Genomic DNA, 63,822 nt, shown 5'->3' on the forward strand with positions numbered 1-63,822 from the left:
TTTGAGTTGTGGGAACGAGACCCATGCAGACACAGGGAGAATGTGCAAACTCCATACGGACAGTGAACCTGGGGCCGGCGTTTCCAAATATAATGAATTACTACGGACGGCGAACATCGCCATGGTTAGGAAATGGGTAGTGTGGGAGGGGTCGGCACGGGGGCGAATGGAGTCGGCTTCTTGTAGGGGAACGAGCTTGAGGGCATTATTAACAGTGCCTCTGCCGCTCTCGCCAGCCAGCTACTCGGTGAGCCCAGTGGTGGTGTTGATCTTGGGGGTATGGGGGCAGTGAAGGAGCATGCCTCTGTGTGGGTATCGATCTGTGATTAATCATAGGTTTGCACCGGGGGGCTGGATGCAAGGTTTCGAGGGTGACGGCAAACAGGGATTGAGCGATTTGCAGACCAGTTTGTAGGGGGCAGTTTTGCAAAATTAGAGGGTCTGGAGGAAGAATATGAGCTGCCAAGGGGAATGGTTTCAGGTACTTGCAGGTTCGGGATTTTGCGAAGAGGTGCCATCGTTCCAAGGGGAGTTGCAAGACAAGCTGCTGTCGAAGGGGGAGATAGGGGAGGGGAAGGGTGTCGGAGGACTACAAGGAGCTGATGGATTGGGAGGGGCCCCGTGCGGGGGACATAAAGTGGAAGTTGGAAGCTGGGATGTGGGAGGGGGCCCTGCGGCAGGTGAATGTGTCCTCGTCGTTTGCGAGGCTAAGCCTTATTCAGTTTAAAGTAATTCACAGGGCATGATTGGAGAGTGGGGGAAGTGGGTGTTGATTATTTATAACGTTGTATAATTTTACTTCGGGTTTTTTTTATTAAAATGCCTGAAAAGTATTTTTAAGAAAAAAGGATATCATTTAAAATCAAACTGAAGTCAATAAGTAGACAAAATAAAAACGTAATATTTGCCTACTTCAAAGTTTAAAATGTAATATATCTTTCCTTAATCCCAAATTATGCTGTAAATTTTAGATGCATATTTACCACAGTTGCTTAGCAACTACAGTATAACAAGTTCATTAAACTGAAAAATACTGCAAGCCACTGTGGAATTCAGGTCTTAAGATAGCATCTATGCAACACTGCGAGGGGTCTTGCTCGAGTGCTTTCCTCGAGTATGAAAAAAACAGCCTCTAGGCTGCAGCTCTGCATTTCTGCACACTAATTCCTTTTCAGAATTGGCAGATGAGGAGGAAAGAGCCAAACAGAGCACGAGAGCAAGGATATCTGAAGATGAAATTTCACCCTCAAAAAGTAACGTAAAGTCTAACCTCTAAATTTGCTTTGTCTATTTGAAGTTTTTCTATGGTGTCCATGTACTTCTGTTTCAAGCCATCAACCACAGCATGATGTTGTATGGTATCTCGCTCCAGCACCATTAATCGCTCCCCGAGTTCAGTTTCAATTTGTCTATGTTTCTCTTGAGCTTCTTGCACCTGCGCAAAGAAATACAAAAAGATTCAAACACAGATAGTTGGATTTGTTGTGTTAGTTTAATTTAGATGCTTTTCATTATTGATACAGGAATGCAATTGTGCCGAACACCTTTCTTGCCCTGTGCTTTTCCACTTGTTTCAAACATTTCCGTCCCATTGCATCAGCGGGTATTGCAATGAATCCAACTCTAAAATGTGTTTCAATTATTTGTTAAGCTCCTGGAGTTTGTGCAAATGCTTTATCCCTGAAAAAATTCAACTGTGGGAACTTGTATGAATGGTATCCATAAAGTTTAAAGAAAAATTCAAAGGACTCTCAAAACAAAATTGATATTATGAACCTTATTCTAGCAACTATACATCAGTATGCAGATGCAGCTCAGAATTGTATATTTCAACTTCTCAAAACATCCAAATAGCTATACTGCAATTCTGAAATCATTGCACCAAGTCAAAAAATGAAAATGAGCAGGGGGAGTCCTCCGGATAATGCCCACGAGAACAGTTGATCTGAGTAATAACGTTCATCTGCCTCAATCGATGAAGACATTGGCATTCCTTCCTCCTCCTTGACATAAAATAGAGTTGCATTTGGGAAAGGACACTTGGGCATCTCTGGTAGTCTGCCTGGTCTTAATTTAGACACAGCAAGAAGTCATACACCAGTCCAACTGGTTTGTTTTGAATCACTAGCTTTCGGAGCGCACCCGCTTCCTCAGGAGAAAGAAGAGGTGGGTTTAACCTGGTGTTGTAAGACTTCTTACTGTGCCCACCCCAGTCCAACGCCTGCACCTCCACATCATGGTCTTAATGTGTAAATTAAACAGTCTCCACTAGCAGGATTTGTGACTGTATAGCATATCGCAGCTAAGCCCATTGGTCCTCATATAAGGTACAAGCTTTCAGTTTCCAGCAGTCAAACATAGGTGACTTTTCCTCCCTTTCCAAGACGAAGGACACCAAGGCCAACTGAAGCACCTTGTGAGCAAAAAGCTTGCATTTATAGAGAGATTGATGTTCCAGGTCTTCTCAAATAGATTGGAAGATATGTAGACGATAAGGATGAACAGGGAAGAAAAGGAATAAACAAAGACCAGGTATGGGGGAAAAAGAGGAGCATTGAAGATGACTTTTGAAAGCAGAGGAAAAGGAAGCATGGCAAATGGTTTCAGAAATGGACATAGCACCCTCACCTTATCTTCATGTTTTAGTGCTATACCAAGTGGTGACTTTTCCCACAAGGGTACTGCAGGAACTAGTGTCAGATGTAGGAGACCAACAGTATTGGCAAAAGACAACCAACATCCACTTTACCTCTAAAATGTAATTTACCGTGGGTGCATAAACTTTCCAAATACATGCTGTTGATTTGAAGCCTTTTAGGAAAGCCTTAGCCGAGTGGCCCGTGTTCTACCATGTAAGTTAGACCACAAGGGAAAACCACAAGGTTATCATTAGTGGTCGTACAATCCTAATAGAAGGATGCTCAAGAAATAAAAACTACTTTCATGAATCAAAGAACAAACAAGATGGAGTTTAAATTGGGCAAAAAGCTAACTAACACCAACTGAAGGACTTAACAACAAAAATAACGAATTCCAAAATTCAAGAGTGGGAGGGGAATTGCAGCCGAAACTCAGTAAGTACAAATTAAATCCCATCCATCTGCCCTCCAAAAAAAAAAACTTGCATTTATATGGCTACTTTCAAAAATTAGCATTATAGCAAAGCAGATGGTAGTCAATTTGCAAACATCCACAAACATTGTAATAGGGACCACCTACAAGCTCCTCCATTTGTGTAGAAGGAATGAAGGGAAGAATATTTTCACATCCAACTTAGATGGGCACTTGAAAAGCTAAAGCATACGAGGCTATGTACCAAATTGCTGGAAAATGGGATTAGAATAGATAGGTGCTTGATGGCCGGCGCAGAAATGATGGGTTGAAGGGCCTCTTGCTGTAATGTAAAACACTATGTCTCTGTGTACTCCGTGAAAGTCCCTATCTTTGACATTAATAGTGTCTAGAATGTACAGCTATTTTGACCAAATGACATATGTCAGTTGAGCTAAAGAATATGACAAGAAACTAAAGCTTAGAAATTGAAGGAAATTAAGTAAAACATTCTAATTGCATTGTGTACTGTAGGGGGAGGCAACAGTGCAAGACAAAATGGATCTTTACTACTGTTTAAATGAGATATATGGAAAACCGCTTGCAGAGCATGCATCAACTTCTTACCTGCAACCAATGGAAAACATTGCAGCCAAATCAAAACAAAAACCCTCTGCACAGTAAGCAAACAAATTCTCAACTGAATGACAGAAACATTTGGGGAAGAATAGCTAGAAAAATCTGATTTTAATCTCTAATCTTATTTTCTGAAAACTGCATATACCTGGCAATCAGTGAATGTGCAACACCACAGTAAGAGAAGATTCTACAAATCGACAGTCCAAAGCTGTGCAGGTTAATTGTATTGGCCATGCTAAATTGCCCCTTAGTGTGCAACGGTAGGTGGGATAATGGGGATAGGGTGCTCTTTCTGAGGGTCGGTGCAGACTTGATGGGCCAAATGGCTTCCTTCTGGACTGTTGAGATTCCATGACTCTGCTTTACATCGTAATCTAACCATTCACATGAGACTGATACATTTATTAACATATTGCTTGTTATTCAATCTCAGACAGATCACAGTTGATGCCAAAAAAACAAATATAATTCATCAAAATGCAAAAACAGTGATCCCTGCAGCTGTTACGTCTTTAAAAGCAGGATGATCACCCATGTGCTTGGTCTCAAAGGTGCGAGCCAAAATAATTAGAGAATAAAAATCATGGAGCTTTATTTCAAGAAGAAATCATCAGTTTTTTTTACTTCAGAGTGGGATTATGCATGCCATGCGGGGAGAAAACCCAAATTAGATGACCCCAAAAACAATATTAAAAAGAAACAAAAATGTGTACACATGGAATGGTTAAATGCTATTCCAGATGTCACTTGAAATGGATCCAAAGTTAAATCACAGTATTTTTGGGCAGACTCCAGATTTCCTAAAATTTGAGCAGGCCCTATATAGAAGAAACTTTAATTACCCAAAGTTAACAATCTCATGGACTCGAATATAAAACGTTTCCATAGTTTCTGTAATATCCAATTTGCTTGATGTTAATTATCTTAATTCACATCACTATCCAAAAGTATAAATCTATCAAGTTTTTGTTTTACAAAAACCAAGCTTTGATTTATCAAGAGTGGACTGTATATATAGAGCTCCTTCCAATTAATTGATAATTTAATAGGGCGGACAACAAAGTAAAGACTTAAGTTGTATTCAGGAAACATTTCTTTATAGACAACTTTCTAAAATCAAGACTTTCTGGACAGCTGACTTTCTTATATATGATAAATTTGGTGGAGTTTCGAAGGAAACTCTTCACAATGTAAAATATCAGTTGTAAAGGAACAGTCTGCCTTAATTACCATAATTTGCAGTACAATTACTAGTGCATTATGATTCTTGAAAATTAAGCAAAATAATTTGCAATAAAAGCAATTAGAATCAAATTACTGTCAAGGAGTAATATTTCAAATCGGACAGAGCTAAGCAGTCTGCCTGCACATTCCTGCTGATCTAGTCTTGCCCAAGTTCAAGAAAAATTAAAATAACATATCTAAGTCAAGGGAGGGGAGACAGAGGGCAGATGGAAGAGGCGAGTAAAGGGAGCAGAAAGTAGGAGCAAAAGGGTGGAGGAGAAATGCCAGTGTCTCCAGTGGGATGACCATGTTACATGAAAAATAATATATTGTATTTGGGTTTCATACTTACCATAAACCTATATATTTTCTAGTTTACCATCAGTGCTTTATCTTCATGGGTAAATCATTCATTAAATTTAAAAATGATAACATAAAACGTTAACCAGTCACCTGGAACCAACATTCAAAATGACACTTAACTAATTGCAAGACCAAAAAGCCACAAAAATCTTAAGAACCTCAAATCTAGAATATGTTTTTATGGTTACAAGTTGCCACTCTAGTTAAATTTTTTTTATTTTTTTTAAATTGATTTAGGATTGATGCTCAATTCTATTCTTAGAAGAAAAATTAATGACATTTTAATCTTAGTGAATAAATTGGTTTTATTTTTTTAATAAATATTTTAATTAAAGTTTGCATTTATACATTGTTCAAGAAATGGATGAAATGGTTATAATTTACACATTGTTCCTTTTTGGCATCATCCCATTCCCTCCTTTTCTGTCGCCAGGTTCTATCCTATGCCATTCTCGTCACCATAGATGGTTTGTTTTAGCATTTGTTTTACTCTAAAAGCTTTGTGAGGGGCCCTCTGGCCTCAGTGTCGGTCTCTGCCTGGGTTCCTCTTTGGTGTTTCCTTGGGTCTCTACCCCCCGTTCTCCCCCCCCTCCTCATTCCTGTCTGCTTTCTGTGGTCCAGGTGGCATCCATGTTCTCCACCCCCTCCTTTCTATCGGTTGTTGGCTTCAAACAGGTCTTCGAACAGGCTGATGAATGGCTCTCACGCATTGTGGAAGCCCTCTTCCAGCCTTCAGATGGTGTACTTGATCTTCCCCAAGTGGAGAAATTCCGACAGGTCTGCCAGCCAGTCTGCAGCTGTGGGTGATGCTGCTGATCGCCAGCCAAGCAGGATTCTCCAGTGGCCGATTAGGGAAGCAAATGCAAGGGCATTAACACTCTTCCCATATGAAGTTCTGGCTGGTCCGATACCCCGAAGACTGCCATTCTCGGGCACAGCTCCACCGTCACCCCCACAACCTTGGACATATCCTCGAAGAAGGCTGTCCAATACTCGACAAGTCTAAATAAATTTATAACAAACTAAAAGCAAACATTTTTATAAAAGCCAAGATACAGTCAGAGGTTAAATCAGCTTCTTAAAAAAAAAGTGTTTATTTGAAAATGAAAAATATCTCTACACCTTAATGTACCAGGAAACTAACTTCTGGTGCAATAATTGATCTCTTCTGGAAGTATTACAAATGTTCATTGGTGGAATGCTGTGAAACTGGGATAGACGTTGGTTTGAATTCCAGTCCAGTCAGCTATCAATCTTGCTCAGCTGGTGCCCAGCACAGGTGGAGACATTTCCCAACTTTTGGGAAAAAGAAAGAAAACTGAATAAATGGGTATAGACACTCATGCTTTGCAGCTACAAGAAAAGCATCTCGGAAGTTGGTGAACACCTCGAGTTTCATCACCAAAAGCAAGCATCTACAGTGAAAGGAGCACGTGGCAACTTGGGCAGCCCAATCACCCACTCCTGCAACTGCCACCTGCGAGAGACTGTAGGTCACGCATTTGACTCCTCAGTCACCCGAGAACACATTTTAGTGCGGAAGTCATCCTTGGCTCTGAGCGATTACCTAAGAAGTGATGAAACACCTACTCAGCTGGAGGGGTCAAATGCAAATCAGTCAAAAAGGGGAGAGAGAAATCAAGTTCTGTTTAGCGATAGCTTAGTCAGTAAAGGTAGAGCCAAACAGGCCAGAATATCCCAGATTTGCATCTGGCCTTTTGAACCAGTCGATCTACCATGGGTAATTGTACAGGGAGTACCGGTCTGTCTCAGTAACTCTGGGCTGAAGGGTGGGGGACACAAAGCAAGAGAACTAAGTCAGGATTCCTTCTCCTGAACAGGTAACTGCTGTTTGAAAAAGTGCACACATGAACAGGATCCTGATCATTATCTCATGCACTTTTCAAACAGCAGTTAATGGGATGTGCAAACACAATCAGGCTTGGTGAGAATTCCTTTACATCCTACTTCCCTCACCACCCAGTCACATTTTCCTGATACTCACACATGGAAAATAACCACTTGGACAACCAGCACCTGGGGAACCATAACCAGCAGGAGTTAAAGCCTTCAGAAGAGGAGCAAGAAAAGTGGTGAAAATTAGCAAATATAAAATACACAAAAAGGGCGAAATATACTCAATTACTATACTTTTAAAAATTAATGTATACTTTCAACTGGAAAAAAATCTACATGCAACCCTCCAGAGTATAATTTTGGCCAAATCCAAAATTCTAGTCACGAGAATTAAAATGGTCTTACACTTCCTCCAGCAACTCTCAATACACTATCACAGGCAAACATATGCTTTTTTCCGCTCTAACTGCAGTTGAATCTAAGGCGAATCAGAATATTTTATTAATGGTGAAAGATTTGGCACTGTGAAGAGAAAAGGGATTCAGGTGTCCATATATACAAATCACAGGGCTAGCACACAGCTGCAAAATGCAATCAAACAGGCTCAAAGAAAGTTTCCTTTGTCTCAAGGAAGTTGAAATTCAAAAATTAAGGAATTGGTACTTCAATTCTACAGAGCCTTGGTCAGACGCCATCAAGACAACAGCATTTCAGGCATCGAACCACAGGATTGGCATATTGCCGTTGGAAATGGTGTGGTGCAGATCCACCAGAATGATAAATGCTTAAAGGTTGAAAACTTTGCAGAAGTTGGCTTCTATTCCTTTGAGTTCAGAAGGCTGAAGGTGAACAAATATAATAATCTTTATTGTCACAAGTAGGCTTACAATAACACTACAATTAAGTTACTGTGAAAAGCCCCTAGTCGCCACATTCGCCTGTTCAGGTACGCAGAGGGAGAATTCAGAATGTCCAAATTACCTAACAGCACGTCTTTCAGGACGTGGGGGAGGAAACCGGAGCACCCGGAAGAAACCCACGCAGACACAGGGAGAACGTGCAAACTCCACACTCCAAGCCGGAAATCGAACCTGCGAACCTGGAGTTGTGAAGCAACAATGCTACCATACCGCCCATAAGGGTATTAGCATTACAAGCAGATTTAGATAGAGTATGTTCAGAGAAATAATTTCTTTTGGTGGTGGCATCCAGAAGATGAGATTAGAGATAGGTCCTTTAGAAGTGAAAACACAGGCATTTGTCTCTCCCTCCGAAAGGTAGGCGGAGCACAGTAGTGCAGTGGTTAGCACTTCTGCATCACGGCGCCGAGGTCCCAGGGTCGATCCCGGCTCTGGGTCATTGTCCGTGTAGAGTTTGCACATTCTCCCTATGCTTGTCTTGGTTTCACCCCCACCACCCAAAAATGTGCAGGGTAGGTGGATTGGCCACACTAAATTGCCCCTTAATTGGAAGAAATTAATTGGGTACTTAAATTTTAAAAAAGATCGGCGAGTGTGAATCTGCAACACACTACTCTAAAGGGCTGTACAAGCAGGGACAATTGAGATTTTTAAGACTGAGATCAATAGATTGTTAGCTAGTAGCATACATGAACAAAGGGAGGTAAATGGAGTTGAGGTACAGATTAGCTATGATTTAGTTCAGTGAACACATGATTGAGGCACTGAATGCTCTATTCTCCCCCTTGCCCCCCAATCTTCCTACCAAACTAAAGTTATGACACAAATGAACATTAAAAAATTGTTGATGTTTAACATCTCAGGCAGCAGAGAAAAAAAAAATCTGTTTACCATTCCTGACATTCTGCCAACAGCAGATATTAGCAAAATGCTCAACAGCACAGCCAAACAAAATCACGTGCAACCCACGTAGCTAAAAGAAGTGCACAAAGCTGCAGGAAAATTACAACAATACTGATTGGAAAGGATACACTTCAGCGCGCACGCTTTGAGAAAGCAGTAATGAGTCAGGTGGTTGGTAAAGAGTGGGTGCAATGAAGGAGAAGGAATGATAGAGAGAGTAAGAATACTGTAGAATTAGTGTGTATGCTATATGAGCTGTGAGCATATTAAACTTTCCCAGACATGGAACGAAGCTCACTGAGCTGTCATGAATAGTCCAATAATTCCATGGGAAAAGAAACCTTTTAGGCTTTGTTCTTGCTCCTTGAAAACCATAAACGCCTGAAGTGGAGACACTGCAAATCCAGCATGGTTCTCAGCTGGCTGTGAGCTGCGAGCATTGGTAGTTGACAGTAAACCCCTCGAAAATATTACCAGTGTAAAAGTCAAACCCTTAACATTTTACCTAAAGAAAGGGTCTCCCAACTTCCTTCCCGCCATGATGGGCAGTATTAAATCTTCTGGGAATGACAGGAACAAGGGTACCAATTAGTGATCCTTGTATTACAATTTCATATTGGGGGAAATCTTTTCATCACTTAATTCATTTTACAGCTTCTGGGGCATAACATTTTTGCTTCAAACTGTCTATATCCATAGCCTTCTTCCTCCTATAACAGAACATATTCAAAGTTCTGTACTTTCCTTCTACTCTTAAGATTATTATTTCCTTTGAATGCCTCCTCCTCCTCTGCACTCCACTACTAATTGCAGAGAGTCAGGCATTTCAATTTCACACTCAAAATACCCAAACCTTTGCAATGTGTTACATTGATAAGACAGGAAGCAGATTTTGAGGTGTTTGTGGGTTGATTATTCCATTTCCTCCTTCCAACAATTTTCAGACACTTATTTTCTGTGAAGTGTTTTATGTCAAAAGCCCTATATAAATGAAACTGTTATTATTATTATATATTTTTTTTTTTATAAAGTTTCACATGGTTACTAGATCTCTGCGGTTTGACAATACTTTTTGATGTCTGGAGTTTTCAGAACTTCAGCTCAACAACTTGAACTGGATGACACATTTAATAATATAAAACATCCCAAAACACATCAAAAGAAGTGATCAAACAAAATTTGACACACCCACATAAGAGCACAGGTGATCAAAAGCTTAGCCAAAGTAGTATGCTTTGAAGAGTGTCTTGAAGAGGGGGTATAGAGATTTAGGGAAGAAACTCCTAGTGCTTGGAATTCTAGGATATATGAATTTAATAATATGATTTTAATATTAATGTTATTATTAACACTAAGAAGGTAAGTAAGTGATTTTTACTCATTTTTACTTTTGTACCTTTTTCAAATTGTGTGTGTGTCGGGGGGGAAACTGAAGTGACATCACAGAAAAGCTGTGGCCTGAGTGGCTGGTTGGGATTCTACACTAAATTTTAAAAAATTGAGCATTGGTAACTAATTAAACATAATTACTTAATTATAATTTAGAGGGATATCTGAGCCAGAGATCGGAGAGTACTATATTTAGCTTTCGCATTTCTATTAGAAATCTAGTGCTAGGAAACAGATAGTTAACAGTAACTTTGAAATTTTAAAAAAAAATATTCAAAAAAAAAAAAATGTTTAATTTTAATTTTAATTAATTGACGCAATGTCAGTTAGAGGGGTGCTGTGCTCTGACTGTGAGATGTGGCAGGTCCGGGAGGCTTCCAGCGTCCCGGATGGCTTCATCTGCAGAAAGTGCACCCAACTGGAGCTCCTCACAGACCGCATGGTTCGGTTGGAGCAGCAATTAGATGCACTGAGGAGCATGCAGGTGGCGGAAAGCGTCATAGATCGCAGTTATGTAAATGTGGTCACATCCAAGGTGCAGGCAGAGAAATGGGTGACCACCAGAAAGGGCAGGCAGTCAGTGCAGGAATCCCCTGTGGTTGTCCCCCTCTCGAACAGATATACCCCTTTGGATACTGTCGGGGGGGGATAGCCTATCAAGGGAAAACAGCAGCAGCCAGAGCAGTGGCACCACGGCTGGCTCTGATGTTCAGAAGGGAGGGTCAAAGCGCAGAAGAGTAATAGTAATAGGGGACTCTATAGTCAGGGGCACAGATAGGCGCTTCTGTGGACGTGAAAGAGACTCCAGGATGGTATGTTGCCTCCCTGGTGCCAGGGTCCAGGATGTCTCCGAACGGGTAGAGGGCATCCTGAAGGGGGAGGGCAAACAGGCAGAGGTCGTTGTACATATTGGTACTAACGACATAGGCAGGAAGGGTCATGAGGTCCTGCAGCAGGAGTTCAGGGAGCTAGGCAGAAAGTTAAAAGGTAGGACCTCGAGGGTTGTAATCTCGGGATTACTCCCTGTGCCACGTGCCAGTGAGGCTAGAAATAGGAAGATAGAGCAGCTAAACACGTGGCTAAACAGCTGGTGTAGGAGGGAGGGTTTCCATTATCTGGACCACTGGGAGCTCTTCCGGGGCAGGTGTGACCTGTATAAGAAGGACGGGTTGCATCTAAACCGGAGAGGCATAAATATCCTGGCCGCGAGTTTGCTAGTGTCACACGGGAGGGTTTAAACTAGTATGGCAGGGGGGTGGGCACGGGAGCAATAGGTCAGAAGGTGAGAGCATTGAGGGAGAACTAGGGAATAGGGACAGTGTGGCTCTGAGGCAGAGCAGACAGGGAGAAGTTGCTGAACACAGCGGGTCTGGTGACCTGAAGTGCATATGTTTTAATGCAAGAAGTATTACGGGTAAGGCAGATGAACTTAGAGCTTGGATTAGTACTTGGAACTATGATGTTGTTGCCATTACAGAGACCTGGTTGAGGGAAGGGCAGGATTGGCAGCTAAACGTTCCAGGATTTAGATGTTTCAGGCGGGATAGAGGGGGATGTAAAAGGGGAGGCGGCGTTGCGCTACTGGTTCGGGAGAATATCACAGCTGTACTGCGAGAGGACACCTCAAAGGGCAGTGAAGCTATATGGGTAGAGATCAGGAATAAGAAGGGTGCAGTCACAATGTTGGGGGTTTACTACAGGCCTCCCAACAGCCAGCGGGAGATAGAGGAGCAGATAGGTAGACAGATTTTGGAAAAGAGTAAAAACAACAGGGTTGTGGTGATGGGAGACTTCAACTTCCCCAATATTGACTGGGACTCACTTAGTGCCAGGGGCTTAGACGGGGCGGAGTTTGTAAGCAGCATCCAGGAGGGCTTCTTAAAACAATATGTAGACAGTCCAACTAGGGAAGGGGCGGTACTGGACCTGGTATTGGGGAATGAGCCCGGCCAGGAAGTAGATGTTTCAGTAGGGGAGCATTTCGGTAACAGTGACCACAATTCAGTAAGTTTCAAAGTACTGGTGGACAAGGATAAGAGTGGTCCTAGGATGAATGTGCTAAATTGGGGGAAGGCTAATTATAACAATATTCGGCGGGAACTGAAGAACATAGATTGGGGGCGGATGTTTGAGGGCAAATCAACATCTGACATGTGGGAGGCTTTCAAGTGGCAGTTGAAAGGAATTCAGGACCGGCATGTTCCTGTGAGGAAGGAGGATAAATACGGCAATTTTCAGGAACCTTGGATGACGAGAGATATTGTAGGCCTCGTCAAAAAGAAAAAGGAGGCATTTGTCAGGGCTAAAAGGCTGGGAACAGACGAAGCCTGCGTGGAATATAAGGAAAGTAGGAAGGAACTTAAGCAAGGAGTCAGGAGGGCTAGAAGGGGTCACGAAAAGTCATTGGCAAATAGGGTTAAGGAAAATCCCAAGGCTTTTTACACGTACATAAAAAGCAAGAGGGTAGCCAGGGAAAGGGTTGGCCCACTGAAGGATAGGCAAGGGAATCTATGTGTGGAGCCAGAGGAAATGGGCAAGGTACTAAATGAATACTTTGCATCAGTATTCACCAAAGAGAAGGAATTGGTAGATGTTGAGTCTGGAGAAGGGGGTGTAGATAGCCTGGGTCACATTGAGATCCAAAAAGACGAGGTGTTGGGTGTCTTAAAAAATATTAAGGTAGATAAGTCCCCAGGGCCTGATGGGATCTACCCCAGAATACTGAAGGAGGCTGGAGAGGAAATTGCTGAGGCCTTGACAGAAATCTTTGGATCCTCGCTGTCTTCAGGGGATGTCCCGGAGGACTGGAGAATAGCCAATGTTGTTCCTCTGTTTAAGAAGGGTAGCAAGGATAATCCCGGGAACTACAGGCCGGTGAGCCTTACTTCAGTGGTAGGGAAATTACTGGAGAGAATTCTTCGAGACAGGATCTACTCCCATTTGGAAGCAAATGGACGTATTAGTGAGAGGCAGCACGGTTTTGTGAAGGGGAGGTCGTGTCTCACTAACTTGATAGAGTTTTTCGAGGAGGTCACTAAGATGATTGATGCAGGTAGGGCAGTGGATGTTGTCTATATGGACTTCAGTAAGGCCTTTGACAAGGTCCCTCATGGTAGACTAGTACAAAAGGTGAAGTCACACGGGATCGGGGGTGAGCTGGCAAGGTGGATACAGAACTGGCTCGGCCATAGAAGGCAGAGAGTAGCAATGGAAGGATACTTTTCTCTTTGGAGGGCTGTGACCAGTGGTGTTCCACAGGGATCAGTGCTGGGACCTTTGCTCTTTGTAGTATATATAAATGATTTGGAGGAAAATGTAACTGGTCTGATTAGTAAGTTTGCAGACGACAAAGGTTGGTGGAATTGCGGATAGCGATGAGGACTGTCGGAGGATACATCAGGATTTAGATTGTCTGGAGACTTGGGCGGAGAGATCGCAGATGGAGTTTAATCCGGACAAATGTGAGGTAATGCATTTTGGAAGGTCTAATGCAGGTAGGGAATATACAGTGAATGGTAGAACCCTCAAGAGTATTGAAAGTCAAAGAGATCTAGGAGTACAGGTCCACAGGTCACTGAAAGGGGCAACACAGGTGGAGAAGGTAGTCAAGAAGGCATACGGCATGCTTGCCTTCATTGGCCGGGGCATTGAGTATAAGAATTGGCAAGTCATGTTGCAGCTGTATAGAACCTTAGTTAGGCCACACTTGGAGTATAGTGTTCAATTCTGGTCGCCACACTACCAGAAGGATGTGGAGGCTTTAGAGAGGGTGCAGAAGAGATTTACCAGAATGTTGCCTGGTATGGAGGGCATTAGCTATGAGGAGCGGTTGAATAAACTCGGTTTGTTCTCACTGGAACGAAGGAGGTTGAGGGGCGACCTGATAGAGGTATACAAAATTGAGGGGCATAGACAGAGTGGATAGTCAGAGGCTTTTCCCCAGGGTAGAGGGGTCAATTACTAGGGGGCATAGGTTTAAGGTGAGAGGGGCAAGGTTTAGAGTAGATGTACGAGGCAAGTTTTTTACGCAGAGGGTAGTGGGTGCCTGGAACTCGCTACCGGAGGAGGTGGTGGAAGCAGGGACGATAGTGACATTTAAGAGGCATCTTGACGAATACATGAATAGGATGGGAATAGAGGGATACGGACCCAGGAAGTGTAGAAGATTGTAGTTTAGTCGGGCAGCATGGTCGGCACGGGCTTGGAGGGCCGAAGGACCTGTTCCTGTGCTGTACATTTCTTTGTTCTTTGTTTGTTAATAGTAATTTGTATTTAATTTATCCATATTTACTTGCACAAAATTTTGCATTCTTCAATGGGATCCTCTCCAACGTTCGCTGTGCAGCCACTAAACTCAAAGGAATGCATTATGAAATACTTCCAAGATGTTTTAGTATGAAATGTGAGATACAAATACAATTTTGCCATTTAAACGGAAAACTTTAATTACGTTACTCGCATCAATGGCTGTAACAGAGATCGCATAGATGAAGCAGATGAAGGGTCAGAGTGCGAAATTTTACCCACAGATACAACGGATTATTTTTCCAAAAGATTGGATTTAAAATATATTTAGAGACTCCATTTGCACCTGGTGGCAGGGTTACAATACTGATTTTCAAAATAAAGCATTTCAGCATGCTATGCAACAGAATTTAGTTCCAAGTTAGTATAATTGTTTAACTTCATAGTAATTATTTTTTATTTAAAATGTTTTATGAGCCATTGAATAACTGATAAAAGAATGCAAACTGCACATAAAAACCACATATTTCTTTCTGATCTTCTAAGTATATTCTTCTGGTCTCAACCAGCACTGTGCAACTGTGATGTGATCAAATATAAAGCAGAAATGAAACTATCCAATTGTTTAAAATAGTTTAAAATATATTTTATCTCATTGTACAATTTAGTTATATGTTTTCCATGATTGGGTCGCTTTTATGAATCACTTGCAACGCAAGGGAATATTAATGCTTTTCCTAAACACAATTCAGCCATGATTGAATGGTGGAGCAGACTCGATGGGCCGAATGGCCTAATTCTGCTCCTATGTCTTGTGGCATAACGTAGCTAAACTATGCAAATCAGTAGGTTCCAAATTTGATTCTTGGTTTGCAAACAGTTAACTGATAGATCTTGAGCCTGTGATGCACTTTCAAAGTTGTCAACAGTATTACCATCGGATAATCCCCCCACTATCAATGTCTGGGGTTACCACTAACCAGAAACTGAACTTGACTAGCTACAAATACAGTGGCTACCAGGGCAGGTCAAAGGCTAGGAATCGTGCAGTGAGTAACTCACCTCTCACTCCCCAAAGCCACAAGTGAGGAGTGTAATGGAATATTCCCCACTTGCCTGGATGAGCACAGCCCCAACAACACTTAAAAAGCTCGACACCATCCAGGACAAAGCAGCCCACTTGACTGCTACCCCTTCCACAAGCATTCAATCCCTCCACCACCGACAAACAGTGGCAGCCGTGTATACCATCTACAATATACACTGTAGGAACTCACCAAGGTTCCTTCGACAGCACCTTCCAAATCCACGACCACTACCACCTGGAAGGACAAGAGCAGCGGATATTTGGGAACACCAACATCTGGAAATTCCCTCCAAGTCGCTCACCATCCGGATTTTGAAAACTATTTCTGCTCCTTCACTCTGTGTCAAAATCCTGGAACTCCCTCCCCAACTGCGGGAGTACCTACACCTCAGGGGCTGCAGCAGTTCAAGAAAGCAGCTCACCACCACCTTCTCAAGGGCAACTAGGGATGGGGAATAAATGCCGGTCCCGTAAATTAAGTTTTAAAATTCTCACTTGCTGTTACAATGTTTGCTGTGTGAGGTAACTTGCATTGTGGAATTAACGTACCTGTTTGTGCAGACGCTCATTTTCCTCTATTTTATTCTGCAGGTCTTCATCAAATACACTCTGTCGCTGCTGGTTCATTTGAGATGGACGATCGGCATTCTTCTGCTGTACAACACCATTCAAAATTTAGTTAGTAATTCCTCTAGTTTACATTATGCACAAATATATAAAAAGGTACTGTGCCACTCTACATGGCATTGTAGATGAACGGAGTACAAGGAGGCATTACCTGAAATGACCATCAACAAATAATCATCTATTTGTTTTAACTTACACTTAAATTCCTAACAATTACCACTGGGTGATGCTGCACCAATGCAATTGGTGGATAGAGCAGACATCTTGATATAGGCAAAGCCAAATGTTTATTTTGTCCCAGCCATGCTGTCTCTGCCACTGACCCTAATTTAATCTATTCGATCCTCAGGAAACAAAAACACTGCCCAATTCCTTCCCTGTCCCATGAGCTTTGCCAAACTAGTTCATGGTAGACTTTTCCCAATGTCTCTGGATTTCACAAACTCAACAAAAGTCCTGCTGTCATTCGGTTGTCAGCAGTTGTCCCACCTATGTTCCCAACACCCTAACAAAACATCAGCCCACTAGCTTTACTGAACTACTGATGCTATCTCCATCACAATTTAATAGGTCAGCCTGTCTAAACAGCTCAAAGACATGACATATCAAATCATTTGGATCTTCTGTAACCGTAACTAAACATTGTTTCTGATTTTAACTCCCAACTGTGCAACTGTTTGAGTTTCAGTCCTCCTCTGTCCATGATCAGAACATCACTTTTCACATCTGGGCTAAGCCTTCCTCTAACATCCTCACCTTTCCTTCCATAAATTGTCAATAGCTTATTGGACACCCTGTCTGTCTCATCCTTCATCACCACCTCTTCCTTCCCTTGTCAACCTCACCCATGCTCTTTCCTTTCCTCCCCACTACAACCCCATCTGTAGACTCCTCTCCGCTTTTTAAATCAGTTAGTTACTCCCCCATAGTTGACCTGAATATGACATTTGACATCAACTCCCAAAATGAAATGCAATAAGGGATCAACAAATAAACTGCTCACACTATTTTAACTGATAAAATAATCCAGAGCCGAGACCAGGAGAATTATTGTTTTTGTTAAATAGTGCATTATGATAATCTATGCTGCCTGAAAAGGTGGTGGAAACAGATCCAATAATAACTTTCAAAAGAGAATTTGATAACTATTTGAAGGAGAGAAAGTTCCAGAGCTATGAAGAAAGAGAAGTGGACTAATCGCTGCACTCTTTCAAAGGATCAGCACATGCACAATGGGTAAAATGGCCTCCTCTGGTATACATCACTAATAATGTTTTAATTGTTCTCTGGTCGGATCCAATAACTGAGGAGGTGAAATAAAATTTTGTTTAGAGGTGATTGTTATTGTAAATGTTAATCATACCAAAAACTAGAGGGACCAGGATTGTACAGGAAATTAGTGCTTCCACCTGGTTTCCTTGGATTCAAAACTACATTAAATATTTATAACAATTTTAGAAGTCTAATTCCAGGGTCCAGAGCTGAAACAGAACAGAAAGATGTGCAAATTTATCACTGGTTCAGATAATAAATGAACATTGTATCCTAGAACTCTGCCAATGTCACTCTCCTCGCTCTCCAGAAACAAATAAATTATTTAATTCATAGAATTTACAGTGCAGAAGGGGGCCATTCGGCCCATCGAGTCTGCACCGGCTCTTGGAAAGGGCACCCTACCCAAGGTCCACACCTCCACCCTATTCCCATAACCCAGTAACCTCACCCAACACCAAGGGCAATTTAGCATGGCCAATTCACCTAACCTGCACATCTTTGGACTTCCCCTTAGCATCCCTTGATACTGAAATCAGGTATTACAAATGTAGAATCACACACAATCTACTACAAATGGCCACGAACAGTGATTCTCAACATGTTGCACAAACCAGGAGCCAAAAAGAACCAAATAGTTGAATCTCACCAGCGTGTCATTGACTGCTCATTAATTGAAAAACTGAACTAAAACCAGCAGGGCAGGCAGATTGGAATTTTTATTTTCAGCTACTATCTGCCCCAAGCAAGCTGTAACGAGAACACGCTTCAGGGCAGTTTGTTCCTGTATAGCAAACCATAGCAATGCCACCAATGCTACCAAGCAGCAATACTGCTGAGGCATCAGAAGACTAGACAGATGCACCTTGTTACCAGGCACCTTTATTACAAGATAGACAAGTAAAGGTAATTTCATTGACAACTTGAGAGAAAGCAAAAAATAAAACACAAATACTGTACATTAAAAGAACACAAAAAAGTCAAAGCAAAAATAAATCTACCCCGATGGCTATGAAGACTAAAGCAACATTTTTGAAATCTAATATAAAATGGCACAAACTTCTGAGGGTTCTTTTCAAAATTGTAAATTCAATCCCAGTAATATCTTTCTGAATATATAATCTTATATTCCCTGTTGTTACCTTCCTGTCGTGCTGAGAATAAAAAGCCCAAGAGATACAACAATATGCTGACCATCATGACATGCTTTTTTGAACCCTCCAGGACCATGTATGGACCAAGGTCACAATGGACAGAACCTTTCATTCAAAGGATGGTGCTTCTCTTCTTAAAGATGACAATGCCATCATCATGACCACACTGAACAGTGGAATAGGCTCAAAGGCTGACTGGCCTGCTCCTAATCCTGTTTGTATGACAGGTTAGACGAATGGGTGAACAGATGTAATATGAATGTGGATACATTTTTTTGTTTAAAGAAAATGTTAAAAAGATACAACACTGAAAGCTTTGAATAAAGGACATTGAAATAATGAAGAACTTTTAGTACAGATTCAACAGGATCATCCCAAGTTTGGGAAACTATTGTTCTCAAAATACTGGGATTATTTCCTTTTTAAATATTTGTTATTCTCCTCCCTTTTCACATTTCCCCCCAAATTTACACCCATCAACAATAAACAATAATCAGTAACAAATATGTCAATCCCCATATCAATAACTACGATCCCATCCTCTCACCAACCCCAAACATTAGCCCACATGTTCACACAAATGACAAAAAGGAATTAGGGATCACCCAGAGTCACCATTAACACACATAGCCCCCCTCCCCCCAACCCTCCCACCCACACACCCCAACTAATGTTCAATGTTATCCAGTTCTTGAAAGTGCATAATGAATAATGCCCATGAATTGTAGAACCCCTCCATCCTTCCCCTCAGTTCAAACTTAACCTTCTCAAGAGACAAGAATTCTAACAGGTCCCCCCGCCACGCTAGGGCACCGGGGTGGAGAGGTTGCTCTCCAACCTATCAGGATCCGCCTTCGGGCAATCAACGAGGTGAAGGCTGCACGTCTGCCTCCGCACCCATTTCCAACCCTGGCTGGTCCGACACCCCAAATATGGCCTCCCGGGAACCCTGGTCCAGTTTCACGTGCACCACTTTAGAAATTACTCTAAAAACCGCCTTCCAGTAATCCTCTAGCTTTGGACAGGACCAAAACATATGAACGTGATTAGCACCCCCCCCCCCCACACACATCTTCTACTCCTTCAAAGAATCGGCTCATCCTCACCCTCGTGAGGTGGAATTATTTCCATTAGCGCTCGAGAAGGTCAAGGGAAGATTTAGTAGAGTAGATTAATGAAGAGTTTTGATAGAATTAATCAGCAAGAACAATATCCTCTAGTCCGAATATCAGTAACATGGAGTCATCAATTTAAAATCATTCATAAATTGAGGAGAGAGGTTAAGAGAAATGTCTTCACACAAGAGGGCTGTAGGAGCATGTAACCGTTTGCTACAAAGAGTGGTTGAACCTTAACAATTGTTTCTTACAAGGGGTAACTGAATAAATATTTGTAACATGAAAACACAAGGCTTTGAGATGACAGGGTGGGCAAATGGGATTAGTTTTGGATTGCACTAGGAAACAGCTAACAAATACATTGGACTGAATGGCCTCCTTTGCTGTGCTGTAAATGTAATGGTTTTGATAGTCCTTCAAGTTAGTTAGCATCTTTTTCTTTTTAAAGATGGTAATGATTTCAGTCCAGCATTTAGTTTAAGTCTTCTCATATATCTCAGTACATGAAAGGTACATAAATGCCCCAGTGTCGCTGAAGCGTTTTGAAGCAATATTAGACACGGAACCATACAAGGAGATATTAGATCAGGTGCCAAAAGCCTAATTGGAGTAGGTTTTTGAGGAAAAAGAGGGAGTGAGGAGGAGAGCAATGGGCTGAGACAGCAAAATGCACAGCCACCAACAAAGCTACTGAAGTCGAAGATGTTCAAGCGGCTAGAATCGGTACTTCCGGTTGCGGCTATGCAGAGCTAAGTCGCACGTTCAGCAGCTCCCGCTTGGAATGGACTTTTGGGCTCTTTTCAGGGCCTCCAACGGAATTTTTTTTGACATTTCCTGGTGTGGGAAGAAGACTGCAACATTCCCCCGACAGTGTATGGCTTGGACCAGGTGCAGGGCGACTAAAAAAGTGGTGAACCCAAAGAAAGTGCGAGGGAAGAAGAGCAAGATGACGGCGGGCGGGGACCAGGCAGCATGGATGCAGTGGGCGCAGGTTATCCAGCTCTGCTTCAGGGAGCTCAAAGTGGACCTGCTGGAGCCGATGAAGGCTTCTATCGATAAGCTGCTGGAGACCCATACGGCCCAGGGGGTGGCGATCAGCGAGGTCCGACAAAAGATCTCCGATAAAGAGGACGAGATCTTGGGCCTGGCGGTAAAGGTGGAGGCGCACGAGGCACTCCACAAGAAATGGCAGGAACGGTTCGAGGAAATGGAGAAGGCGGAAGAATCCACGGATCCTGGGCCTCCCCAGAGGGGTCGGACGTGGGGGCCTATGTGGTCACCATGTTAAACTCGCTGATGGGAGCGGGGTCCTTCCAGGGGCCCCTGGGGCTGGAAGGGGCCCAAAGAGTGCTGGCGAGGAGGCCCAAGGCTAACGGGCCTCCGCAGGCGGTGCTGGTGAGGTTTCATCGGTTCGCTGATCGGTAGTGCGTGCTCATATGGGCCAAGAAAGAGAGGAGCAGCAGGTGGGAGAACGCGGAGGTTAGAATATATCAGGACTTGAGCGCGGTGGCGAAGAAGAGGGCCAGGTACAACCAGGCGAAGGCGGTGCTGCACAGGAAGGGGGTGAAGTTTGGCATACTGCAGCCAGCGTGACTGTGGGTCACCTGCAAGGACCGGCACCATTATTTTGAGTCCACGGAGGAGACGTGGGCCTTTGTTCAGGCTGAGAAGCTGGATACAAACGGAGTGTCGGGATGGGTGGTCGGAGACTGCTGTTGGTGCGTTACATTTTGAGGGGGGTTCTTTTTGATTCGGTGTGGGTGGTTAGGATGGGTTGGGCACTGTTTTGGTTGGGTCTGTTGGGTGGGCTCTTGGAGGGGGGGCAAGTAAATGGAGTAGGGATGGATGGCCGGTAGGGGGGGGGGATGGAGCCCCGCGGGAGAGGGTGAGGCCCGAGTCGGGGGTGAGGGGACTGGGCCTGTAAAAGGAGCTGCGTCAGAGGTAGCGGGGCCAGGCAGGTGGAAAGCGCGGGCTTTTCCCCCGCACTGAAGGCTGGAGGGGGCGGGGCCAGGGCAGGGAAGCGAGGGTTGTTTCCCGCACTTGGGATGGAAGGGGGAAGCAGAGAGCCTGCTGATGGGTAATGGTAATGAGGAGGGGATGTCCCACAATGGAAGGAGTCGAAGGAGAGGCGGGAGTGGCCAGGGTCAGCTGACTTGCGGGAGTGCAATGGGGGTGCAAAGCAGCTAGGAGAAGTCCTAGCTTTTTTTTTGGGGGGGGGGGGGGGGGGGGGAGAAAAAGAGGGAATCGGGTTGCTGCTGGTATGGTCATGGCTAGTCGGCGGGGGAGGGGGGCAGTAGCCCCCTGATCCGGCTGATAACCTGGAATGTAAGGGGACTGAACGGACCTGTCAAGCGGGCCCGGGTGTTCGCGCACCTGATGGGGCTGAAGGCAGATGTGGTCATGCTCCAGGAGACACACCTGAAGGTGGCAGACCAGGTAAGATTGAGGAAGGGGTGGGTAGGTTAGGCGTTTCATTCGGGGCTGGATGCCAAAAATCTGGGGGTGGCGATCTTGGTGGGAAAGAGGGTGTCGTTCGAGGCGTCGAGCATGGTGACAGACAATGGCGTCAGGTATGTAATGGTAAGTGGTAAGCTGCAAGGGGAGAGGGAGGTGCTGGTCAACGTGTACACCCCGAACTGGGACGATGCGTGTATTATGCGGCGCATGTTGGGTCGGATCCCGGACTTGGAAGTGGGGGGCCTGATAATGGGGGGAGACTTTAACACGGTGTTGGATCCGGCACTGGACCGCTCCAGGTCGAGGACAGGTAGGAAGCCGGCGGCGGCTAAAGTGCCGAGGGGGTTTATGGACCAGATGGGAGGGGTGGACCCTTGGAGATTTGCCAGGCCGGGGGCTAGGGAATTTTCATTCTTCTCGCATGTTCATAAGGCCTATTCCCGGATCAACTTTTTTGTTATGAGCAGGGCACTGACAGCGAGAGTAGAGGATACCGAGTTCTCGGCGATAGCCATTTCGGATCACGCCCCACATTGGGTAGACCTAGAGCTGGGGAGGAGAAGGACCAGCGTCCGTTGTGGCGCTTGGAGGTGGGGCTGTTGGCGGACGAGGAGGTGAGTGAGCTGGTCCGAGGAAGCATAGAGAGATACCTGGAGGCCAACGATAACGGGGAGGTCTGAGTGGGGATGGTCTGGGAGGCGCTGAAGGCGGTGGTTAGGGGAGAGCTGATATCCATTAGGGCCCACAAGGAGGAGAGTGAGAGGGAGAGGCTGGTGGGGAGATGGTGAGGGTAGACAGGAGGTATACAGAGGTGCCGGAGGAGGGACTGTTGTGGGAGAGGCGTAGCCTCCAGGCCGAATTCGACCTGTTGACCACCAGGAAGGCGGAGGCGCAGTGGAGGGAGGCCCAGGGGGCGATTTATGAATATGGGGAAAAGGTAAGTCGGATGCTTGCGCATCAGCTTCGGAAGCGGGACGCAGCTAGGGAGATCGGGGGAGTTAAGGATAGGGGAGGGAGTGTGGTGCGGAGTGGGGTTGTCGTCAATGGGGTCTTCAGGGACTTTGATGATGAACTGTATCGGTCCGTGCCCCCACTGGAGGAGGGAGGGATGGGCCGCTTTCTGGACCAATTGAGGTTCCCGAAGGTGGAGGAGGGACTGGTGGTGGGATTAGGGGCCCCGATTGGGCTGGAGGAGCTGATCAAAGGGATAGGGAGCATGCAGGCGGGGAAGGCACCGAGGCCGGACGGTTCCCCGGTCGAATTCTACAAAGAGTGTGTGGACCCGTTAGGCCCGTTGCTGGTTAGGACCTTCAATGAGGCAAGGGATGGGGGTGCTTTGCCCCGACAATGTCCCGGGCACTGATCTCCTTGATCCTGAAGCGGGACAAGGATCCCCTGCAGTGTGGGTCTTACAGGCCGATTTCGTTGTTAAACGTAGATGCCAAGGTGCTGGCGAAGGTCTTAGCCACGAGAATAGAGGATTGTGTGCCGCAGGTGATCCACGAAGATCAGACGGGGTTCGTGAAGGGGAGGCAGTTAAACGCGAATGTGCGGAGGCTGCTGAACGTTATTATGATGCCAGCGAGGGAGGGGGAGATAGTGGTGGCGATGGACGCTGAGAAGGCCTTCGATAGGGTAGAGTGGGGGTACTTGTGGGAGGTGCTGAAGAGGTCCGGGTTTGGGGAAGGGTTCGTCAGGTGGGTTAGGCTGTTGTACGAGGTCCCGATGGAGAGTGTGGCCACGAACAAGAGGAGGTCTGAGTACTTTCGGTTACATCGAGGGACGAGGCAGAGGTGTCCCCTATCCCCCCTGCTCTTCGCACTGGCGATTGAACCCCTGACTATGGCACTGAGGAAGTCGAGGAACTGGAGGGGGCTGGTGCGGGGTGGGGAAGAGCATAGGGCGTCGCTCTATGCGGACGACTTGCTGCTACATGTAGTGGACCCAGTGGAGGGAATGCCGGAGGTAATGAGGATCCTCAGGGAGTTCGGGGATTTCTCAGGGTACAAGCTCAACATGGGGAAGAGCGAGTTGTTAGTGGTTCACCCAGGGGACCAGGAGAGGGGAATTGGTGAGCTCCCACTAAAAAGAGCAGAGAGGAGCTTCAGGTATTTGGGGGTCCAGGTGGCCAGGAGCGGGGGGGGGGCCCTGCATAGACTTAATTTCATGAGGCTAGTGGAGCAAATGGAGGAGGAGTTTAAGAGGTAGGGCGCGTTGCCGCTGTCCCTGGCGGGTAGGGTGCAGTCAGTTAAGACGACGGCGCTCCCAAGGTTTTTGTTCCTGTTCCAGTGCCAACCCATTCTTATTCCGAAGGCCTTCTTTAGGCGGGTCAACAGGAGCACAACGGGGTTTGTGTGGGTGCGAGGGACTCCGAGGGGTAGAAAGGTGTTCCTGGAGCAGGATGGGGGGGGGGGGGGGGGGGGTGTGCCTGGGGGGGTGCCTGGCACTGCCCAACCTCTGTGGGTACTACTGGGCCGCCAATGTGGCGATGGTGCGCAAGTGGGTGATGGAGGGGGAGGGGGCTGCATGGAAGAGGCTGGAGATGGCGTCTTGTGAGGGTACGAGTCTGGAGGCACTGGCAACGGCGCCGCTGCCGCACCCACCAATGAGGTATACCACGAGCCCGGCGGTGGTGGCTATCCTCAAAATCTGGGGGCAGTGGAGGCTGCACAGGGGGGAAGTGGGGGCCTGTGGACCCCAATATGGGGGAAGCACCGGTTTGTCCCAGGGAGAATAGATGGAGGGTTTTCGCGGTGACACAGGGCAGGGATAAGAATGTTGGGGGATGGGAAGTTCGCGAGCCTGGGTGGGCTGGAGGAGAAGTATGGGCTCCCCCCCGGGGAGCACCTAGAGGTATCTACAGGTAAGGGCGTTTGCCAGGCGCAAGTGGTGGAATTCCCACTGCTGCTGCCACGCACGGTACAGGATAGGGTGCTCTCGGGGGGTGGGTTGGAGAGGGGAAGATCTTGGCAACTTACCAGATGATGCAGGAGGAGGAGGCCTCGGTGGTGGAGTTGAAAGGAAAGTGGGAGGAGGAGATCGAGGAGGGGACATGGGCAGATGCCCTTGGGAGGGTGAACTCTTCCTCTTCGTGCGCGAGGCTCAGCCTCATACAGTTTAAGGTGCTGCATAGGGCACACATGACCAGAACAAGGATGAGCCGATTCTTTGGGGGCGAGGACAGGTGTTAGTACTGCTGCCTCACTCCGCCGAGGACCCCGGTTCGATCCCAGCCCAGGGTCACTGATTGTGTGGAGTTTGCACATTTTCCCCGGTGCTCCGGTTTCTTCTCTTAAATTCCGAAAGACGTGCTGTTAGGTAATTTGGACATTCTGAATTCTCCCTCTGTGTAACTGAACAGGCACCGGAATGTGGCGACTAGGGGACTTCCACAGTAACTTTATTGCAGTGTTAATGCAAGCCCACTTGTGACAATAAAGATTGTTATATTATTATTAAAGGAGTGTGATTGTGCAGCTGGAGGATAATACAGAGATGGGAGTGGGAGGCCATGACTGGATTTGATGGCATTGATGAAAGTTTTTAAATTGAGGTGTTGCTTAGCAGAGAACCAATGTAGGTCAGCAAGTGTAGGCGTGATGAATGAACAGAACTTAGCACAGGGAAGGACACAGACAGCAACATTTTGGATGACCGAATGGAGGGTACAATGTGGGAGGATGACCACGAGTGCATTGAAATATTCAGACCCAAAGAAACGAAAATCTGCTCGCCCAGAGAGGATCAACGTTAGGGTTCGCCCAGACTTGGCAGCCGTTTATAGACTTCTTTGGAGCAAATTAAGCTGTCAGCAGATTCGATAGGGTTGGGAGGAAAAAGAGAGAGAGCTAGCATAGGCGGGATCAGCGAGAGGAGGAGGGGTGACTGAGGAACTGTGTGTAAGCCATGTTGGCTGGGTATGGTTGTTGGTGTGGGGGTGGGGGGGGGGGTTATTCACAGTGTTATGTTTGCATTCAAAATTGTTAAAAATTACAAATGCCTTAATAAAATGGGATGATAAATACAGCTAATACATGTGAATATCTACTTGCAAAGGAAAGAGTATGGATATGAAACACAGTAACACTATGCCATTAATTACTCAGTTTAATCAAAATTCAAGTACTTTGGGTCTCAGGAACCTCGATTCATTCCAGATTCTACCTTGTTCTTCTTGCCCTTGGCCTCAGTAGTTACTAATTCCTCTTGAAGTAGCTCCACACGCTTTGACAGTTGCTGATTTCGGAACGTTAAGCTGTCCATTTCCTGTTGCAACTTCCTAACACTTTGGTCCTTCATCTTCAGCTCCTCCTATTGCAGAGAAAAAAAGTGTGTGGAAAATCAGTTTATACACGTGAACATAAGTCAGTACAGGACAGGTAAAGACCACGGCACTGCTTATGACTGCTCCCAAAGCATATGTAGGACGATGGATGAATGGAACTTTGTAAGTCAGGATATAGGTAGTAGATTTAAGTTTAAACCCTGCATTTATGGAGGGTGAATGATGGGAGGCTAGCCAAGAGTGCATTGAAATAGTCAAATCCATCGTAACAAAAGGCACGAATGAAGGTTTTGGCAGATGAGCTGAATCAAGAACAGAATGTCACAGAAGTGAAAATAGGTGGTCTTAATGATGGTGCAAATATGGTTGCAAGCTCAGCTTGGTAGTCAAATATGATGCCAAGCTTGGTTCAGCCACAGCCAGTTGCCAGGATACAGACAGTGACTAGGGATCAGAATATGTTACGAAAGCTGAAGACGTCTTCAGTCTTTCCAATATTTAGTTGGAAGAAATTGCTACTCATCCAGCACTGGATGTCAGACAATCAGTTGAATAATTAAACCACAGTGGAAAGGTTGAGCGAGCTGGTGGTGATGAGGTAGAGCTATTTACATGTGTGAACTTATGCTGTGTTTTCAGATGACGTCACCAAGGAGCAGCAGGTAGATGAGAAATATGAGAGGACAGGGATAAATCCTTGGGGGGGGGGAAACAGAGATAACAGGAGCAGAAAGAAAAGTGACTGCAGATGATTCTCTGGCTCTGACTGAACAGATAAGAAAGGTCAAGGCAAGTGTGTTCCTTCCTAGCTGGCCAACGGTAGTAAGGCATTAGTGGAAAATGGTGTGTTCAAAGGCTGCAGACTGGTCAAGAAGGACACGGAGGGATATTCATCATGTTCATTCACAGAGGATGTCATTTGTGACTTTGATAGGAGCTGTTTTGGAACTGTGGCAGGGTGGAAACCTAAATGGAGGAATTCCAGAAAAGGAGTGATTGGAAAGGTCAATACAGGTTCTCAAGGACTGGAGAGAAAATGAAAGTCAGAGATAGGATGCAGTTTGCAAGGACTGAGGAGGCCAAGGGTTTGTTTTCTTTAAAGGGGTGATGACAACAGATTTGAAAGAGCGGGGACAGCACCTGAGGGAAGGGAACAGTTGACAATATCAGCTAACATGGAAGCCAGGAAGGAAAGATGAATAGTTAGCAAAATAGCATGAAGAGTCAACAGAACAGGAGATAGATGTTTTTGACAAGTTGAACTTGCAGAGGACATGAGATAGATAGAGAGATGAAAGAAAGATGCAAATTCAGAGTTTGGGTAGGGAGCACTTTAGAGGAAGTCTGGCCAGGAGGGCAGGGAAAAGAAAGGAAGTGGCAGAAGCAGCTAACAATGGTCTTAGTCGTCGTGATAAAGATGTTTGAGCTTGTTGCACTTGCTATTGGTGGCAGCAGGATAAAAGGTGATTAAGATGGCATGCAGCAGATAAAAAAAGCTGGTGTTATTTTTGATTTCAGAATGATCATAATAGAGTGTAATTTTGAAAGATGAAAGCAGGAATGGACAGTGCTTTATATAAATGAACAATACAGCACAGGAACAGGCCCTTCGGTCCTCCAGGCCTGCGCCGATCACATGTCCTATCTAGACCAACTGCCTTCTATACCCCGTCTGTTCATGTGCCTATCCAGATATGTCTTCAAGGTCGCTAACGTATCTGCCTCAAACACTTCACTTCTGCAGTGCGTTCCAGGCCACCACCACCCTGTGTAAAATGCTTCCCCCGCACATCTCCACTGAAACTATCCCCCCTCACCTTGAACTTGTACCCCCTTGTATTGTCATTTCCGCTCTGGGCAATGCCTCCAACTGTTTACCCTATCAATACCCCTAATAATTTTATAAACTTTTATCACATTGCCCCTCAGCCTCCGTCTCTCTTGAGAGAACAATCCCAGTTTATTCAATCTCTCCTCATAGCCAATACCCTCCATACCAGGCAACATCCTGGTAAATCTTTTCTGTACTCTCTCCAAAGCCTCCACATCCTTTGGGTAGTGTGGTGACCAGAATTGGACACAGTATTCCAAATGTGGCCCAACCAACGTTTTATTTAACTGTAACATAATTTGTGAGCTTTTATACTCTATACCTCGTCCGATGAAGTCAAGCATGCCATATGCTTTCTTTACCACCATTTCCACCTGTGCTGCCACTTTTAAGGATCCGTGGACCTGCATGCACAGATCTCGGTGTCTCTATGCTCCTGATGGTTCTTCCATTTATTTTATAGCTCCCACCTGAATTGGAGCTACCAAAATGCATCACCTCGCATTTGTCCGGGTTAAATTCCATCTGCCATTTCTGTTGTATTCTCTGACAATCTTCATCACTATCCACAACTCCTGCAATCTTAGTATCATCCGTAAACTTGCTAATCAGATCCGCTATGTTTTCTTACAAGTCATTTATATATATTACAAACAGCAGAGATCCCAGTACTGATCCCTGTGGAATTCCACTAGTTACAGATCTCCATTCGAAAAAACTCCCTTCCACTGCTACCCTGTCTTCTATGGCCAAGCCAGTTCTGAATCCATCCAGCCAGTTCTGAATCCATCCAGCTAGTTCACCTCTGACCCCAAATGCTTTACTAAAGTCCATGTAGACAACATCCACAGCTCTTCCCTCAACCATTTTTGTCACCTCCTCAAAAAACTCAATTACATTAGTGAGACGACATGACCTCCCTCGTACAAAACCATGCTGTTTGTCGCTAATAAGATCATTCGCTTCCAAATGTGCATAGATCCTATTTCGGAGAATCTTTTCCAACAATTTCACTATCACTGGTGTCAAGCTCACTGACCTATAATTACCCAGGTTATCCTTGCAAACCTTCTTAAATAACGGTGCAACATTGGCTATCCCCCAATGCGCTGGGATCTCACCTGTGGCCAACGAGGATACAAAGATTTCTGTTAGAGGCCCAGCGATTTCATTTTGTCTCCCTCTAATCTGGGATAGATGCCATCTGGCCCTGGTGATTTGTTTACCTTAATACTTTTTAAACACACCCAACACCGCAAGACTCAACCTAACGCAACTAAAGGTGGTACATAGAGCTCACTTAACAAGAACCGAATGAGTAGGTTCTTCTCGGAGGTAGAGGACAGATGCGGACCTGCCAAGGAGGCCCAACCAACCACGCCCACATGTTCTGATCTTGCCCAGACTTGCTGGGTACTGGACAGCCTTCTTCGAGGCAATGTCCAAAATGGTGAGGAGGTCCAAAGTGGTGAGGATGAGGGTTGGGCCGTGCCCATAAGTGGCAGTCTTCGGGGTATCAGACCAACCAGATCTCTTCCTGGGGAGGGCGGCTGATGCCCTTGCCTCCCCGATCGCCCGCCGTAGAATCCTGCTTGGCTGGCAGTCAGCAGCACCACCCAAAGCTGCAGATTGGCTGTCCAACCTGTCGGAATTTCTCCATATGGATAAAATTAAATTCGCCATCCGGGGTCGGAAGATGGCTTCCTCAGAACATTGAAGTAATTCACCCAACTCTTCCAGGACCTGTTTGTGGCCAACCAAGAACAAATAAATAATAAAGTAGCCAAGACACGAGAAAAGAGAGGGAAGGGAGGGAGGACCTGGGGAGAGAGGAAACAGTGCAAGAGGGAGCAGCCAAACACAGCTGAAAAGAAAGGAGAGTTGCAGAGGAAGAGGGGCAGGGAAGGAAGAAGGACAAGGGGAGGAGAATAATAGAGGGGAACCAGAGGGGAGAAAAGAGGAGGGAACACAAACTGGAAGGAGAGCACAGGAAACGACAACAACAGCAACAAACACAGAGTGTAAGAAAGTACAGGTGGAGGGAACAGCAGACGGCCGATGCAGAAGCAAATGCACAAAAACGAAAAAGAAAACCGAACGGGAGAAGCAAGTAACATCAAGGGCACCACCCAGTTTTGTTTTGCCTGTTCTGTATGTATCTTTTTTTTTTATAAAGAGGGTGTGAGCCCCCCCCTCCCCCCCCCCCATCCCAATGGCATGTATAATGAAATGTTCTCTTCATTGCTGAACTGTTTTTATTTTCCCATCCTTTGATTGGTCTTTTAGTTATGAAGTGTTTTTGTTATTTCTTTTACCATGTATAAAACCCAATAAAAAAACATTTTTAAAAAAAAAACACACCTATCACTTCCTCCCTCGTAATAACGACCTGTTCTAAAGTGTTTATACATCTCTGAGACACCACCAATCAACGTGTCCCTCTCCTTTGTGAATACCATGCAAAATATTCATTAAGGATCTCACCTACTTACTTTGGTTCTACACATAATTTCCCCTTTGTCCTGGAGTGGACCAACTCTTTCTCTAGCTACCTTCTTGTTCCAAATATACATACAAAATGCCTTGGGATTCTCCTTAATCCTGTCTGCCAAGGACATTTTGTAACTCCTTTTTGCCTCCCTAATTCCCTACTTGAGCTCTTTTCTACTTTCCTTGTATTCTTCAAGTGCTTCATCTGTTTTTAGTTCCCTGTACCTCACGTATGCATCTTTTTTTCTTTTTGACTGGACTCACAATTTCACTGGTAACCCATGGTTACCGAATCCTGCCTTTCCTGGCCTTCCTTTTTACCGGCAAATGCCTGTCCTGCACACCCATCAAATGCTCAAGACTCCCACATGCCAAATGCAGATTTACCTCCTACAGCCTCTCCCAAAGAACAGCCTCCAAATCTTGCCTAATCTGGTTGTAGTTAGCCTTCCCCAATTAAGCACCTTAACCCTAGGACAACACTCGTCCTTTTCCATGACTATCCGAAAGCTTACCGAATTGTGGTCACTGTTCGCCGCATGTTGCCCCAGTGCAACTTTGATGACCTAGCCGGGCTCGTTCCCTAGTACGAAGTCCAGTATAGCCCCCTCTCTAGTCGGACTATCCACATTTTGTTCCAAAAAACCTCTTGGACACACTTACCAAATTCCTCACCATCCAGATCCCTATTCCGAAGGGATTTCCAGTCAATATGAGGAAAATTAAAGTCTCCCACTACAACTACCCTATTAGAACAAAGAAAAGTACAGCACAGGAACAGGCCCTTCGGCCCTCCAAGCCCGTGCCGACCATGCTGCCCGACTAAACTACAATCTTCTACACTTCCTGGGTCCATATCCCTCTATTCCCATCCTATTCATGTATTCGTCAAGATGCCCCTTAAATGTCACTATCGTCCCTGCTTCCACCACCTCCTCCGGTAGCGAGTTCCAGGCACCCACTACCCTCTGCGTAAAAAACTTACCTCGTACATCTACTCTAAACCTTGCCCCTCTCACCTTAAACCTATGCCCCCTAGTAATTGACCCCTCTACCCTGGGGAAAAGCCTCTGACTATCCACTCTGTCTATGCCCCTCATAATTTTGTAGACCTCTATCAGGTCGCCCCTCAACCTCCATCGTTCCCGTGAGAACAAACAGAGTTTATTCAACCGCTCCTCCTGGCTAATGCCCTCCATTCTAGGCAACATTCTGGTAAATCTCTTCTGCACCCTCTCTAAAGCCTCCACATCCTTCTGGTAGTGTGGCGACCAGAATTGAACACTATACTCCAAGTGTGGCCTAACTAAGGTTCTATACAGCTGCAACATGACTTGCCAATTCTTATACTCAATGCCCCGGCCAATGAAGGCAAACATTCTACATGAATCCAGAATCTGCTTAGATACCTGTTCTTCAACTTTCCGTGGGGTGTTGGGAGGCCTGTAGTATACCCCCATCATAGTGACTGCCCCCTTCCTGTTTCTGAGTTCTATCCACAGTGCCTTGTTACTTGATTATTCCATGGTGCCCTCCCTCTGTACAGCTGCGATATGTTCTCTAACCAGTATTGCAACTCCCCCATCTCGTTTACCTTCCTCCCTGTCTCGCCTAAAACACCACATCCTGGAATATTCAGCTGATCCAGCCAGTTCTCTCCCAATGTCTCTGATGCCTTTGAGGTTCCCCCCTCTCCACCAACTGAAAACAAGTAAAATTATTATTTAGCTTCCTGTAGGAAAAGTCAGTAGTACAAAGATGCTTATATATGAAAGTTCTTCCTGATTGTAATGGTTAACATAGTACAGGAGGGGCAGCATGGTGGCGCAGTGGGTTAGCCCTGCTGTCTCACGCCGCCGAGATCCCAGGTTCGATCCCGGCTCTGAGTCACTGTCTGTGTGGAGTTTGCAAATTCTCCCGTGTTTGCATGGGTTTCGCCCCCACAACCCAAAAAGATGTGCAGGCTAGGTGGATTGGCCACACTAAACTGCCCCTTAATTGGAAAAAATTAATTGGGTACTCAATTTCTTTTAAAAATAGTACAGGAGAAAATGCCCTCAAGGTTGCTTTAGCGCAAATTGATTAAAATGCAATAACTTGTATTTATATAACACATGTGCCTTTCTCAAGGTGCCTCACAGCAATGTCATAAAGCAAAATTAGACACTAAACCATGTAAGGTGGCATTAGGACAGATGACTAAAAGCTTGGTCAAAGAGGTAGGCTTGAAGGGGCGAAGATGGAGAGTTAGAATATTGAACAGTTTAGGGAGAGAATTTCAGAGCTTGGAGGTCAAACAGCTGAAGGAACAGACACTAATGGTGGAACAATTAAAATTGTTGACGCTCAATAGGCCAGAAGGAGAGGAGCACAGAAATCTCAGGTGGGTGTGGGGCTGCACAGGGTTGTAGAGATAGGGAGGTGGGAGGAATTTTAAAATCAAGATGTTGCTTGACCAGGAGCCAATGTGAGCACAGGGGCTTGGTGTGAGTAATGAGACGGACAGGAACGTTTTGGATAACCTCAAGTTTATAAAAGGGTAGAATGTGGGAGGCCAGATAGAAGTCATGTGCATTTACTCAACTTCTGGTCCATAAAGTACCAGGGTGAAAAAGGCGATGCTGTCCACATTACTTTCCCCAGAACAGTATTCATCACAAATATCTTTGTTCTAAAAATAATTTTAGTTCAGGATCTGACAAACAATAAGGAGGCTGCGGTCTAATTACAAAAATACATATTTACTATTTGGCAAGCATGACATTTTGCTACAAAATAGTGGGAATCTTGTGATCCATTCTTTTTGATACAACTTATTTCAGCAGTTAATTACTAGCTCCATGCCTACGAAACGAATCAAACCAGGTCTCCACCCATGATCCTCCACCAGCAAAGTTCTCATTCGCCGCTAGGCTGGCAGTAGCTGCCGGGGGTGAGGGAGGAGTGGCAAAACGGAAAAATAAAACAGTCATAAGAGACGGAGGTTGTTTTTTAACTAATTTACGAATGCAAGAAAGAATTGAAGAGCTACCAACAGTAACATTTTTCTACCAAGCAAGTCTGTTCAACTTTATGAATTTTCGGATTCAAGAAACACAGGAACAACATAACATAAGAACTAGGAACAGGAGTAGGCCATCTGGCCCCCAGAGCCTGCTCCGCCATTTAATGAGATCATGGCTGATCTTTGTGGATTCAGCTCCACTCTCCGGCCCGTACACCATATCCCCGAATCCCTTTATTCTTTAGAAAGGTATCTATCTTCTTAAAAACGTTTAAAGAAGGAGCCTCAACTGCTTCACTGGGCAAGGAATTCCAGAGATTCACAACCCTTTGGGTGAAGAAGTTCCTCCTACACTACGTCCTAAATCTACCTCCCCTTATTTTGAGGCTATGCCCCCTAGTTCTGCTTTCCCCGACCAGTGGAAACAACCTGCCCGCATCTATCCTATCTATTCCCTTCATAATTTTATATGTTTCAATAAGATCCCCCCGCATCCTTCTAAACTCCAATGAGTACAGTCCCAGTCTACTCAACCTCTCGTCATAATCTAATCCCCTCAACTCTGGGATCAACTTAGTGAATCTCCTCTGCACTCCCTCCAGTGCCAATATGTCCTTTCTCAGGTAAGGAGACCAAAACTGAACACAATACTCCAGATGTGGCCTCACCAACACCTTATACAATTGCAGCATAACCTCCCTAGTCTTGAACTCCATCCCTATAGCAATGAAAGATGCGGCCTCACCAACACCCTATACAAAAGGTATAACAACGGTTATGATGACACTAAAATCATTTTAAAAACTGTTTTTATTAGTGCCTTTCACAATAAGATCTCAAATAACAGTCAGGCAACCAGATAATTTGCATTAAGCTTTTGTATTGAATTCTTCCTGCTCCTTTCTGCCTCCCACATTGCCACCAACATTCATGAATGTATTTCTCAGGCAATTACTATATTTATAATTTGAATATAATTTACATCAGGTTAACCTGGACTTACTCAAGATCAGTTTCTGCTGTTAAGCGAGCCCAAAATTGCTGTATTTGCTATTTTCTCATTTACACAACTTCATCATTTTCTATAAAATCAGAGTCAGGAAGGTTCAACTAGAGGTTACAAAAAATGTAATAATACTATTGCATATGAGCAACTTTAACTACTGGAAATCTGCAACAAAACAATGCCTCTACTTAGATTTAAATGAAGGTGTATCATTTAGATCTAAAACAGCACCATTTTGTCCGGAAGACAGGACATTAAATATTGTAACATTACTGTATTTATATCTCAGCTATAAAGAGGCTCTTGACCATACCTTTAAAGATGTCCCTTGGCCTTGCTCATCCACAACAGCCTTCTTCAGCACTTGGTTCTGAGCTCGAAGCTGAAACATCAAGGTGAATATTTTATCACAGGAATTCTCAATGATAATTTTAGTTAACGTTAATTTAACAAGCTATAAATGTTATTTAATTGATTTTTTTTAGAAACAATGTGCTATAAAGCATTTTAGCATATCACGAGAATGTTGGAATAAAGTAACGGATTTCATTTCTCATTTAGCTGCCAATTCAAATTCTTGAAGATAAAAATCGATACATGCTATAAATGGTAGTGTTCACAAATAATTCCTTTGATCAGTAAAACGCAAAGAATATAAACGTTTCTGGCACAAAAACTACATCCATCTTTAATTAAACGTATTACTTGGCAAGGAATTTCATTTCTTCTCTCTTCTGTTTCAGCATTTTGTATCCATTCTCAAAATTGTTCAGAAGGTGGACAATCTTAAATATCTTTGAACTCTACATTTGAGCTGGCAATTAGGAACTGCACGATCACTATCCGAGAGTGGAACTGTGGTTTATGGGCAGCACAGAGGTTATCACTGTTGTTTCACAGCACCAGGGACCTGGGTTTGATTCCTGGTTTGGGTCACTGTGTGCGGAGTCTGCACGTTCTCCCCGTATCTGCATGGGTTTCCTCCGGGTGCTCCCGTTTCCTCCCACAAGTCCCGAAAGACGGGTTTGTTCGGTGAATTGGACATTCTAAATTCTCCCTCAGTGTACCCAAACAGTCGCCAGAGTGTGGGAACTTGGGGATTTTCACAGTAACTTCATTGCAATGTAAGCCTACTTGAGACACTAATAAAGATTATTATTGCCCCAATCCATCTTTTCTTCTTCTATAATGGGCAGGAAACAACCATTAAGCTCTTTCCAGTATTCTACCACTGTGGGAATAAAATCAAGAATTTGTCTTCAGAATAAACAACAAATCTAAAAGCCACCACAGCGCATAACATCTAATGCACCATGCCAAATGCATTTAACCAGCTACACAATGGACCAAGAGTATTTGAAGATTTAACAATAATGGTAAGATTTATTCAGCATCATGTTTTAAGAAACCACTTAACTTCCTGCCAAATAACCCCGGTATCCCAGAATTTGCATAATTCACACAAGTGGCAGCACGGTAGCACAGTGCCAGGGTCCCAGGTTCGATTCCCGGATTTTCACAGTAACTTCACTGCAGTGTTAATGTAAGCCTACTTGCGACAATAAAGATTATTTAACCCTTGATTTCTAGATAAGCACGGTGAGTATTAAATAAACTAATTCTTCCCGATGCACTATCATGGAGCAATGTTTAATGTATTTATACTAATATATAATGCATAATGTAACATTTAATTCAGTAAGAGTGGTTCTTGTTGAAGATCTCAAATTGTTTCCATCACCAACTACCCTATCACTGAGATCTGTAACTTCAACTGTGTGTTATATAGCACCTGAAGTTGAAGTAGTCCACGTCCAAATGTTGCAAGACCTGGACAATATCCTGGCTTGGACTTACAAGTAACATTCGTGCCGCACAAGTGCCAGGCAATTATCAAACCCAATGAGAAAATCTCACCATCGCACATGACATTCAATGGCATTACCTTCACCAATTCTCCCACTGTAAAAATCTTGAAGGTTACAATTGACCAGAAACTGAACTGGACCAACCATATAAATACTGTTGCCACGAGCAGGACAGAAGCTAGGAATCCTGTAGGAAGTAACTCACTTCCTGATTCACAAAAGCCTGTGGACCATCTACAAGGTACGTCAGGAGCATGATGTTCTACTTGCTTGGATGAATGCGGCTCTAACAATACTCAAGAAGCTCAACACAATCGAGGACGAGCAGTCTGCTTCACTGGCATGATATCCACAAATATTCTCTCCCTCCACCACAGAGACACAGTGGAAGCAATCAGCAGTGTACAAGGTCTACAAACTGCATTGCAGGAACTCACCAAGGCTCCTTAGACAGCACAATCTCTACCATCTAATAAAGTCAGCAGAGTCCCAGGTGACCATAGGCATCTTTCTCCTTTGAGGGGGAAGCAGACTGGTGGTGCTTGAACCCAAAGATCACCATACCTCAGGTGAGGGCAAGGTTGAGAAGCAGCCCTTCATGAAAAATACTCTGCCGTCAGGTTAATGGCAGCAGACGCATGGGAACATCATAATCTGAAAGTTCCCCTCCAAGCCTCACAAATTTGTGATTTTATCGCCATTTCACAAAGCCGAAATCCTTGAACTCCCTCCCTAGGTGCACCTATACCACACGGTCTGCAGCAGCTCATCACCACGTTCTCAAGGGAATTAGAGATAGGCAATCAATGTGGGAATGCCCACATCCCATGAATAACAAAAAAAACATAGCTGAAGACACACCCATGTTTCAAAAGGTGCTTTGACAGTTCCATACTAAAATATCATACTACAGGCATTACACAAGCCTGATTTCAAATGAAACGTTACAGACACACGTTAATCTGTTAATTTCTCTTGAGATACTGGATATTTCCAGCATTTAAATTTTGTACAAGGCTCCGAAGATTATAAACATACTTTAGTAGTGACTTATTATGAACAGCATGGTTTGCGATTTCCAGTTTTCAAACCAAAGTACCGCATGTGCATGAGGGGCAATCAACAAACCAAAATCAGATTCCGCAAATCACACACGCATTCCATAGTTCAAAGATGGTTAGAGCCGGAGGATGGCTTGCTCCATGACTGACAGCATTCCCAAAGTAAAATGGAGAAATAACGAAGGAAAACAACACAGAAATCAGCACAGCAGCCAAACAACCACACCTTGGAGTACTCCTGTGCAAGTTTCTGATACTTGGAATGCAAATCCGCGGCCATGGTCGGCAAGCGGCTGAAGGGAGGGTCGACGGTTGGTTGCAAGGGTCGGGCAGGGCCTGGCTCATCCCTCGGCGGGTCTGATGAGGGGGTGGGGGTGGTCCGGCGAGGGGGGGGGGAAGAGCTCGACGCCGTCTCGCACACGGACAGCGACGACAAAATAATTCTGGAAGAGCGAGAGGCAGTGACAGACCGCTTGCTTCTCCGACCTCTCCACCCTCCCTGCCAGCAACTAGCTGACTAGCCTTCGGCCCGTCCTACCCTCGGGTTGCCCCCTTCGGGCCAATTATCCGGACACAAAAGTGGACAAACACGGCTTCTGATATTCCTCTCCCGGGACACTGCAGCTTGCTTTGCCTCGGCCTGCGCCCAGCAACAACAACAAAATACAAGCGCGAAAGGGATTTATTCCCCCCCCGCGCAGCAGCCGCGTTCGGGCGGCAAATGGAGATCGCACTAAACGAAGCCGGTTGCCGGGCCCCACTTCAACCCTCCAGAGGGACGCACGCGCCACTTCCGGTCCCCGCGAGCCCCGCTTCAGGCGGGCCGACGCGGCGCAAACCGCCTCGACGTCACCGCGCCCGGCCCCGTCGCCACGGCAACGGCGGGGTCACGCGGGACGCGGCGGCGGCCTCCCACGTGACGGGACGGAAAGTGAGTCGGCATGGCAACGGTCGTGAGGCGAAGACTCCGGATCAATTCCGAGGGGAGCTGGAGCTCAAAGTGAGAGGAAATTAAACCGTCGGGAGTTTCGATAGAAAGGCCATCGGGGCAACAAGTGCGAATCCAAAAACAGCGAAATTGCTGGAAATGTGTAACAGGTAAGCCCACCTGTGAAAGAAGTCAAATGATTCCGTAAATCTTTACTAAATGCTGGTTGTGTTTTTATTGGGACAGATGTCACCGTTTAAAACATATATTTATTGTGTTCTACTTTCGATCTATCAAAACACTTGTAATTTATTCCCTGCGACAATGAGCAGCAACATCCTCAGTGCACAGCTTTGTGATCTGTTCTTTATCAGCCCTGGGTTTTCTTTGACTTCGCAAACATGGAGTCAGTGACATTGTAACAGTTGGAGGCAGGATAAAGGTCTCCACACTTCCTTGGTTACCCTGAATGCGATTTGTTGGTAAGAAATGAAAAAAACAAAGCAGGTCAGGCAGCATCTGTGGAGAGAGAAAGCAAGAGTTAATGTTTCAGGTCAATGGACCGTTCCTCTACACTGGAAAAAGTTAGATTTGTCGTTTAAAAAGTTAACATTTGCTGATGGGAACCTCTTCTTTTGAAAGTTAGCAAGATTTCTTGTTATGCTGGAACCTGTCCCATTTTTTTAATATACATTTGGAGTACCCAATTCTTTATTTTTCAATTAAGGAACAAATTAGCGTGGCCAATTCACCTACCCTGCACATCTTTTTGGGTTGTGGGGGTGAGACCCACGCAGACAGGGAGAGAATGTGCAAACTCCAAGCGGACAGTGACCTGGGCCAGGATCGAACCCGTGTTCTTGGCACAGTGAGGCAGCATTGTTAACCACTGCACCACCATGCTTCCCTTGGAACCTGTTACACTCAACCTTATTTAATTAGTTAAAATAAAGTTGTAGACCAAATAAAACTTTCAGGTGAGAGGTGTGATGGTTTAAGAGATACGACAGAATCACAACTCTGCAAAACTGACAATTGTCAATGTACAATTTGGGGTTATGACTGGAAATCACTATTAAGAATGCATTGTGACTGCGTGTAGGGTGACACGGTGCGCAGTGGTTAGCACTGCTGCATCACGAGGCCGAGGACCCGAGTCCAAAACTCTGTGAGCTCATCTCATTTGTATGTATAACTGCCACCAGGGATACATACAAAAGTTACATCCACGCCACAAACTTCAGGCCAGACCCAAACCTATCCAAAATTTCAAATAAATACCTCCACTCCACCCGATCGGAGGCCTTCTCTGCATCCATTCAAACAATAACCTCCGGCACCTGCCCTCCTGACGGAGTCATGCTCACATTTAATAGCCTCCTGATGTTGCGAGAGAACTGCCGGCCCTTTACAAAACCCTTTTGATCCTCAGAGACTAACCCTGGTACGCATCCTTCTATTCTCCCACCAAATACTTAGCCAGAACTTTCAAATCCGTATTCAACAATTAAATGGGCCTGGTATGACCCACACTCCAACAGATCCTTCCTCTTCTTCGGGATTAGTGTAATCGACCCCTGTGTCAACATCTCTGGCAACTCCCCCTTCTCCAACGTCTCACTAAACATCCCCAACAAATGCAGTGCCAACTCTGCCACAAACGCCTAATAAAACTCCGGTCCTGGGACCTTCCCTGACTTCATTCCCCGATACTATCAGTTACCTGGATGTGGAAGCATTTGAATGAGATTTACCAGGGTGTTGCCTGGTCTGGAGGGAAGATCTTATGAGGGAAGGCTGAGGGACTTGAGGTTATTTTCTTTAGAAGGAAGAAGGTTAAGAGGTGACTTAATTGAGGCATACAAGATGATCAGAGGAATAGATAGGGTGGACAGTGAGAGCCTTTTTCCGCGGATGGTGATGTCGAGCACAAGGGGACATAGCTTTAAATTGAGGGGTGATATATATAGGACAGATGTCAGAGGTAGGTTCTTTACTCAGAGAGTAGTAAGGGTGTGGAATGCCCTGCCTGTAACAGTAGTGGATTCGCCAACATTAAGGGCATTTAAATGGTCATTGGATAAACATATGGATGATAAGGGAATAGTGTAGATGGGCTTTAGAGTGGTTCCAAAGGTCGGCGCAACATCGAGGGCCGAAGGGCCTGTACTGCGCTGTAATGTTCTATGTTCTACCTCATTCAGTCCCAGTGGCTCTTTCAACACTTGCCTCTTCTCTTCCTCCAACCTTGGAAACTCCAATCCATCCAAAAACTGCCCCATATCCCCTTCCTCTCCACCCGGCTCAGCCCTATACAACTTCTCATAATACCCCCTATACACCTTGTTTATCCTCCCCGGCTCTGACACCACCTCCCATTTCTGTGTCCGCACCCTTAGAATTTCCCTAGACGCCGCCTACCTCCGCAGCTGGTGGACCAGCATATGGCTCGCCTTCTCTCCATACTCATATTGCACCCCCTTTGCCTCTGTAATTGCCCACTGCCTTTCCCGTCATCAACCTATCAAACTGCTCCTGCAACATCTTCCTCTTCGTCAACAGCTCTTCAGTGGGAACCCCCGAGTATCTCCTGTCCACCTCGAGTATCTCGTTCATTCTCCTCCCTCCTCCTCCTATTCCTGTGCGCCTTGAATGTGATAACCTCCCCTTGGACCACCTCCTTCAACGCCTCCCAGAAAGTGGCCACCAGTACATCCCCGTTCTATAAATCTCCATGTAATCCCAATCACTAGCCTCACCTTTTCGCAAAACCCCTTTTCTGCCAAAAGACCCAAATCCAGCCTCCATTCCAACCTCGACACCTGCCCCAAACCAAGCCTCACCTCCAGCCAATGCGGTGCATGATCTGAAATCACAATTCAGCATACTCCGCCCCCACAACCCCATCAGGACCGCTCGATTCACCACAAATAAATCAATTCTAGAGTACACATACATGTGTGAGAAGAAGGAATAGCCTCACTTGAATATGTCTGCGCCGGAGTATCCCAGGCGCGGTATCGAATGCCCGTGCCTGGGAGACCTCGCCGTGGCGCCGTTTAGCACTGGTTTTCACAAACGTGGACCAGGCGTAACGGCTCGGGGGGGGGGTCTCCCATGCAATCGGAGGCCCCTGGATGGTTGGGCTCTGGGCAGGGTGGTACCCTGGCATCCCTGTTGCCATCCAGGCACCTTGGCACTGCCAGCCTGCTACCCTGGTAGTGCCACCCTCTTTTTCTCTCCTTTTCTATTACTCATCCGTTGCTGGTTTCTAAAATTCTCTCATTCGTCTGGGGTATGACTAATCTTCATAGGATTGTACGCTTTTTTGTTCAGTTTGATAACAGGGCTCAAAACCTAGATAGCTCTAAAGTGACACTCAGTGGTCACAATCTGCAACAGAATCAGTGTCTTTGTATTCATTCACAGTATGCTATTTGGTGTGGAGATCTTGTGGCTTAGTGGTAGCGCCCCTACCCCAGGATCAGAACCTCTGGGTTCAGATGCCACTTCAAGACTTGATGGCCATGGAAGACACATTATGTGACCAAACAGCTTTATCATCATCCCAAAGCTGTGAAGCAACAATGCTGACCACTGTGCTACCGTGCCACCATTGTGCTACCGTGCTGCCAAACCATTGCATTATTTTGCCAAGGATAATGATGGACCTATCTAATACATTTCATGGTCAGTGTCCTCTGAAGACATGGTAGTTGGAGAAGGATACTATATGGTAGCTTTTTAATTTTCTTTTCCAATTTAGGGGCCATTTAGTGAAGTCTAACTTGCACATCTTTGGATTGTGGGGTTGAGACCTAGACATGGGGATAATGTGCAAACTCCACACGGACAGTGACCCGGGGCCAGGATCGAATATGGGTCCTTGGCGGCGTGAGGCAGCAGAGCTAACCATTGCGCCACCCATATGGTAGCTTTAGCAGGTGATATTTAATGACACCTACTGAAAACATTGCTGAGACACACCAACGGCACTGAAATTAAACATTGGCATTTCAATAGCATGTGACTACCCAGATGCCAGAACAACCTCCAAAACTACAGGTGGAATCAGCAGTAACAGACACTACCACTTCTCTGACAGTAGTCTGAATGAGATATGGAAGGGTTAAAAGGCCACCAGCCTGCCTGAACCTTTGAATTCAAAGAATAAAAAGGAGTTGGGGTCATGATAATGCAGTGATGAAGGACTTCCGGTAGCTGCCATGGAGTAAGTGGTCGCATATTTGGTGGCTCCGGCTCGTGATGGTCTTTTTGTGGCCTTTGCCCCAGTTTGTAGCAGGAATTTTGGAGGAAAAAGGCACAGAAGTGAGAGCAGAAGTGAGTGACCCCCAGTTTATGGAGCGGCGGACCAGAAGTGCCCGGATAATGCGGTGATGAAAATGTATGAAAGTAATAATAATGTAAGACATCAGGCAAACTATAATCACTTAAAATATATTGGGTGAAGACTTGTGGAAGGTGTAAGATAAAGATCTGGCATCTATAGGGTTAACACAGTGATAACCCTCACAGTGTCACTCTAGTGTTGGACGGAACCATATGTATCAGCAAACATGGAGGCAGCACCCATCTTGTGCCCTTTACTGTATATTTGTAAATAGTTCGAAGAGGAAATAAAAACTTGGGGTTAACCTACTTATGACGACAACAACTTCTTCAGACCTACCAAACTGTAACCAACACGCTAAGACTGTACCCGTCTCATATTTGTCTCCCCTTGGAAATTTGTTATCATCCTCCAATTACTTTATGATGAGATGCAAAATACGGTCCTCTCCAGCAGAACCACCACAGACTATGGGTGTGAATAAAAAGGACAAAAACAGAGACCCGTTTTGGGCGTGTTGAGCAGGGTGTTTCTCGGCGCTGCACCTTATTATGCAATGGCATTTGCGGTTTTTTGGCCTCGGCAAGGAACCCCCTGTCGAGGCTGCACTTACATCATTTCCTGCGCTGGTGAACTGAGCTTGCAGATTAGGGAGCCATTTTTTAAGGCCGCCCCAATCTTTCAATCCCTCTCAACCGCCTCCCCCCCCCACTGCCCCAATGTGCCTCTTACGGTCCTCCAGTACCACCCCCCCAACCCACTCTTATGAGCAAGGCACCCCGGGCCCATTCCAGGTAGTACCACCCAGACACCCTGGCAGTGCCAGGGTGGTGCTGCGAGGCTGCCTGGGTGGCAGTGCCAAGGTGTCCGGGTGCCAGCAGAAGTGCCAGGGTACCACCCCGCCCAGAGGCCGACCACCCGAGGGTCTCTAATGGTTTGGCGACCCCCTCAGCTGCTGTTAGGCATGGACCACTTTTGTGTGGACCAGTGCTAAACGACGCCTTAGCGAGGTCTCCCAGGCACGGCCGTTATGTCCTGGGCACCGGGAGAATCCGGCACAGGCATATTTAAATCAGCCGAATGGCTCGCTGGATGAAATCCAGATCGCGACATCTCACAAGACGTTTCAAGCATCGCGAGAGGCCTCTCACGAGATTCAATGGCCTTGTCGCATCACCAAGTCGGCGCGACGAGGCCGCTAAATCACACCCCATATCTCAGTGAAGTCTGGGGTCAGACAAGCTTGTGTCATTGCACCAACCCTCTTCTCCATGTTCTCTATTGCAATACTGTACACCTCACCTCCAGCAAATTACCCACAGGCGTGGAAATATTCCACAGAACAGATTGGAACCTGATCAAAGCTAAAATCGCTACAATCTCAGTCATTGAGCTTCAGTATGTAGTTTTTAAAAATAAATTTAGAGTACCCAATTCTTTTTTTCCAATTAAGGGGCAATTTAGAATGGCCAATCCACCTACCCTGCACATCTTTGGGTTGTGGGGGTGAAACCCACGCAAACACGGGGAGAATGTGCAAACTCCACACGGACAGTGACCCAGGGTCGGGATCGAACCTGGGACCTCAGCGCCGTGAGGCAGAGCTTCAGTGTGTAGTTGACACTTATGTATATGCTCACTCTGAAACTGAGCTTCAGGTCATTGTCAACTCCTCTCAAGCATGGGAGAAAACTACCCTTTCACTAAACACGTGGAAAAATAAAGTTCTCCTCCAACCAGCTCCCTAAGCACAACATCTTCCCACCATTGATTAAGGTTCAGGGCAAAATCCTGTGGTCTATTTTCTGTATCTTGGGAGCCCCTATTTGACATTGACAAACCAATTCTCCATCACCTCCTATGAACCAAGTTAGCCTTCAGCCGGCTGAGGAATAGAGTATTTGAGGACCAGGATCTCAAACCTGAGACTAAGGTCATGGTTTACTGGGCAGCAGTGATCCCTGTGCTCCAGTGTGCTTCAGAGACTTGGACAACCTACAGCCAGCACCTCAAAGTACTGGAGAAGCACCACCAGTGCAAGATCCTCCTAATCTGGTGGCACGAAAGACGGTCCAACCACACATCCTTTCCCAAGTTTATTATCAAAGTGTTACTTCACTCAAAACCAGCTCCTTGAGAAGGACATGTTGTACGTATACCTGACACCAGCAACTGTTCCACTTTGAACTCCATGGGGACAATGGAAACACTTTAGGGATATCCATGGAGAGATCAAACATCCCTGCTGACTCATCGGAGTGCCTGGCTTGTGACCAAGCAAAATGGAGAAGATTAATTTGGGAAGGCACTAAACACATGGAGGGACCTTGTCACAAGCACACAGAGAACAAAGACGAGGCATCAAGGTGTGCACAATCTTCCAAACAACTCATCTACCCAACCTTTGGAGCACCACCGAAACTGCGGCAAAATCTGCATATCACTCATTGGACTTATCAGTCATTTGAGAACCCATCGAACCCGAGTGGATGTTAGTCATCTCAATTCTGTGAGACTGCCAAAGAAGAAGGATTTTATGCCCTTGTTTTGATTTGGCTTGATCGGGTTAATTATGTGGCAGTCTTGGCACAGTGTTAACCTGTTGATTTCTGAATCTAGAGCCTTGAGTGCATTATCTAGGTAGACAATTCAATGTAGTATTGAGAGACTTTTAGAGGTGTCATCCTTTGGATGAAATGTTAAACTGAGACTCCATCTCCCCTCAGATGCATCTGAACTATCCCATTGCACTGTCCCGAGAAGGAAAGGGAAGTCATCCAGCATCCTGCCCAAAATTTAACTCTGAATCAACACCACAAATGCAAATGGTCTGGTCATTTATCACATTGTTGTTTGAGGGGACGTGCTTTGTGTGGAGTGGCTGCCACATTTATCTATTTGACCACAGCTGTAAAGTACCTAATTAGCTGTGAAGTGATCTGAGATATCCTTCCAGTGTGATGATGCTATATAATTGGAGGCTCAATTTAACTTCCTGTACTGTATAAGGATGTATCACTAGATGGCACTCTAACTGCAATTCTGACTACTTCAAACTAAAATTTCTCATCCTGATCGGGCATTACTATGCTGTATTATAATAGACTTTCATTTTCCTTTGTACGAAAATTAGTTTGTTGTCCACAATGGCAAAATGTGTTCTTGTATCAAAATGCAAACAAGCTGAAACTCCAGGTTAAGATCACATCAATTTAGAATTTGAACATGATTTTTATGTTTTTAAAGAGGGATGTATACAAATAATTAATATTGCAGTATTGCCTCAGGAATATTAACAACATGGTCTGCACATCTTTGGAAGCAAGAATATGATCTACAAGATGGTTTTATTCATGTCCCAGGAAATGAAGTCCCTTCACTGCTATTTGTTGTTGAGTCTGCCATTTTTTTCTGGCCTACAACACTTGAGGCACTAAATACAAGATCATGAACATCAGTATTTTCAAAAATATGTATTTCTGTCCAGGAGACAGTGACGGTGGTGAAGTGTTAGGTACTCTGCTACACAGACGAACCAACACGGTTGTGAATGGTACAACGCAATTTTATTTCAAACATCTATTTACACTGGTAAACTGTTTACTGAGGTTCGATCATGACCCTTGATTCTGTGGACCTATTCCTAATTCTATCGTGTAGTGGCACTCAGCACATGGTGGATGTCTGAGTGGCTTGTAATGAGCTCTGTGCCCTGAGCCGTCTCCTGCTCGAGTGCCCAGGAAGTGTTGTGTTCCCTGTTTTGTACTGTGTATGCTCTTGCCTGTGATTGGCTGTCGTGTTGTGTGTGTTGATTGGTCCGTTGATCTGTCCGTCAGTATGTATGTATGTATGTGTTATGATGTTTACCCGAATATCATGACAGGTGGCACAGCGATAACGTCGTTGTAATCTGGGCTAATGTTCTGGGGACAAAGGGCCAAATCCCACCAAGGAAGCTGGTGGAATTTCAATTCAATTAATAATCGGGAACTGAAAGCTAGTCTCAGTAACGGTGCCCATGAAACCATTGTCGATTGTTGTAAAAACCCACCCGATTCATGAATGTCCTTTATGGAAGGAAATCTGCCATCCTTAGCTGGTCTGGTCTACATGTGACTCCAGACCCACAGCAATATGGTTGACACGTAACCTCTTTGAGGCAGCACGGTAGCATTGTGGATAGCACAATTGCTTCACAGCTCCAGGGTCCCAGGTTTGATTCCGGCTTGGGTCACTGTCTGTGCGGAGTCTGCACATCCTCCCCGTGTGTGCATGGGTTTTCTCCGGGTGCTCCGGTTTCCTCCCACAGTCCAAAGATGTGCAGGTTAGGTGGATTGGCCATGATAAATTGCCCTTAGTGTTCAAAATTACCCTTAGTGTTGGGTGGGGTTACTGGGTTATGGGGATAGGGTGGAGGTTTGACCTTGGGTAGGGTGCTCTTTCCAAGAGCCGGTGCAGACTCGATGGGCCGAATGGCCTCCTTCTGCACTGTAAATTCTATGATAATCTATGAAAAATGGTGAGGTATGCACTGAGTTCAAGGGCAATTAGGGATGGGCAACAAATGCCGGTCTTGTCAGCAATGCCAAATCCCATGAAAGAATAAAGAAACAAAATATTTTAATGCATTGAAACCTATGGGGCAAGCCCAATACAAATTGGAGCTTCATTATACAGCTGGGAGCTGGCAGATTCCTTTACAAAACCATCAAAAAATATTTAAAAAAAATTTATCTTGAACACTAAAAGATGGACTAATGTTTCTTCCAGTCAGGCGAAGGTTGCCACCTGACCAGGATTGTCCTAGAGCTTCCAGGAATGAAAGATTACTCACCAGGATGCTGCAACAAGAAATCTGAGAGAAAAAGTACAACAAAAATTGTGTTTTTCTTTCTGTTCACTATGAATAAAAATTGAAGATAGATGGTTGGACGAAGTGGGCAGGATTCTTTGAGGTGGGACGTCATAATATGATGCCTTGAGGAATACATCAGCCAGACTTGGCAAACTTAATCCAGGGCCAAATTAACACACACAATTATCTTTTACTCATTCACATGATGTGGACATCAATGACAAAGCCAGCATGAATTACCTTTGAGAAGGCGGTGGTGGTGCATTACTTCCTTGAGAATTAAGTGGCTTGATAGGCTCCTAGAGGGGCAGTTAAGAGTTAACCATATTGCTGTGCGTCTGGAGTCACATATGGGTCAGTTGAGGCAAGGACAGCAGATTTCCTTCCCCAAAGGGCATTATACCAGATTGTTTTTACAACAATCCAATGCTTTCATGGCTACTATACTGACATTAGCTTTTTATTCAAGCATTATTTAATTAACTGGACTTAAATTCCCTGGCTGCTATGGGATTTGAATTCAATTCTCCAAATCATTTGTTCATGTCTCTTGGTTACTAGACCAATAACATTCCCACAATGTTACCATTCTCAATAATATATATATGTCATCTCTACAAGTACCACTGAAAGTCGGATCCAGAATATATTCACAACTTTAACCCAGTGGTAATTGTTACAAAGTTTGAAATTCTTGAGTGTTTTGGAGTTTTAAAATAAACTGAACCAGTCTTTTTTTTTCTGGAAACCAGCCTCAGTCGTTCTATTGTCGTATTCTGCTGTTTTAAAAAATTCATGTGGGTGTCGCTGGCAAGGCTAGCATTTATTGCCCACTTTTTATTGCCCTTGAGAAGGTGGTGGTGAGCTGCAGCCCATGTGGTGTAGGTACACCCACAGAGCTATTGGGGAGGGAGTTCCAGGATTTTGACCCAGCGACAGTGAAGAAACAGTAATATATTTCAAAGTTAGGATGGTGAGTAACTTAGAAGGGAACTTCCAGGTGGTGCTGTTCCCATGTGTCTGCTGCCCTTGTCCTTCGAGATGGTCATGGGTTTGGAAGGTGCTGCCTAAGAAGCCTTGGTAAGTTCCGGCTGTGCAGCTTATAGGTGGTACGCACAGCTGCCACTGTGCATCAGAGGTGGAGAGAGTGATTGTTTATGAATGTGATGTCAATAAAGCAGGCTGCTTTGTTCTGGATGGTGTGAACTTCTTAAGTGTTGGAGCTGTGGCAAGTGAAGAGTATTTTGTCACATTCCTAACTTATGCCTTGCCTTATACACGGTGGACAAGTGAGGAGGTGAGTTACTTGCTGTAGGATTCCGAGCTTCTGACCTGCTCTTGTAGCCACAGTATTTATATCGCTTATCCAGTTCAGCTTTTGGTCAACGTTAATACCAGGATCTTGATAGTCATGAGACTCCACATCGTGGCGAAAGAGGAGATCCTGCAGTGGGCCAGGGTGAGGAACGGGAGGGGAACAAGGTCCGAATATAACAGGACATTGGAGCTGAACTGGCAAAACGGCGAGCGGGATTCAACAGGGCCAAGGCCGTGCTGCATCAACGGCAGATCAGGTTTGGGGTGCTCTGCCCGACGAAACCATGGGTGACTTACAAAGGCCGGGAATACTATTTGAGACCCCAGAAGTAACCAATGACGCCAGGGTGAAATTAACGGGTGTACATCCAAAAGGGGAGGGTGGTAGAGGGCAAGTCTCCGGTAAGACTGATAACATGGAACGTGCGTGGGCTCAATTGACCGGTGAAAAGATCTCGGGTCTTTGCGCACCTCGGGAGTTTAAAAGCAGAGGTGGTCTTTCTGAAGGAGATGCACCTCCGCGTGAAGGACCAGGTGAGGCTAAGAAAGGGATGGGTGGGTCAGGTTTTCCACTCGGGGTTTGATTCAAAATTGCGTGGGTGCCATTTTGATGAGCAATAAAACAGGGTTTGTGAGTGCAAAGGGAGTAGGGCAGCACGGTGGCATGGTACAGTGGATAGCACTGCTGCCTCACGGCGCCGAGGTCCCAGGTTCGATCCTGCCCCTGGGTCACTGTTCGTGTGGAGTTTGCACATTCTCCCTGTGTCTGCGTGGGTTTCCTCCCACAGTCCAAAGATGTGCAGGTTAGGTGGATTGGCCATGCTAAATTGCACTTGGGTTAGGTGGGGTTACTGGGTTACGTGGATGGGATGGAGGTGTGGGCTTAAGTGGGTGCTCTTTCCAAGAGCCGATGCAAGCTCGATGGGCCAAATCGCCTCCTTCTGCATTGTAAATTCGATGATTCTATGGCTAGCATGTAGTTCAAATAGCGCAAGTTCAATTCCTATTCTAGCTGAGATAGACTTGGGAGCAGCCTCCTCACCTGTGTCCCATGCTTGATGCAGTGTGATAACCATCAAGCTATAGCCAATTGATTCTCAAGAGATGCTTAAGGTCTCTGTTGAAGTAAGGCTACCTTTCTACAGGAACAAAAGTAGGCATTGACCAGTTCAATTTGATTAAGGCTGATCTTTTCCTCAACGCTATTTACCCTCTGTTCGCTATCCCTGGTTAAATTAAGTTAAATCTTTTAGGTAACATGATAAGCTAACTAGTTTCTTGTCTTGCCTTTAATGTAACAGTGGAATAGCAAGACACAGTCAAACCTTGGCACAAGCTCATCAGACAGCAACATTGCTTTAATCGAATCATCCCTTTTTATACACTCAGATCTCCCGTTTATTCTCTTAACTTCTGTGATGGTTATAAGTTTGTGCATTGTATCATGGTGCATCACCCTCAACCACTCCCAGTTGCAGCCTGTGGTAAATTAGTTTTTAAACCACTCTGTAACCACTTGCGGAGGTTATCAGGACCTTTTATCTTCTGCTCATCAATCACGCATACACTATCGTATGTTCCAACTGTTCTTTCTACTATTTTCCACTTTAACTTCTTCTTCCCATGTCTCATACATAGATACATAGATACAAACGCCTTCTGAAACTCCAAATATACCACATTGACTGGCTCCCCCTTGTCAACTGTTCTGGTTACCTCTTCAAAGAATTCCAACAGATTTGTCAAATATGATTTCCCCTTCATAAATCCATGCTGACTCTGACTGATCCTGCCACTGCTTTCTAAATGTTCCGCTAAAAAGTCCTTGATAATAAGAAATGTGGGCGCCGGTGGGGAAGGGGACAGGGAAGGGGAGAGGGAGCTGCGCCACTAGGGGCGGGGCCGAGAGGGAAGCGCGTTTTTTTTTCCCCGCGCTATGGAAATTGCGGCGGGAAAAGTGGCCGCAGGAAGGAAGGGGGCCTCACACGCAGGGAGGCCAAGGGTAAACGGGGGAAGCCGAGGTCAGCCAGAGTTTGCTGACTCCCGGAAGGAATATGGGGGGAGCAATCAAGCTAGAAGGGAATCTAGCGGGGGGGGGGGGGGGGGGGGGGGGCTAACTGGGTTGCTGCTGCTGAGGGTAAGGGGGAGCTGATACGGGATGGGATGGTCGGGACAGGAGGGCGCCGTCTGGGGGACAAATGGGTGCGTTGGACCCGGTGTGGGGTGAGTGAATAGGGAGTCGTCCCCCCCCCCAACGAAAGAGGAAAATATCGGCGGCGGCGGCTGCAGCGCGAGGAATCGTCGACGAAAGGGACAGAAAGGGAGAAGACACAAGATGGCGGCGGAGAAAGCCCAGGCGACATGGGGGCCCGAGCAAGGAGAATTTCTGAGACGGTGTGTGGAGCTACTAAAGAGGGAGGTGCTGACCCCGATGCTACAGGCAATCGAGGGGCTCAAGGAGGCACAAAGGACCCAGGAGACAGAGCTCCGCGTGGTGGAGCAGAAGGTGATGGATAATGAGGACGAGATCCTGGGCCTGGCGGTCAAAACACAGACGCACGAGGCACTCCATAAAAAGTGCATTGAAAGGATTGAGGCCCTAGAAAACAGAGCGCGAAGGAAGAACCTTCGGATACTGGGTCTCCCTGAGGGAGTGGAAGGAGCGGACTGTGGAGCTGATGTAAGTACGATGCTAAGCTCATTGATGGGAGCTGAGGCCCCTACAGGCCCCTTGGAGGTGGAGTGGGCACATCGGATCCCGGCGAGAAGACCAAAAGCGGGAGAACCACCCAGGGCGACAATCGTGCGATTTCACCGCCTTAAAGATAGAGACGAGGTCCTGAGATGGGCTAAAAAGGTGCGGAGTAGCAGATGGGAGAATGCAGTGGTACGGGTGTACCAGGATTGGAGTGCGGAGGTGGCGAGAAGGAGGGCGAGTTTTAACCGAGCCAAGGAGGTGTTACACAAAAAGGTGAAGTTCGGAATGCTGCAGCCGGCACGACTATGGGTCACGTACCAGGAGAGACACCATTATTTCGATACGGCAGAATAAGCATGGACCTTTATTAAAGAGGAGAAATTGGATCGGAACTGAGGGACTGATACTGTAGGGAATGTTATTGTTATTAACATAACAAGTAAATTGGGATGGGGGGAGGCACTAGGAAATGTGGGCGCCGGTGAGGGGGGAAAGAAGGGACATATGCGGAGAATGAGGAATGGGAGGGGGAGAGGAAAGGGAGCTGCGCCACAAGAGGCGGGTCAGATAAAGGGATGTTCCCGCGCCAGAAAGATTATGGCGGGAAGACAGGCGCAAGGCGGATGGGAGTTCCCCACACGGGGGGGGTCAAGGAGTGAGCAGGAGTAGCCGGGGTCAGTTGAAGTCAGCTGACTTGCGGAAGTAATATGGGGGGAGCAATCACGCTAGAAAGGGATCTAGCGGGGAGGGGGGGGGGCACAACTGGGTTGCTGCTGCGGAAATCAAAAAGGAAATGGCTAAAGAGTGGCTGGACGGGGATGGAATGCGACGCCTGGGGAGCGAGTGGGAGCGTGGAGGCGGGATATGGGACTGGCCTAGAGAAGGTGATGGCTAGTCGACACGGGAGGGGGGCAGGTAGCCCCCTAGTGAGGCTGATCACGTGGAACGTGAGAGGCCTGAACGGACCGATTAAAAGGGCCCGAGTGCTCGTGCACTTGAAAGGACTAAGGGCAGACGTGGCTATGCTCCAAGAGACGCACCTGAAGGTGGCGGACCAAGTTAGGTTAAGGAAAGGATGGGTGGGACAGGTGTTCCACTCAGGACTAGATGCAAAGAATAGAGGGGTGGCCATATTGGTGGGGAAACGGGTAGCATTTGAAGCAAAGAACATCGTAACAGATAGCGGAGGTAGATATGTAATGGTGAGTGGCAGGCTGGAGGGAATGGAGGTCGTGTTGGTTAATGTATATGCCCCGAAATGGGACGATGCGGGATTTATGAGACGGATGTTGGGTCGTATACCGGACCTGGAGGTAGGAAACTTGATATTGGGAGGGGACTTCAATACCGTGCTGGACCCAGGGCTAGATAGATCCAGATCAAAGACCGGAAGAAGGCCGGCAGCGGCCAAGGTGCTCAAGGGGTTTATGGACCAAATGGGAGGAGTGGATCCATGGCGATTTCTTAGACTGAGGGCCAGGGAGTTCTCCTTCTTCTCCCATGTCCATAAAGTGTACTCCCGGATAGATTTTTTTGTTCTGGGAAGGTCGTTGATCTCAAGGGTGGAAGAAGCTGAGTATTCAGCCATAGCGGTTTCGGACCATGCCCCACACTGGGTGGACCTGGAACTGGGAGAGGAAAGGGAGCAGAGAGCACTCTGGCGATTAGTTGTGGGATTTATGGCGGACGAGGGAGTGTGTGGAAGAGTGCGGGGGTGTATTGAGAGATACCTGGAGGTCAATGACGACGGGGAGGTCCGTGTGGGAGTGGTATGGGAAGCACTAAAAGCGGTGGTCAGAGGAGAGCTGATCTCCATTGGGGCCCACAAAGGGAAAACAGAGGCCAAGGAAAGGGAAAGATTACTGGGGGAGATTTTAAGGGTGGACAGGGAATTTGCAGAGACCCCGGAGGAGGGACTGTACAGGGAGAGGAGACGACTCCAGACGGAGTTTGACCTCCTGACCACCAGAAAGGCGGAGGTGCTGTGGAGGAAGGCACAGGGGAGGAGGTATGAATATGGGGAAAAGGCTAGTCGCCTGCTGGCTCATCAGTTGCGAAAGAGGACAGCTGCGAGGGAGATAGGGGGAATTAGAGACGAAAAGGGAGCCACGGTGCGAAGAGCAGGGAAGATAAACGAGGTGTTCAAGACCTTTTATGAGGGACTGTATAGGTCCCAACCCCCTGAGGGAGAGGAGGGGATGCGGCAGTTCCTGGATCAATTGAGGTTCCCGAGGGTGGAGGAGCAGGAGGTGGAAGGCCTGGGGGCACCGATTAGGGTGGACGAGGTTATTAAGGGGCTGGGGAACATGCAAGCAGGGAAGGCTCCGGGACCAGACGGGTTCCCGGTGGAATTTTATAGAAAATACGTGGACTTGCTGGCCCCGTTGTTGGTGAGGACGTTCAATGAGGCCAGGGAAGGAGGGACTTTACCCCCGACAATGTCGGAGGCGACGATATCGCTAATTCTGAAGAGGGATAAAGATCCGTTGCAGTGCGGGTTCTATAGACCTATTTCATTATTGAATGTGGACGCCAAATTGCTGGCAAAGGTACTGGCATCGACGATAGAGGACTGTGTCCCGGGGGTGGTGCACGAAGACCAGACAGGATTCGTAAAGGGGAGACAACTGAATGTCAACGTGCGATGACTATTAGGGGTGATAATGATGCCCCCAGTGGAGGGGGAGGCAGAGATAGTGGCGGCAATGGATGCAGAGAAGGCATTTGATAGGGTGGAGTGGGAGTATTTATGGGAGGTGTTAAGGAGGTTTGGGTTCGGGAACGGGTTTATTAGCTGGGTCAAACATCTTTATGGGGCCCCAACGGCAAGTGTAGTCACGGGTCGGCAAAGATCGGAGTATTTCCGATTATATAGGGGAACAAGACAGGGATGCCCGTTATCTCCACTGTTGTTCGCGTTGGCAATTGAACCTCTGGCCATGGCATTGAGAGACTCCAGGAAATGGAGAGGGGTGATTAGAGGGGGAGAAGAACACCGAGTCTCGCTATACGCAGATGACCTACTGTTGTATGTGTCGGACCCAGCGGGGGGGATGATAGAGGTTATGGAGATGTTGAGGGAGTTTGGAGATTTCTCTGGATATAGGCTTAACATGGGGAAGAGTGAATTATTCGTGATACACCCAGGGGACCAGAGTAGAGAGATAGAAGGCCTGCCTCTAAGGAAAGTGGAAAGAAACTTCCGATACCTGGGGATTCAGATCGCTAGGAGCTGGGGAACCTTACACAGACTTAATCTGACACGATTGGTAGAGCAAATGGAGGAGGACTTCAAGAGGTGGGACATGCAGCCTCTGTCGTTGGCGGGCAGAGTGCAGGCAATTAAGATGATGGTCCTCCCGAGGTTCTTATTTGTATTTCAATGTCTCCCTATACTAATCACTAAGACCTTCTTTAAAAAAATAGACAGGAGCATCACGAGCTTCGTGTGGGCAGGGAAAGTCCCGAGGGTAAGGAGGGGGTTCCTGCAACGTAGCAGGGACAGAGGAGGATTGGTGCTACCGAATTTGGGCGACTATTATTGGGCCGCCAATGTGGCGATGATTCGTAAATGGATGATGGAGGGAGAGGGAGCGGCGTGGAAAAGACTGGAGAGAAAGTCCTGTAAAGGGACGAGCTTAGAGGCGCTGGTGACGGCGCCGCTACCGCTCTCTCCAAAAAAGTTTACCACGAACCCGGTGGTGGCGGCAACATTGAATATCTGGGGACAATGGAGGCGACAGAGAGGTGTGCGGGGAGCCCTGGTGGGGTCCCCAATCAGGAACAACCATAGGTTTGCCCCAGGAAGAATGGATGGAGGATTTCAGAGCTGGCACCAGTTGGGAATTAGGAGGGTGGGAGATTTATTTATAGAGGGGACGTTTGCGAGCTTGGGAGCATTGGAGGAAAAGTATAAGTTGCCCCAGGGAAACCTCCTTAGATATATGCAGGTGAGGGCATTCACAAGACAACAGGTGAGGGAATTTCCGCTGCTCCCGGCACTGGGGATTCAGGACAGAGTGCTTTCGGGGGTGTGGGTCGGAAAGGGCAAGGTGTCAGAAATATACTGAGGGAGGAGGGGGAGGAGTTGGTGGGCGAATTAAAAGGAAAGTGGGAAGAAGAGCTAGGGGAGGAGATAGAGGAGGGTATGTGGGCTGATGCCCTAAGCAGGGTAAATTCCTCTTCCTCGTGCGCCAGGCTTAGCCTGATTCAATTCAAGGTGCTACATAGAGCACACATAACGGGAGAAAGACTGAGCAGGTTCTTTGGAGTGGAGGACAAGTGTGGGAGATGCGGCGGAAGCCCGGCAAACCACGCACATATGTTTTGGTCGTGCCCGGCACTGGAGGGGTATTGGAAGGGAGTGACGGGAGTGATTTCCAAGGTGGTGAAGGCCCGGGTCAAACCAGGCTGGGGGCTAGCTCTATTTGGAGTTGCGGATGAGCCGGGAGTGCAGGAGGCGAAAGAGGCCGACGTTGTGGCCTTTGCATCCCTAGTAGCCCGGCGTAGGATTCTACTCATGTGGAAGGAGGCGAAACCCCCCGGACTGGAGGCCTGGGTAAACGATATGGCGGGGTTCATAAAACTGGAGCAGATAAAGTTTGCCCAGAGAGGATCGGCTCAAGGGTTCACCAGGCGGTGGCAGCCATTCCTCGACTACCTAGGGGAACGTTAGAGGGAAGACAGATGACCAGCAGCAGCAACCCAGGGGGGAGGGGGGGCGGGTGGGGGGTGGAAGTTTTAGTTTATGTTAAATGATTAGATTACCATGTTGATTAGCCATTTGTTTATTGTTAAACTTTCTTTACTGTTATGTTTGATCTGTAAAGGGAAAAAAATTTCAATAAAATATTTGCACACCTAAAGAGACTGAAGGCGGATGTGGTTATGCTTCAGGAGACGCACCTGAAATTGGCGGATCAGGTCAGATTAAGGAAAGGATGGGTGGGACAGGTATTCCACTCAGGCTTAGATATGAAAAATAGAGGGGTGGCAATACTGGTGGGGAAACGGGTATCGTTTGAGGCTAAGACCATAGTGGTGGACAGTGGGGGCAGGTACGTGATGGTGAGTGGCAAATTGCAAGGTGAGGCGGTGGTGTTGGTGACCGTATATGCCCCGAACTGGGATGACGCGGGTTTTATGAAGCGTATGTTGGGGCGCATCCCGGACCTAGAGATGGGAAATTTGGTAATGGGGGGGGGGACTTCAACACGGTGCTGGACCCAGGGCTGGACCGGTCCAGATCTAGGACCGGGAGGAGGCCGGCAGCGGCCAAGGTGCTTAAGGGGTTTGTGGAGCAGATGGGAGGAGTAGATCCCTGGAGATTTGCTAGACCGAGGAGTAAAGAGTTTTCCTTCTTCTCCCACGTCCATAAAGTATACTCCCGGATAGACTTTTTTGTCCTAGGAAGGGCGCTGATCCCGAAAGTGGTAGGAACGGAATATTTGGCTAGAGCCGTTTCAGATCACGCCCCACATTGGGTGGATCTGGATCTAGGAGAGGAGAAGGAGCAGCGCCCACTTTGGAGATTAGACATGGGACTGTTGGCGGACGAGGGGGTATGTGGAAGGGTGAGGGGATGTATTGAAAGATACCTAGAGGTCAATGATGATGGAGCGGTCCAGGTGGGAGTAGTATGGGAGGTGCTGAAGGCGGTGGTTAGGGGGGAGCTGATTTCCATAAGAGCCCACAGGGGGAAACAAGAGGGTAAAGAAAGGGAGCGACTGATTGGGGAGATTCTGAGGGTGGATAGGCAATATGCGGAGGCCCCGGATGAAGGGCTATACAGGGAAAGACGGAGACTACAGACGGAGTTTGACCTGCTGACCACGGGTAAGGCGGAGACGCAGTGGAGGAAGGCACAGGGAATACAATACGAATATGGGGAAAAGGCGAGCCGATTGCTGGCCCAACAACTTAGGAAGAGAGGGGCGGCGAGAGAGATCGGAGGAGTTAGGGACGGGGAGGGAAGGATGGAGCAGAGAGCAGGGAGGGTGAACGGGGTGTTTAAGTCATTTTATGAGAGACTGTATAAGTCCCAACCCCCAGAGGGGAAAGAGGGAATGATACACTTCCTGGACCAGCTGGAGTTCCCAAGGGTTGAGGAGCAGGAGGTGGCAGGTTTGGGAGCGCAGATTTAGGTGGAGGAGGCGATTAAAGGAATTGGGAACATGCAGGCAGGAAAGGCCCCGGGACCAGATGGGTTCCCGGTGGAATTTTACAGGAAATATGTGGACCTACTGGCCCCACTCCTGACGAGAACCTTCAATGAGACTAAGGAAAGGGGGACACTACCCCCGACAATGTCGGAGGCGACGATATCGTTGATCCTGAAACGAGACAAAGACCCGCTGCAGTGGGGGTCATACAGGCCCATCTCCCTCCTAAATGTAGATGCCAAGTTACTAGCCAAAGTGATGGCGACAAGGATAGAGGACTGTGTCCCAGGGGTGGTACATGACGACCAGACAGGGTTTGTTAAAGAGAGGCAATTGAATGCCAACATACGAAGGTTGCTGGGGGTGATGATGATGCCCCCACCGGAGGGGGAGGCGGAGATAGTGGTGGCGATGGATGCAGAGAAGGCATTTGATAGAGTGGAGTGGGACTACCTGTGGGAGGTACTGAAGAGATTTGGATTTGGAGAGGGGTTCATCAGATGGGTTCAGCTCCTGTACGGGGCCCCGGTGGCAAGCGTGGTTACAAACAGGCAACAATCCGACTATTTCCGATTACATAGGGGCACAAGACAGGGGTGCCCCCTGTCCCCGTTACTGTTCGCGTTGGCAATCGAGCCATTGGCCATAGCGCTGAGGGGCTCTAAGAAGTGGAGGGGGGTGCTCAGAGGAGGAGAGGAACATCGGGTATCATTATATGCGGATGATTTGCTGCTATATGTGGCAGACCCAGTGGAGGGGATGCCAGAGATAATGCAGACACTCAGGGAGTTTAGGGAGTTCTCGGGATATAAATTGAATATGGGACTTCCGGGTGCGGCGATGACCAGCTGAGTCGCACGTTTCGGCAGCTCCCTGTGAAACGGACTTTTGGGCTCTTGATAGGAGCCCCAACGGCAATTTTGACGGCTAAAAACACTGTGCGGTAAACCAGAAGGGAATCCCCCCTGGATACGGATGGAAAAAGGAGGAGAGAGTGGCCAGATTGCAGTGGATCCTTTAGAACAGCGGCAAGGAAGGCAAGCAAAAACCAAGATGGCGTCGGAAGGTGGCAGTTTAACATGGGGCCCTGAACAACAAGAGTTCTTGAAATGCTGTGTGGAAGAGATAAAAAAGGAAATGAAGAAAGAGCTGTTGGCCCCGATACTACAGGCGATCGAAGGGCTAAAGGAGGAACAAAAGACCCAGGAGCGGGAGCTTCGGGTCGTGAAGGCAAAGGCAGCCGAGAATGAGGACGATATACAGGGCCTGGTGGTGAAGACGGAGACGCAGGAGGCACATCAGAAACGATGTGTGGAAAGGTTGGAGGCACTGGAAAACAACGCAAGGAGGAACAACCTGAGGATTCTTGGTCTTCCTGAAGGTGTGGAGGGAGCGGACGTCGGGGCATATGTGAGCACGATGCTGCACTCGTTAATGGGAGCGGAGGCCCCGGCCGGTCCGTTGGAGGTGGAGGGAGCATACCGAGTGATGGCGCGAGGACCGAGAGCAGGAGAAATTCCCAGAGCCATAGTGGTGAGATTCCTCCGTTTTAAGGATAGAGAAATGGTCCTTAGATGGACGAAGAAAACTCGGAGCAGTAAATGGGAGAACGCGGTGATCCGCGTTTATCAAGACTGGAGTGCGGAGGTGGCGAGAAGGAGGGCGAGCTTTAATCGGGCCAAGGCGGTGCTTCATAAAAAGAAGATAAAATTTGGAATGCTGCAACCGGCAAGACTGTGGGTCACATATCGAGGGAGGCACCACTACTTTGAGACGGCGGATGAAGCGTGGACTTTTATTGTGGAAGAAAAACTGGAATGAGCGGGTTATTAAAAAGAACGTTCGAACAAAGTGGTGGGGCGAATGTGGGGGGTAAAGAGGGGTTTTATGTACTAATCCTGCGATGTGGTAACTTTTCTCTCTCCCACAGGTGGTGATGGGGGGAGGAGGGGAGGTGGAGGAGATGGGGCGTTGGCCATTGGGGGCGGGGCCAAGGGAGAAGCGCGGGCTTGGTTCCCGCGCTATGATAATCATGGCGGGAATAGAGAAGCAGGAAGGAGGGGGCGTCGCACGGTGCGAGCCGAGGTCACGGGGGGAAGCCGAGGTCAGCCAGAGTTTGCTGACTTCTGGGAGCAACATGGGGGGAGTAATTACGCTAGCGGGGGATCTAGCGGGGGGGGTGGGAGGGGGCAATTACTGGGTTGCTGCTGCTGGGGAGAGGGGGGAGCTGGTATGGGAGAGGATGGGCGGGGGGGCACCGCCTGGGGGAGATACAGCTGCGTGGGAACTGGGTGAGGAGCTGGAAAAAGGTGATGGCTAATCGACAAGGGGGGGGTAGGAAGCCCCCCAACTCGGCTGATCACGTGGAACGTGAGAGGGCTGAACGGGCCGATAAAGAGGGCACGGGTACTCGCACACCTTAAGAAACTTAAGGCAGATGTGGTTATGTTACAGGAAACGCACCTGAAACTGATAGACCAGGTTAGGCTACGCAAAGGATGGGTGGGGCAGGTGTTCCATTCGGGGCTAGATGCGAAAAACAGGGGGGTGGCTATATTAGTGGGGAAGCGGGTAATGTTCGAGGCAAAGACTATAGTGGCGGATAACGGGGGCAGATACGTGATGGTGAGTGGCAAACTACAGGGGGAGACGGTGGTTTTGGTAAACGTATATGCCCCGAACTGGGATGATGCCAATTTTATGAGGCGGATGCTAGGACGCATTCCGGACCTAGAGATGGGAAAGCTGATAATGGGGGGAGATTTTAATACGGTGTTGGAACCAGGGCTGGATAGGTCGAAGTCCAGGACTGGAAGGAGGCCAGCAGCAGCCAAGGTGCTTAAAGATTTTATGGAGCAGATGGGAGGTGTAGACCCGTGGAGATTTAGCAGACCTAGGAGTAAGGAGTTCTCGTTTTTCTCCTATGTCCATAAAGTCTACACGCGAATAGACTTTTTTGTGCTGGGTAGGGCATTGATCCCGAAGGTGAGGGGAACGGAGTATACGGCTATAGCCATTTCGGATCACGCTCCACACTGGGTGGACTTGGAGATAGGGGAGGAAACAGGAGGGCGCCCACCCTGGAGAATGGACATGGGACTAATGGCAGATGAGGGGGTGTGTCTAAGGGTGAGGGGGTGCATTGAAAAGTACTTGGAACTCAATGATAATGGGGAGGTCCAGGTGGGAGTGGTCTGGGAGGCGTTGAAGGCGGTGGTTAGAGGGGAGCTGATATCAATAAGGGCACATAAAGGGAAGCAGGAGAGTAAGGAACGGGAGCGGTTGCTGCAAGAACTTTTGAGGGTGGACAGACAATATGCGGAAGCACCGGAGGAGGGACTGTACAGGGAAAGGCAAAGGCTGTAGAATTTGACTTGCTGACTACAGGCACTGCAGAGGCACAATGGAGGAAGGCACAGGGTGTACAGTACGAATATGGGGAGAAGGCGAGCAGGTTGCTGGCACACCAATTGAGGAAAAGGGGAGCAGCGAGGGAAATAGGGGGAGTGAGGGATGAGGAAGGAGAGATGGAGCGGGGAGCGGAGAGAGTGAATGGAGTGTTCAAGACATTTTATAAAAAATTATATGAAGCTCAACCCCCGGATGGGAGGGAGAGAATGATGGGCTTCTTGGATCGGCTGGAATTTCCCAAGGTGGAAGAGCAGGAAAGGGTGGGACTGGGAGCACAGATCGAGGTAGAAGAAGTGGTGAAAGGAATTAGGAGCATGCAGGTGGGAAAGGCCCCGGGACCGGATGGATTCCCAGTCGAATTCTATAGAAAATATGTGGACTTGCTCGCCCCGGTACTGACAAGGACCTTTAATGAGGCAAAGGAAAGGGGACAACTGCCCCCGACTATGTCTGAAGCAACGATATCGCTTCTCTTAAAGAAGGAAAAGGACCCGCTACAATGCGGGTCCTATAGACCTATTTCCCTCCTAAATGTAGATGCCAAGGTCCTGGCCAAGGTAATGGCAATGAGAATAGAGGAATGTGTCCCGGGGGTGGTCCGCGAGGACCAAACTGGGTTTGTGAAGGGGAGACAGCTGAACACGAATATACGGAGGTTGTTAGGGGTAATGATGATGGCCCCACCAGAGGGAGAAACGGAGATAGTAGTGGCGATGGATGCCGAGAAAGCATTTGATAGAGTGGAGTGGGATTATTTGTGGGAGGTGTTGAGGAGATTTGGTTTTGGAGAGGGGTATGTTAGATGGGTGCAGCTGTTGTATAGGGCCCCAGTGGCGAGCGTGGTCACGAATGGACGGGGATCTGCATATTTGCGGCTCCATAGAGGGACAAGGCAGGGATGCCCTCTGTCCCCATTATTGTTTGCACTGGCGATTGAGCCCCTGGCGATAGCGTTGAGGGGTTCCAAGAAGTGGAGGGGAGTACTTAGGGGAGGAGAAGAGCACCGGGTATCTTTGTATGCGGACGATTTGCTACTATACGTGGCGGACCCGGCGGAGGGGATGCCAGAAATAATGCGGATACTTGGGGAGTTTGGGGATTTTTCAGGGTATAAATTGAACATGGGGAAAAGTGAGTTGTTTGTGGTGCATCCAGGGGAGCAGAGTAGAGAAATAGAGGACCTACCGCTGAGGAAGGTAACAAGGGACTTTCGTTACCTGGGGATCCAGATAGCTAAGAATTGGGGCACATTGCATAGGTTAAATTTAACGCGGTTGGTGGAACAGATGGAGGAGGATTTCAAGAGATGGGATATGGTATCCCTGTCAATGGCAGGGAGGGTGCAGGCGGTTAAGATGGTGGTCCTCCCGAGATTCCTCTTTGTGTTTCAGTGCCTCCCGGTGGTGATCACGAAGGCTTTTTTTAAAAGGATTGAAAAGAGCATCATGGGTTTTGTGTGGGCCGGGAAGACCCCGAGAGTGAGGAAGGGATTCTTACAGCGTAGCAGGGATAGGGGGGGGCTGGCACTACCGAGCCTAAGTGAGTATTATTGGGCCGCTAATATTTCAATGGTGAGTAAGTGGATGGGAGAGGAGGAGGGAGCGGCGTGGAAGAGATTAGAGAGGGCGTCCTGTAGGGGGACTAGCCTACAGGCTATGGTGACAGCCCCATTGCCGTTCTCACCGAGGAACTACACCACAAGCCCGGTGGTGGTGGCTACACTGAAGATTTGGGGACAGTGGAGACGGCATAGGGGAAAGACTGGAGCCTTGGGGGGGTCCCCGATAAGAAACAACCATAGGTTTGCCCCGGGGGGAATGGATGGGGGATATGGAATGTGGCAAAGAGCAGGAATAACGCAACTGAAAGATCTGTTTGTGGATGGGAAGTTCGCGAGTCTGGGAGCGCTGACCGAGAAATATGGGTTGCCCCAAGGGAATGCATTCAGGTATATGCAACTGAGGGCTTTTGCGAAGCAACAGGTGAGGGAATTCCCGCAGCTCCCGACACAAGAGGTGCAGGACAGAGTGATCTCAAAGACATGGGTGGGGGATGGTAAGGTGTCAGATATATATAGGGAAATGAGGGACGAAGGGGAGACTATGGTAGATGAACTAAAAGGGAAATGGGAAGAAGAGCTGGGGGAGGAGATCGAGGAGGGGCTGTGGGCAGATGCCCGAAGCAGGGTAAACTCGTCGTCCTCGTGTGCCAGGCTAAGCCTGATTCAGTTTAAGGTATTACACAGGGCAC

General features: G+C 46.9%; 1 protein-coding gene across 1 annotated transcript; it reads right to left on the reverse strand.

The window, feature by feature from the left end:
- Window positions 1-1,270: 1,270 nt before the first annotated feature.
- Window positions 1,271-38,636, reverse strand: LOC140407072 (protein phosphatase 1 regulatory subunit 21-like; the record flags this gene model as incomplete). The annotated part of the gene is made up of 6 exons (XM_072494821.1): window positions 38,078-38,636; window positions 35,236-35,304; window positions 26,471-26,617; window positions 16,228-16,332; window positions 7,283-7,345; window positions 1,271-1,435 (listed from the first exon to the last, which is right to left on the reverse strand). Coding segments are annotated over exons 1-6 (603 nt in total), but the record flags the coding sequence as incomplete, so codon positions are not given.
- Window positions 38,637-63,822: the final 25,186 nt, after the last annotated feature.

Source organism: Scyliorhinus torazame, unplaced genomic scaffold (genome assembly GCF_047496885.1).
Source record: "Scyliorhinus torazame isolate Kashiwa2021f unplaced genomic scaffold, sScyTor2.1 scaffold_1152, whole genome shotgun sequence".
In the NCBI taxonomy this organism is placed as follows: domain Eukaryota; kingdom Metazoa; phylum Chordata; class Chondrichthyes; order Carcharhiniformes; family Scyliorhinidae; genus Scyliorhinus; species Scyliorhinus torazame.